Source organism: Dromaius novaehollandiae, chromosome 4, assembly GCF_036370855.1.
Source record: "Dromaius novaehollandiae isolate bDroNov1 chromosome 4, bDroNov1.hap1, whole genome shotgun sequence".
Lineage (NCBI taxonomy): Eukaryota > Metazoa > Chordata > Aves > Casuariiformes > Dromaiidae > Dromaius > Dromaius novaehollandiae.
In genome coordinates this window covers 31548311-31620399 of record NC_088101.1, presented here as the reverse complement: position 1 = coordinate 31620399, position 72089 = coordinate 31548311, and the positions used below count along the sequence as shown (strand labels likewise).

Sequence of the window (72089 nt, the reverse complement as noted above, 5' to 3'; positions counted from 1 at the left end):
ACTTTCACATGCAGAATTTGCCACCTAATCTGAAAGCTTGTGCATCCAAGACAAATGAATTGGACTGTACATAACTGTTTACCTAATACTAATTCACTGTCCAGTTCAGGACTGTGGTGTTTGTGCAAGCCCAAACCAGACTCTTCTTTTGTAATACAGAAGTATCAAAAAATATATAGTTCTTATTTGTATATATCACAGAGCCACAATGTACTGAGACTCATCTTCTCAAAAATGATCATCTTGGGATATGCAAATCATGGCAGGCAGGTTGCAGGCATGCAGGGCGTGAAAACGCTAACTATAATAGAATTCTCCACTGCGCCAGTTAAAAAACTAGTTACTTTCACAAACATGAAAACCACTCACCCTCCAAAACCTATAATTACCTTTTAATCAGTTATTGAAACCTTGTTCAAGAGGCAATGTTGAAAGTTGATAGCTGTTGTTTTTTAAAAAATCAAACTTTGTTGTTGTTTTACAGATCAGGGTTGTTTTGTTATAGACACAAAGATTCTCACTGCTAATTGAAAATAAACATAGTGGATACTCTCAAAAAACAAAGTATTTGAGGTATTTTTTGGAACATTCTATGAATTGTCATAGGCTGCGCTCTTTTGACCAACCTAAGAGAATGCAGCTACTGTTAGAAGTTGAAGGCTTAATTTATAAGATACCATAATACTGACAAGTTCATACAAAAGGAGTCCGTTCTATTGTCCTTTCCTTTGAGAAGAAAAATTGCTTCAGACTTTTGTTAAAGAGATATAGTAATGAAGCATATTTTTTTAGGTATTATATAAGCATGAATAAAAGGTTGTTTTCTAAGTGGTGACGTGACATCTTTTTAAAGCACATGAAGACATTTGTCTTTTTGAATTCCACCCAATGCAAAACGATGTCATGTAGAAGTAAACAGAAGTGAGCATCAACCACATTTCAGACATGAATACATGGTGTTCTAAAGTAACAGCTGTTCCTTAATGAAAAAATTGATGAAAAAATGGCCAGCATTTGAGAAGAAAAAAAACAACGTTATCACCCCTGCAAGAATTGCTGGAGACCAGATGTTAAAATCCAGTACGGTCTGTTTATTTCAGAAGAGAGTGCTGTAAAAAATGTTAATCAGGTATTTTTATGTGGTTTAGGTTGTTCTACTTGACTCTTTCATAGATGGATGTTATCAGTATCAAATCATTACACCATAACTAAAGTCAGGGTGTTACAGATCAATACAGAAGTAACTGGTACGAATACAGGATAAAATCATTAAATAAAGTAGGAAGGTACAAATACTTTCATTTATATATAGCATGTATACACACAAGAAAATAGTAAAGAGAAAGTTAAAAAAAGGTAAAGAAAAAAACTATAATCAGGAGTCAATATGAAGCTACCCTTCCACAGTAATGATTCTTTGAAAAGCCTAGCAGAAGCTAATGGGGAAAAAAACATCCTGGCAGAAACAAGCAGCATCCTAAACTGCATTCTTAACGTTTTGATCAAGTGAAAATATGCAAAGTACAATATCATACCACACAGATGTACCAAGGTAAAACTAAAGTTATTCCAATTAAATTAGTGATATACCTCTGCAACTGCAAACATAACTTGGGACAAGATTCAGGCCTCCTAAATTATAGCTGGATTGGAGAGAGGGACAAACTAGCTGGCACACGAGGAAGGCTGTTCTATTATCATTTTTCTTAAGAAGAAAAATGCTTTGGGAAATAACTGACTGGACTGGTGACTCATAATGAGATATTTTTGGAAAACAAGAACGTGTCAAATCACAACTCAGGCAAGAGATTACAAACATACAAAATCTATGTTCACAAAATGTGGGCCTGGAAGGCTTTGTCCCAAGTGTTAAGGGGGACAGAGAGCTCTGACCAGGTCGCCTGGGCCTGCTTCATGATCAAGCTCCAAAAGTCAAGTAACCTGGGAAGACACATCCCACAGAAATCTGTAAGACACAGGCCCCCTACCCTGAGACATAATTCTGTGGGCTTTGTATTTAATAACAGGACCCCAGCTTTCCTATGGTTAAACACCATTTCAGTTCAACTATATCTTTACCTTATTCATAAGAGCACCAATAATAAAACCATAGGGTCAAAAGCGACTGACTTTTACAGCAGGGTAAATCCTAACATTACTCTGGATATAGGAACAATGTCATAAATGAGAGAGCAGAGCCATGATGAGCTCTGAGTGACTTACCCTGGGTCATTCAGCAAACAGCGGGGTTTTACAGGGCTTAGAGAAGGTCCCAGTGAGTTGATGCAAGCACTGGTTCATACTATACGCAAGCAGAGTGTCCTAAAAGAAATCCCTTGGTGGGTTAATTTAAGGAAGCAGGCAACACTATATTTTGTCTTGTAAAACCTTGTTTATATTTTTTCTTTCTTTGGACTTCAGAAAAACAGAGGATTTTGCGACTGCCAAGACGGTGTTTTACATCTCCTGCCCCTGGGTGTTTTCCACTTTAACCTTGTGTTGATACTTTCAAAAGATATTCAAAGCAGATGGTTTTATAGATTCTCCTGACTGAGCTCAGCTTAACAAATTTACCTTAACACAATATAATATAGTTTACTGAACCCACAAGCAGACATAGACATCTGTGATACATTGGACATTTTTCCTATAAGATTTTGCCAGTGGTAAACCTGAAATATTTATTTTCAGTAATATTCACTTATCTCCCTTCACATTTTGAAAGCTTCAAGATGCTAGCAGCTGTTAAATATTACTTAAAATGATCTTTCATTAGGTTTTCAGTGCCTTAATTCCAAAAAGAAAATTAGTACTGAGATGGCAAATGAGGAGGTATTGGGTATTGGAAATAGTTTTTCATTCTCAGTCAGATCATATGGATAGTAATTCTGCATCCAGAAGAGCACATTTGTGCATGTATGTGCAAGTACATGACATGGGTGTCAGTGTATCACCAGCAGTCTCCCCACTATTTTTTTATAATTAAAATGTCTAGGGACAAAGCTATTTGCAATAGTCCAACTTCCCTTAATGCTTTAAGAACTTCTCTAGTGCATAGGTTCTTGTTGCCGGCTTTATTGCTACTGAACTCTAGAGCAGGTCTAGTGTGTGGCCTCTATGTGGAAATGGTTAATGTGTGACAGGTTCAATGATGCACTTGATGACCAGTAGAACTGGTAAGATATTGTTTGACATTTCCGGTGACACTAGACATCAGAAACCACAACATAACACAAGATAGTTCTGGTCACTATATTGGGAAACAACTGTGTGGTAATATCAGTATGCCTCTATTAGCTTTGTCCTTGAACTCACTCAGATTTCTTTGATAACAGACCTTTCCTTTTACAAGATGATTTTTGCTATTAACACTGTGAGAATAAAATGCTGGTGAATGAACAGCAACAACCGAAAAAAATCCCAGCTGAATTAAATTATTGTTTGTAAGACATTCAAAGATATTGATCTGCCTCACTTATAAGTAATTCATGCAGCTTAGTGCTGAACAAAAGGTACAATTTTAAGAAAATGTGCTGTAGGACACAACTTCTAGAATAATTAAAAACTTAAAATTACTTCTTTTGACTTAACACCTTTCTTTCACTTCAGAATAATGTTACAGGACTCAACAGTATAATGGCAAGAGGTTTACAGAGAAAAATTAGGAACTGGTTTTTTTGCATTAGGCCTGTGAGATTTTCTGTTATATAATCCGATTGATACTTTACCTCTCCCTTTAACTTTCAAATATACTGCAGATCATTTAAAATAAGTAGGAAAAAAAAGGAATAAAGAAAAGACTGGCCATCTAAATATTCAAATGTAGCCATCCTTAGAAAATGTAGGTTCAGTTATTGCTTTCATCAAATCTAAGGTTTTTCTTCAAAAATATAAGTGTGATAAAGCAGTCTGCTAAATGTCTCCCTTTCCATAATACTGGCCATCCAACTTCTTGTGTTGGATTTAAATGTATTCATATATGACATAAATATGGGCAAGAGAGGAGGAGTGGTGAAAGAGGCAGATTGATAGGAAATGTCCTTAATAAGCTTTACGGATTGTTTAGTCTCATAAAAAACAAGTTAGAAGGCTAAAGATCCATTTGAAATATGTGTAATTTGTGGTTTAACCCTGTGCTTGACATTTAACTTGGTTTTACCGAATCCTTAATCCTTCTGGCCTTCGAGCCAAAATATCTTTTAATTAAAAAGCTATAAATGTGCCCCTCTGGCCATCTCTTAAATCTGCAATCCTCTTAAATTTCCCCTTAAAAGTATAATCCCCTTATTTCCTTAGAGAGAAATCCTGGCTCGGCGACATGATGGCACAACGCCCAGCAGAGCTGAGCAGCCGGCTGGGACGCTGCACTGAGAGCCTTCCTGTGCAGTATTGGGATGGTGGAAGCCGGAGCAGGGAAACGCTCTGCTCCTCACCTTCCTAAAGCTCAGTCAGGCACCCTTTCCTAACGAAACAGTAAGTCAGGAACAGCATAAAACAATATGTAGAGGTCCTTCTCTGACTGACTAGTAATCACGCATATAGCCACTACCTTTTGCTCAAAATCAGGACAAACTAGGGGCACTACCTGGGGCTCTACTGAAATCGGTGGCGGATCTCCAATGGTGTGCCTGGACTTCACCTGAGATGTTTCCGGAAGCATGAATGGAATTAGACTGCTGCTCTTTGTGCAGCTAGACAAGTACTGTACCTCTCTGTCCCCCATCTTGGACCTTGGTGTGATTGATAAACTCAGTCAGGGGAACAGGTTGCACAAAGGTAAATTTTCTGGTGTATACAACAATGAATCTTTTCTATCCATCATCATCTTTTTAGTATCAATTGTACCAACCAGATCCCATTCAACTGATAAACCTTGCATAGCTGAGTCTTTGGATTTTTAATTTCCATCACACATTTTAGTATTAATAAGAAATAAAAACAACCCCATTAATTTCAAATCGTAGTTGAGAAGAACTGAGACAAAAAGTAATATCCATTAGAGATGCAAGGTGAAACTAGATCTTTCTAAAAAGAGATTTTTTTTCCATCTTTCAAGAAAAAACATTTGTACTTAACAGGAAAAAAAGGTTTATATGCTGTGCCAAATTATTGTTCTGTCGCAAAATTAAAAATCAAGATTAGAAGCCAACCATATTTCTCAAACATGACATGTTCTCTGCACCATATGCTCTGAAGAGAGATTCATTTAATTGTTTGGAACAAATCCATATAGTTGTCAAATTCCAGGACTCCACCCAAAGTCATGTAATAGGTTTCTTCAAGGTGCATGGCATCACATTATGCTGTTTTCCAGACTTGAATTACATTACTTTACCTAAAAGACGTTGACAGTATCTCAGTCTGATAATATATACCTAACCTCAACAGGCAATGAAATCAGTGCTTCAATGCTAAAAATGACAATGCAGAACAAGGTCCTTAAATCATCTATATTAAATGCGAAGAATTAGATACCTAAGAGTGGTGTTTACAACAGCCAGCCAGATGGGACACCACAAGCAGCCAGACTAAGGCAAATTGTGATTCAAAAGGCAGTAACTAAATTACCTAATATAGAACCCAAATAATCCCCTTGGAGGGCAGTTATCCACATCTTAGCAGGTGACTACTGGCTGCTGATACCCAAAAGTAGAAAACCAAAGTCTGAGCAAAACACCGGCTGTATACAGCAAAAGTTTATCTAATACAGGCATCTTTGCACTCTTAGAAGCATCCTGGCCTGAGCTCTTTGCTCCAAAGATAATTTGTATTTGGGACAGGCAATCACACACCTAAACACTGGCCAAAAGCAGCTGAAGAGGCTAGAGCTTTTAAATATGTGCAGACCAAGCCTAACACATGTTAGCAGAACTACGTTTAAGATAGTGGCATCTGTGGAAATGCCACTCACCTTTTACATGATAATCTAGGGCTCCCTGTAATGTTTGTAGATGCTGTTTAATGTGAACTTTGAGTTGGACCTTATGTAAAACACATTGGTTGAGTCCCAAAAGAGAAAACAAATGCGCTGGCCCAGAGTTTCAGAGGGGAGGAGGCTGCAAGAAAAGGAAAGAACTAGTGAAGAGAAAGTAAAGTGAACAGACCCAATGGGAGCCCCCGATATGTTAACTTGCATATGTTGTTTTGTTATCTTTAAAAGCCATTCCATTAACAAGGAGGCAAAGGGGAGAAAAATCCAAGTTACAACACTGCATGCATTTCTGGGCCAATCAATTACACTTGAGAGTCTATTTACCTATCCCAGGAACACTGACACAAGGCAACTGCTTCCAGCACGAAGGCACAAGTTTCTGGGGGCATTTTTTCAAGCACAATTTTTTTTTTTTCAGGAGTCTACTGCACACTGTGAAGTCAAAGAACTTGTTTAAGAATCACCTATGAAATATGAGAACTTTGGAATCCATCCTATAAAAGAGGGCTTAACCATTCCTAAGTACTGTATGCACTTCAACTTAAGAGCTGAAATAACAGAAACAGCAAATATTTAGCTAGAGAGGCTAGTGGAGCAAGGAACAGAGTGGCTAGTTGAACAGGCAAGTAAGTAAGAGAAAAAGCAGCTCAGAACACAAAATGAGCTGCAGCTTGAATTGGACTTTGTTACCCAGCAGGACAGGTTACAAAAACTCAGGTCTTGCTATGAGTTAGCCTTACTACAAAAGAGCAGAAGCAAGCAGCTGCCCTAGCATTTGCCTCAATGAAGAAAAGGCTATACAATAGTGATACTCTGGGAATTAAGCACCTATGTCACCATATCTATCTAGTTTGCTGTGATTTTATTTTCCCCTTTAATAAAGTGTTATCTATTAATCAAAATTACATTTGTATGTGGGGCTAGGTCTACATTAAACAAGCAGTGTGAAGCAACAGGAGCAGAACTGTAGGGTGAAGCAGCTGGTGGTGAGGACCCACCGTCTACATGATATATGAATGGTTAAGTGACTTTGCCTTGATCAAGCTGTAGTCTGGTTCTACGTGTTCCAGCATTCATTAATTATTGGGGCACACAGGTGCATGCCTGGAGCACAGCTTTGAGTTTACATTCTTCAATGTAAAACACACGGCAGTAAGTGGAGGGGAGATTCACTTCCAAATTCATGCCTGTTATGAGTTAATTGTTAATGCAGACTCATCCTGAGTACTACAAAGTATAATGTTATTTTTTCCAGTGTTTCTGGATGAGGGGGTTACCACCGGAGTTACACTAGCAATCCTTTTTAAATTTAAAACTGCTGTTCTTGCCACCCATGAAGGCCTAGCGGGATAGCAACACTTACAACAATAATATTCATATTATTCGTATTATAGAATATTGGTGAAAAGTATTTGTGAGGGATGGAAAAAGACTGGTGCGTATTTCAGCCAGTCTGCTCACCAACTAAAGGACAGCATCTAGATGAAACCAGAGCTTTCCAAGCCCCATAAAAGGCATAACCACCATTTTCTCTTTTTTCAAAAGAATGCAGAAATAATTATAAAGTACAACACAAATAAAAACTGTTCTAAATCAGTAGCAAGCATTTCTACAGAAAGTGGAAGAAAAATGGGTTCAAGCTCTCTTCTGTCCAAATGGGCTTGAAGCCACTCATAGCCTCTACTTCCTCTTGATGCTTGAATGTCCTCACTCCTAAGCCCTTACCTTTCTATTCCAAATCAACATTTGATGCTTTCTTCTGCAGCTGCCCAATGATCCCATTTCAACTGGAAGGTCACAAGATAGTTACATGGTGCAGCAGAAGCACTTGCTGCTGCAATTGTGTCCTCTTGAGCAGAAGAGGGTCCAGAACCCAGTGCCAGTCCTTGGAAAGTACTTAGTGACAGACTACTATTCAAGTAGCAGGCTGCAGTTGGTGGACTCAGTGCTGCTGGTAGGTTAGCTGTGCCCTGGCTGCACCTTGAAGATTACTAGACCTAGACATGGGGAACCACAGTTTCTCAATCCTATAAGAAGGCCTTAGAAAGCATAGCTGAGCAGAAGAGACAGCACAGCTTTAGGTGCCTATAGCTTCTCTGGCATATTTGTTTTATATCTTTGAATTGCTCTACTGAGCATTAATGCCCAAATTCCACATAAATTGTTTTAGATGACTACATACCATTTCAGATTTGCCCTAAAAGTCATCGCCCAAAAGTTCTAACTGCCTGAGAGAAAAACGTATGTTTGAGAGGCAGCCAATCAATCTCAGTCCAGATAGGAATGGGGGATCACTACACACAACTGAGTACAATACTGACCTCACTTTAGGCCCTAGTCCAAAGACACTCACTCTGTTTAGTGAGTTTTGAGTCTTTCACTCTTGACTGAGTGTCTGTCAATCTGTAAATCTCATACTGAAGCCACTTTAGACTTCTTCATTTATACCATGATAACACTTTACTTTCCACACCTCCCTGTTTCAGAACTGACAGGAGGCCAAATTGGAAGAATTTTAAGGCAATCTTACACTCAGAATTTTGTCATGGGCAAAAGGGGATATTCCATATATAGGGAGATAAGAATCTGTTGTTAGTCCAATAATGTTTTTACAGTTTAATAGTCCAAATTATCTAACTAATAAAAAAGCATTGATTAGTTAATTACATAATTACATAAATCACATAAAAAATCCTCCCTTGTATCTACCCTTCCTTCCAGTGCTCTAGTAATACCAACGATCATACAGGGCTACAGCAAATGAGTTTCTAGAAGTTTCTGAGAATTTCTATTTTTATAAAATTACTTTCTTAAGTACTGTGCTGATTAAGACTAGAACCTGGTGAATAGTCTTAGCTAGTAGTTATGCTCACCTGGTAACAAACATGAAGGCTACCTTTGTAGTTTATTCTGGTTCTCCATTTATTTGTTAGTGAGAAAACCTCACTAACGTTGGTCAGTTTTCTGTAGTTCCATAAGAAACTCTGGATAGTAACCATACACAACCACTAATAGCACTATTGCAATTGAATGTACTCTGACGATCTTTTTCTCCTATTACTTGTAGATAGTGACATTGTTTGTGTGCAAGGATAGTGTCTAAAGAAAATAATAGTATTTAGAAAGCCTAATATCAGTCCTGAGTGCATACGCTTCCCTTACCAAAGATTATTATATATTAAGCTTTCTCAGTTAGATTGGAGAGATATACTGATTTCAGTTTTAGACTTCTCTTTACATATTTGTGCATACTATTGTTCTTTTGAAAATTAACAATGCATGTACTATGTTAATATACTTTACGTTAGGCTTAATTTGATAGCACTAGGTGCTAATGAAAAAAAATCACGAAAGAAACTCGTGAGTCATTCTAAAAGTGTGCCTCTGCACATCAACATACTGTTTAGACCTAGACTTGTGCTGATATTTGCTGAAAGGAAAGCACAGAATTTAACTGTGTAACTTCCATAATTTCCTTTGATCAAACCTCTATTTGTTTTATAAGGAGTTCACAGATAAACACCTTAGAGAATACTTTTTCTACCCCTAAATGGTAATGACCTTCTCTGAATCATGGACCAATACCTTTCCTCTTTTCTTTGCTCATTGTATGGAAACTTTTAAAAGCACTATAAATCGTTAAAAGCTAATGGCTCCCATCTAGCTTTTTACCTTCAACACAGCTCTAAGAAAGTTAAATTACATTTTCTGCTTATGATTGTCAGTTGAACTGCATTCATCTCTTTTTGCTTCTTCTTTTGTAGTGCTTCCAATAATTGCCACATCCAACTTTCACTACCTTCAATATTTCTCTGACATAATACATACATATTTATATTTATCTTAAAAGACTATGATTTGGAATGCTGCAGAAATTACTGTAAGTAACTTATTCCCTGTAAAATATCATACTAGTACCTAGTACAGATCAAAGTAAAATCTACATGGATCGTTAAAAAGAAAGTTATTACTGAAAGACCTGTAGGTCATTGAATTACAGGTGAATAAAGGGCTCTTTATAACTGCAGAAAAAGAGCTTGATGAGGTCTGAGATGAAGCAGAGGGACAGATCTATGGTGTTACAGAGAAATCTTACATTAAACACCACTGAAAAATTAATGTTTCTTCACTACCATAAAAGATTTTCCCACTCCTCTTAACTTCTTGATGTTTAGCACTAAAAAAAATCACAGATTAATGATGAGATTAATTATATGGTTTTTAAGAAGGACTGTGCTCTGTTGTATGTCTGCACAAAGTCTTTTTCAAATGGCTTCCAAAAAGGAGCTTATTATAGTTGGTACTGTTGAGTACATAAGCATATAAATTACTAAGATATAAGTACTTATGTATATACACGTAAAACCTAGAAATAAGTGTGCAGATACACACAAACAGTCACACTGGTCATTTATATTTGCATCTACATTTGTATGTATTCAGTAGCATAATCAACCCAAATACATTACTTTTCACTAAATAAAGGCATTCTCTTTTATATCACAGCAATATAGGATTCAGTTCCCTGCCCAAACTAGCACCTTTTTCATAGATACTTCTTGGGCAAATTCTACATCTATATGCGCTGAAATCCTGTGACATCACAGAGAACGAATATAACCAAAACCATCATTTGGCCCATTTTGCTAATTCACTTATGTCCCGATCCAATATCGGGAGGGTTTCATTACGATCCCAAGGACGAGATTAAGATGCTAAATCTGGTCAAATATCGTACAACCTTTTAACTTTATTTTCCACGAAGTGGAGAGAAAAGGTGGGGGAAAAGCGAAGGGGAGGTGAAGGGAAGAGGGGAACACAACAAGGGTAAGGGGAAAAGATAGAGAAAGTTGGAAAAGGAGAGAGGAAGCTAGCTACCACCACTCCGAGGCCGATGATGTTCCGCTGACTCCGTTCGAATCACAGCTCAAGCTGGGGGCCTCCGGCGAGGGACGAGGAGCGAGAGAGCGAGAAAGCGAGAGAGAGCGCGAGAGGGGGCCAAACAAAGAAATCCCTCGGCAATTACAGCTTTTTCAAATTAAGTTTTCCCACCCCTCACGTGATAGTTCAGACCAATAGTAATATTTGGGTCTGGGGTCTCCTGCTCCTTATTGGGTCTCATCACTGTCCCTAGGTAGGCTGTTTACTGTCGCCGTTTCTGCTGACAGGTGTGTCTCCGTTCTTGGGTCCAGCCATTAGCTCTCAAGGTCCTGACAAAAAGGCGGTAACTCCAGCAATTAGCACTGTTTCAGCAGTGCACAGGAATGCAAATTGCTGGTAACTCCCTTATCATTCCCGCCTGCACCAGCTCTGGGCCCTTTCTCACTGTACTAGGGAGTGCGGCCTAAGGCTTCAGCAAATTTAGCCACTCATGCCAAGCAGGTTTTATAGAAGTTGTGCTAAAAACGGACAATAATTTACAGTCCAGATCCCAAAGTCTCTGCCCGATTGTGGTCTCATTCAGTGCAGGCTCGGCGTGTCCTGGGTGGTCGCAGGGAGACCATCTCAGGAGGGTCGCAGCAGCCCAGTCCTGTTTCCGCCAGGGACAGATGGCTTGTTCGGGGTTGTGGCCTGCCTGCACCCCATGCACCAAGAAATGCTTAAGGCAAAAAATTCATTCATCTGTCTGCCACAACTTACCATGACAACATCAACAGAAAAGGAAGTTGGAGGAGAGGTGTGTATCTTCAGATGCTTATCTACACAGACATATTTGTCTTTAGCATCTTAATACTTTGACCACATTTATGGATTTGTGTTTAAACTCAAATATGAAAAAAGACAAAAACATTTTTGGCAGATTTAGTTTCTCGCCTCAGGGAGAAGGCAGTTTCTGTAGTTTCTGTGAATCACTGAGTAGGGGACTGATGTTACAATCTTGCCCTGAACTTAGCTAAAATTATCCATTTTTTTAGAAAGTATGAATGAACTTGTCAGCACATTATCTGGGGATAAGAGATGCAAATTGCCATGACCTCCATAAACTGCAGTGGTTTTGATGTTACACAATTTGAATGATTTCCCTCTGCTCTAACTGTCCTAGAAATCCTCTTATTGAAACAGTATTTTTAGGAAAAAATACATTAAAAATCTAAAATACATTAACCACATAACATCCTATGTCACGAATGCTGATTCTGAAGAAACTAAGATAGCACAAGGGATTTCAGATGTAGCTCTCTGACATCAGTAGAGTAGGGGTCCATTCTAGCAGGTTCTCAGATATGATCAAAATCTTCCCTTTTAAGCTATTGGTCTGAGAAATACAGCATGCCTAAGGCATAAAAAGCTTCTACCACCCTGTTAAGCTACCAAAACCTTATAAAAATATCTAATACCTAGAACTGCCCATTTCTTGCAAGAAGAATTACAGCTGTGTTTGATGAAGAATGTCCATAAGAAGTATACTATAGGAGCGTGTGTTGACAGACTACGTCCTCTTCAACTTTAATATGTTTTCTTGTTCTGAGCCCCAGGAAACATATATGGTCATTTTGTGGTACACTGGACAACTGAAAAGATTCAAGGCTTAGAGGATACGACAAAGGAAGAGCAAGCAATGGAACTTAATTTATATAGCTTACAGAAAAACAGGTTAAGGGGATATAAAACTGCACAATCTTTAAGGATTCAAGGAAATAACGTCAAGGCAGGAAAGGGATTTTCTATGTTTTAACCTAAAAAAGGTTAAAAAAAATTAGTATCCTAAACCTATAAATAGAAAGTTTTGGTTAGATATCAGAAAAAAAATTGGCTAGAGATTAATGTCCAGAGCATTCAACCAGAGAAAATAAGTGAGCTGGCTGCATGACAAGTATAAGAAAATAGAATAATGTAAAGATTACTTGTAACACTATAAAACATAGAACAGGAACACATACTTATAGCCAGTTTTCATTCTATTAAGATGTTTAGCAGCAAGGCCTCTGTAACACAAGAAAGCTTTTCTGGCTTGCTGTGGGATTGTTTTTGTTTACTTGATAGATGGAGAAGCCCCAAACTGCCAACTGTAGCGGTTTTAATCTTGTTTTGCAATAATATCTGGAGTTTCTTCTTAAAATTTATGTATGTGAAGACCTCACAGACTCATTTTCCACTTCACCTTTTTGAGCAAAAGGAGGAAAATATGGTCTAAGTGCTTCAGAAGGACTTGCAGAACTGAAATAAAACAAACCCCACATTTATTATTCAAGGTCTGTCTGCAGTATGATTATTGAACACTTAAAGATTTGGCAACATTGGGAAGCTAAAGTGAGCAATCCTAAAAATAAATTTATTTCAATGTAAAACCATGAAAACAGTGTTAATGAAAATAACTGTTCTTAACAAAAGGGATATACTGCAGCTGGACTTAGGTCAGCTTGCTAAAGAAATAAAGGTAGATGTGTCTATATATATATATTTTTTACCACTACCCCACCATTATCCTATTAATTTTTGAAACCATGTTATAATTTCAAGGGAATTTGATGAAGAGGTAGTTCTTCAAGAGAAACTAAATTTCAGTAAGTTTAGTGATAATCAGCAGCCAAGTAGAGAAGAGGGACTAAAATTAGCACTCTCACTGTACAAAAGTCCACAAACTTAATGCAACTCTTAACCGTCCTGTGCTTAGGTCGCCCGAAAGCCAACCATCAGCGACGAGGTGGCCTGTTACCCTTCCAGGGCTCTGAATTGGGCGCACCACGAGCTGCCAGATAGCAGTCCTGGGATTTGAGAGGCAGCTGAGGGAACAGGCTAATGTGGAACAAGTGAATAAGATATTCGGTGGAAGATATTCCGGAGGAATGTGGTGGGAAGCTGGATGTATTGCAGCTGAGGACAGAAAGGATATAAATGTATAGGGAACAAGACTTGAAAAGTTTCACCGGCCATAGAATGAATTTCTTTTTGTAAAAGCTGGGTTATATACAAAATAACAGTTAGTCTCATTTGTTTCTGTTATGTACTGAGCCTCCTAAATAAACCCTCTGGAGCCTGTCTCCTATAATCTAAAACCTTCTAACCCACCTTAAAAAATTAAGGACCTGTATTATATTGATCTTTCTGTTTAATTCCATGTTTTGCATAATACATCACAGAAGTGGCAATGCTTTTGTGATATGTTAGTGTCATACATCATAACTAGCACCACTGCTCTAGTGATATATTATCCACACAGTGGCACTAACCAGAAAGATAAATGCTGGTATACGGACATCTACGTACATCTTGAGAAATAGGGATAAAGATAGATTTATTTATACACACTCTAAAATCTAGAAATAAATAAAAAGTATACCCAGTATAGACTGCATACTACTTTCAGCAAGATGCATATACATCTTTACAAAGAGGAAGCTAGAAAGCCATTTATTTATTTTCAAGTCAAATATTCCATGAATAAATCTTGATTCTCTGACTGAAAGGAGCTCAGACAGGAAGGTATATTGAATGTCTTTCCCTAACTGACAGTAGAATCCAAATCAAGGATGGATTGTTCCACACTTTATTCCTTGTCTCAACCTTTTCTCAACAAAATCCCCTTATCCTTGAAAGTGTTTTCTGGATCATGATATCCATGATACTCAAAGAAGAACCTTTTTGCTAGCTCTCTTACACGTTGCACCAGTGCTATATTTCCTGCTGTTCTATCTTTGATTTTCTGTTTCTCTAGCAGAAAGAGTAGAATTATGTCATTGTCTCACTCATGTTGCAAAAGCTAAAGGCCGTTATTTGCCTGCAAACATACTATTTTGTTCCAACTGCATGCTTTCTTTACTGAGATTCTTGAAAGTCCTGTGCAGAAGAGTGTTTTGCAAAAGGGTTCCTTATTCAAGCACATTCACAGGCCAGTCTGTTCGTCCATTAAATAGCCTGCGCTCACACCCTCAATAGCCACAATTTCTGAAGGTGCCTGTACACAAAACAGCAACCACTCATACCAGGATAATTTATAAGATTCCTAAGCCTTACTGCCTACCTCACCTGTCAGCTAGAAGAACTGGGAGAATTGGATGTACATCTGCTTTTCAGTGACAACAGCTTACAGTCCAATCTTCTCTTTTAAATTAAGATCAGTGGCACTTTCACTAATGTGCCAGGTTGCCAGGTGAAGCAGTTTGAGGAACAGGCACTCATTTGCTTTTACCACTCTAACCGAGGCATGGTAATCTCTCACAAAGGGTTGGAGCAAATTAATGGGCAACGTCTTCAGAAATTATTCCAGCGATTATTGCCTGATGTGTACTTTTCTGAGCAGCAATGTCAGCTTACAGCACTGCTAATCCTCTTGCTCACAGCCACTCAATTCCCAAGCCAAAGCAGCCACCATTATTGTGCCCATACAAATGCCTATTGATCATTCTAACACAATCACAAACCTGCAACTGAGAAGGAAGTGCGGAAGGATGGGCAGGCATGAACACTCTCAAGGTGGAATTGCCACTGAGGAAACTTCATGAAAAACCACAGCCTGGGAGATATTTTAAACTAGTCCTGTTGTTTATCAGTTCCTTTTCATTTTTCATTTTTCATTTCAAAAGAAACAGAAACACAAGAATGGGATATAAGAAAAGAAAGATTAGTCTTTACAACATTTGAGACATACTTGTCAGATAAAATAATTGCAATATATTTTTGTCACTAATACATGTTTATCTAGCAAACATTTTAAGCATTTGTTTCACTGACACATAAGCTTCCAAAATTTCAACCTGCAAGGAGAGAATTAAAATTGCTCTACAACTTTAAGTTTCCTTTTCATACCTGTATAAATATACTTGAGGAACTAAGCACGTGGTGTAGTAGATAATATTTAATTAGCTCATAAACCAAAATGCTTATTCCAGGTTCTATGGTCTATGAATGAATCATATTAATTAGGGCAGAATGAATTAGCTTAGAACTAAGGGACTTGAAATGATGCCTATCCTTTCAGCAGAACCAAACCCAAAGTGCTTCTGAAGCTTAAAATGTTTTGTTTGCTTTCATTAACTGAATCAAGACTAGACATGAAAACATGTCAAGAAAGATTTAATTTTCCTAATGTAGTCAAAACTTAGTCACTGCCATAATAATAGTGCTTATAAGACAAGAACATCACTTCTTATGAGATTTCTAGCCTGATTTGCTGTATTTGCGTCTCAGGATAAGGTTATCGTCTTCGCCTTTAGCTTGACATCTTACTGTGATATTGTCAAAAATTCTTAGGAAATGCAAAAGACAACCAGCTATGGAGGGAAAAATATAAAAATGTGATTGCACAATGATATTCTTCAGCAAACTTTTGACTACTGAAATATCACCATGTTTGAGTAAAATTAGTGGTAACAATTGATTTATCAGTCGTTACTGTGCAGTGTGTAATATTAACAAGTTTCTCTCTCAAGTCTCTTAGCAACATTTAATCAGCCAGTCAAATGATATGAATGATAAGATGAGGCATACGATAATGGAATTTTCCAGATTTGTTACACTTGCTAGGTCTTATCTTGCTTTGTAGAACAACACTGCTTCCCGTATGATTAAAAACTATACATCCCCTCACTATCTCACAGCCTGTAGAAGACTCCTTAACTACTTTTGTTACCTGACAAGTGGGAAGCGAATATACGCTGGAATACTCTAGATCAATTAAACAAACAACAATGTCAGTCTTTAGTACCTGGACTCCTCTGTTGTGGTTTTCATAGTGCGTGTAATGGCAAATTTGCTAAGTGCTTTGTGTAAAACAATCAGCATGCACAAGTTGTAAGACCATATTCTCGTGCTTAATTACAGCTACTGTAGCATCAGCACAGGTTAAACACAGTGGCTTTCAGTTTCCGGTATTAATCAGAAGAAAACAATGAAATTCAGTCCAGTAGGCTTTCAATTCCCTGTCCTCATATTGTGTCATCATCATTCTCTTCTCTGAAAAGGTTTTATTCAGCTTCTGGCTTTTATATCAAGCTCTGTGAATCATCTGAAATAAAATACAAGCCTGATAATTTGTTATAAAGCTGAGACTGCGTGTACATCATCAGTCCTATTGCAAAATTATTTTGTAAAAATGGCTGCTGATGTTGGTTAGTTTTGTATTTGTTATTTTTTGCTTCTCTTTATTCTTTTGTATATCTGTCCCCAGAAGATCATAAAATTATTTTAATTAGGGATGTCAACTTCTGCCTGAGAAGCTGAGGGGGTAATTACATCATTTATATGCAAAATGGGTAATTTTCTCCCTGCTCTTCAGCATTCTCTTCTTTCCATTTATTTTCCCGTATCTCCACTCTTCAGAGTTGAGCTATTTAATTTTATTTTGGTCCATCTGGAATATCTCTGCCACTCTTCCATTCAGCCTCAGCCACAAAAGTAGGAGTTACCTTCACTCAAAATCTCCGCAGCTCTATTCTCTAATGTATTCCTGACTCTATTTAATATCTATAGGGAGATTAAGGTCCACCACAGTCACACAGAAGTGGCTTCTGACCTCTTGTACCAATCATCAGTAACATTTTACTTAGTCTTATTAAAAGAAAAGAAAATTGCAGAGAAACTGAAACTGAAGATGAGAAACTTTCTAAAAAGGAAAAAGTAGGATGTGGAAAGGAAATATCATTTAGAAAGAACGGATCTAATAAATTCCAAAATGTCTGTAACAGGGGGAAAAAATGGCTTATGATTACACAGCTACTAAAATCACTGTTGACTGGAAAAGTAGGGTAGCAAAGAGCAAAGTGATTCACTTTGGAATCAACTGTTCATTATAAAGAGGCAAGGCAATGCTAAACAGTTAGCATATAGACTCTGAATGAAGCTGAGACCTCACTGAGATTTCCTAGCTCTGAGTGATTGCTGAACCACAAGTGAAATGTATTTAAAAGGTATTTTCAGGAAAAGAATGTGTAGAACTAAAAGCCCACAGACTTGTGATCAGTACATGAGGAAGCTTCAAACAATGTTTGCCTCTGTCCTTGAAATAGATGCTGGCCAAAAAGATGGCAGGTCAGAGGAAGACTTCTCTGACACTAGGTCATTCTGAAGTTCTTGATTTCCTTTTACTTTTTTCAGTTGATTGGTGTAGGAGCTAAGATTTGAAGCTTAGCACTGAAATTTAAGAGACAAAATACTGTGTATTAAAAAGGCACATACAAAAATATGCCACTTAAATGTAAAACATACAGTAATGTGAAATCACTGAATTTCTCGGATTTAAGAACAGCTCTTTGAATTGGGGGGGCGGAATTTAGTTCCTAGTAAGAAACCAAAGAATCATTGGCGCCAGGGACAAAATACTTAGAAAAAGACTACTGAAAGATTCAGAATTAATATTTGAATGAAAACTGAGCTTATCAGAGTATCACCTAATCCAAATTGGTAATGCTTTCATATTGGTAATATTACAGAGAATCTTAATATGACATGAAAAGAGGCCAGATTCATTAAGAAATGCAGACAACTTCTGGCATGTAAGAAGAATAACCCCCCCCCCCCAAAAAAAAATTCAAGAGCTTCAATGAACTATTACTTTGCAAAAGATTGCAAAGGCCAGCATAACATAATGTGGACAAAAACGGTAATCATTAATTCAGAGGAATTTTTCATAGGAGCAATGGATGTAGTCACAAGAGAAGACGATTAAGCTATCAGTCTGGAAGCAAACGTACATTTAATATCTTCAAGTTAGTTAGACTCTAGGGCTTAAGCCAAAGCAGTAGCAGAAGTAGCAGAAACCATGGTAAGCCATAAATAGGAGACAGTAAATGGTGAAATTCAGGACTATATGTACATATATGTGTGTGTGTATGTGTATGTGGGTGTGTGTGTGTATATATATATATATGTATATATATATATGGCAGCTGTGTTAATTTTTTATCTGCATGGGAATTTCCTCTCTTCTCCCTTCATGGGAAGGAAAGATCAAGAAACCAGCACCACAAAAGAGACATAGGGCAGAACTACACCACTATTTAGGTGAATTGAAAGTGCCAATTCCCAGTAAGGGAAGATGCAAATAAAATGTTAACTAAACAAATAGCACAAGATACAGAGGAAAAGTACTTTTAGGTTAAAAACATACCCCATATGCTTGGTTTCACAAGAAGCATTCCCCTAATGGTAGAACACAGGACCAGAACAGAGACAGGAAAACTGGAGAACATCTTTTCACGTATAAGGTGTTTCTTCACAGAGTTTCTCAACTATCCCACTGTTTGTGCCTCCTGAAGAACTGCCCACACGCTAACCCAGAGGCTCGGCAAGGTCTTTGCTCTAGAAGTTGTAAAGAAGAGGAACAACCAGCAGGGGATGTTAATGCTTGTACTGGTCATTTCAGAAAGCAAAAAAGAAACTGGAACTTCTCATTTATGTGTCTACCAGTGGCACCTGGGAGACACAGCAGAAAAGCTACTTGTGTTGAATGTTTTTTTGTATCAGAGGGGTTCCAAGAGCTGTCCCAATAACTTACATTACTGTACATTCAACAACACTTGAAGGAAGTAATTTTTCCTCAGACTGAAACTTGAGTTATTGTTGATATCCAAGTTGTTTCACTAAACATTTGAGTAGCATATCACAGAGCTGTTCAGGTAGTAGATTTTGACCCACATCTAGATTGTACTTGAGAGTGAATCTTACCTGGAGTTTTTCTGTGCTAATGCAGGAATTCTGCATCATACAGTTTCTCAATTCCCTTTAAGAAATCGTTACTATACGCAAGAGGTGAAGGAGATAAAATCATTTGCCTATTGAGTACATAGGACAATTGCTCAGGAGACACTGTTAAAAACTGAATGTAAGATCTACATGGAAAGTATCTTAAGAAACAATAGAAAAGCTTTAATGGGAGTTTTAACAAGTTCTGGAGAAAGCCAGACTGTAAATCTAACCTTTTTTTTTTTTTTTTTAACACATTGTGTTAAATTTTAATTTTGTTAAAAAGCAAAACCATATATGGAAGACTTTAATACAGTCAAGTGAACTACTGATATAAAATCATCATAAATATACCTACCTCAGACAAGGAAAACATGCAGAAATCTTTCAAATGGTAAAATACGTAAAGAAATAAGAATCTAATCCAGCAGCTCAAACCAAAGCTCATAAAGAGATCCTTTACTGATATTTCCAGGTTAGTAAAGATTCTCAGCGTTCATTATTCATGAAAATGTTGCTCATTGCCAGTGGAGGCCCTTCACCATCATTTACTGGATTTACCCCTTCCAGCAGTGGGGCAGATGTCCCAAAATGTCTCAACCTTCTTACAAATCAATAAAAGGCTATTATCTTTGTTAACCCACTGATCAAAAATATGGAATTCTTGTTTGTTAGTTAGTTTTTGTAACATTGCCTCAGAAAAATAATGCAAACAACCTTGGAGATAGATACCCTGCTGTGAAGCTGCTGGGGCTGGTTGTCTTGTCATGCCTGACAGGCCTGTACTGTTACACAAGGCCAACCAGTCAGAACACAGAAAATGGATGCAACAGTCCTTTATCGGGTTGCCTTTTTTCTAGAAGATTTCTGAGTAATTCCGGTATAGATGTTGTGATTGTCTTAACAATAAATGACGGAGATCCCCCTCCAATGATCTCTCTCAGTTTTATGTTCTGATTATTTATAAGATGATGATTATCAATAATAATTTCATTAAACTGCTCTCCGCTGAAATTAAAGCAAGATGTTGTTGTTGTTTTGTGAGATTCAAGTTTATTTAAACTTGAGTTTAAAATACTTTTGTGTTCCAGCTGGCTGCTCTTATGGAGTCATAACTAAGATTTGCACGCCTTATAACACACAGACTAGGGGAGCAGAGTGTCCTGCTGATTTGCTGTTGTTTAAAACAAAACATGGTATCACTATCTGCAAACCTCTCAGAGATTTTCTGATATGGGTATCTCTGAACTGATCTGGGCATCTGATGTAAGGCCTTCCTAAAAGAAATAGTCTAAGAAAATCTGGAATACTTAAAAGGTAGCACCAGAATCAAATAAAGCACCTTTCTTCTATTTCTGCTGTCACTAAGGAACCTTCCTGTAGAAACATGTTGAAATGCGGTGTGCTAGTACTTCAAGAATTGTCCTAGTAGGAAAATATCAAGCTGCCTGATTATCCTTACCAATAGGAGAAGCTAACAGGAATACAGTTGTGAAAAATTTCCAGTTTAGATGAATCACAGAGCAGAAGAGTGCTAGCCTGTTTTTCAGTTAGCTCAATTTCTTTGCTTTGAGGTCAGCACTTGCTTTGGCAATCATAGGGGACTATTCTGTTGCTCTGTCTTCAGAGACCATTCCCCTCTACTGAAATTGTTATGTTACACCCATTACCATGGTATCTGAGGCTGCTGGAACCAGCTGGAATATTAACAGAACAATTATTTGTGCAAGTTTGACACTGCAAACACAATCAGCGATTATGCAAATGATGGCTGCAATTCAGCAAAGCACGCCAGCGTGCGCTCCTAGGTGCAGAAAATTCTGGCACATTTATGCAGGCAATATTCTGAGAATCTGGTCTGTTCTATGAAACAGAAAGCTTACAATTCATTTGTGCCTCTTCAAACATTTCCGTGCAACCTCACCTATATATGTGCTATGCATGCCTGAGAAAAAATCAAAAACAAACATGCCATAAAATGAAATAAATGGGAAAAATCAGAATACCTCTCTACCTTATTTCCAACTATTTGCATACATTCAAAATATTTTGTTCAAAACCATAAAAATCCAATCTGTCATTAGGAAAAATATTTATAAAAAGCACACAGAAAATGAAGCAACACCAGTATCCATTTAAGCTGAATTATAACTTTCTTAGCATCACATCCTGAACTGATGATCAGTCAAATGCAATTGCCTTTTTTTCAGAAAGAAACATCTATAAATTCCATAAAGGCTCATAATCCACATTAACTTATAGTTTCCTTTGCTGTACTCAGATATTAAATTAAAATAGAACGATATCAGGAATATGTATCTTTTGTCAAGTTTATGTTGTTTCTCTTTAATTGGTTTTCTAGCCTTCAGAATTGGAGGTTATATGTCTAATATTTCCAACCCCTCTACCATGAGTAAGAAGAAACTGCTCTGCTACTCAGCTCAGATTCTAATTATCCATTCTCCAAGGTTAATTTCAATGGGGAGCCGCAAATAGATTAATACACTGTGTTCAAATAAAGAAAACATTTACAGAAAAATCACCATATGGACCCTATTTAGACAGATGATCTAATTATCATAATGCCCAATGAACTGATGCAGGAAAGGTTTTAGAGCAGGATGCTTCTTTCTGGACTTTGCCCTCCCATCTTGTAGAACAGTAGAGATGATGTTGTTCTATGAAACTCTGCAACCAGTATGTTCTCATTTACATGATAAAATTTGTCATTTGTAGTATGTAAGAGATGTCCTTCAACTATAAATGAGCTTTAAGTCTCAAGGAAAGTTGCATTAAATAATGAGAAAAATAAGGCTGTTGATGAAGACTGAAGGGGTAATTTTGTGAAAGAAGCTGTTTTACGAGAGAAAGGAGAAGAATGATTATAATATTGCAAGTGACAGCCAGATGTACATGAATATGCCTGTTTTTGAACTAATCACTCTACAATCTGGGCCTAAATTGTGTTTGTACTTCGTTTCTGTTTTTCCCCCCCTTCATATTCTCATACTCATGGCTTAGCCTTCTTACGTGGACAGCAAATATACGATAGATAGCTAGTTATTTTTAGTGTCACACTAAATTATACAGATCTCTGAGAAACATGATTATTTGCAATTTTTTATATGTCAGAAGCTATTTTTATCACCACAATATATTAAGCTCTAACAAAACCTCCCAGTCAATCGCATAACCTTAATGTACAGAAAATTAATACGTAAACATCCACAGCACTCTTATCCCAATAATACCTGTTCACTATCCCCCACAATATCAGCACGGTAGCACCTTAACCATTGTTAAAGTGTTTGTGGCATGTCATGGCAAACAGAGAACTAAGAAGAGATTTAAATAATGAGTTGATTTTGCAGAGCTCCCCATATATAAAGGACACAGGAACTACTTCTTCAACAATGTATGTAACCAGATCAGCAGATCCGGGAGCTTTCTGGAGGCTTGTTTTTAAAAGGTAAGAAGGCGGTAAACATTCAGGTATCCTGCAGAAGTTACTGTGCTTGGAATTCAGTTTATCCCATCTAAAGTCACTTATTGATTGTTGAACCATTGAAGCATTTCAGCTGGAATAAACAAAATATGGGTGCAATAACATGAGGTGACAAAGAGAAATATCTGCTCAATTCAACGTCTGCCTTAAGTTATTCCTATATGCCAATGACTGAAGTCTGTGGTTGATTCTATGCTCGAGTACTCAGCCCTCCTATTTCTTGTCTTCTGGCTCCAAATTCTTTATTTGTATTGTGGATCATAATCTTAAGCCTAACTACAGCCATGCCCCAAAATACACTGTCATACAGAATACATTGCACTAAAAAGCCTGGGAGCTTTTAAGAGCTATAAAATAGCTTTCATTAACAACTGACATGTATCCTCTTAATCACTGTAAAATCTCTTTTTTAACAACCCATATTACCCTAACAACTATACACGGTATTGTCCCGATCCAATATCGGGAGGGTTTCACTACGATCCCAAGGACGAGATTAAGACGCTAAAACCGGTCAAATATCGTACAACCTTTTAACTTTATTTTCCACAAAGTGGGGAGAAAAGGTGGGGAAAAGCGAAGGGGAGGGGAGAGAGGGAGAGAGAGGGGGAGAGAGAGAAAGAGAGAAAGAGATATCACCACCCGTGGATCCAGCGGCGTCCTGTTGGCCCTCTTCACCCTAGGTCTAAATTTTAGCAATTCACGTGCAGTAATTACAACTCGAGCAGGGTCCGACCCTAGGTTCCCGCTGAAAAGTTCGGAGCCAAATCAAGGCAAATTAAATAAATAAACTGTAATGACACGCGTGCAGTAATTACAACTCGAGTTGGGTGCCTCCGACGAGGGACCCCGAACAAAGAAATCCCTGGGCAACTATAGCTTTTTCAAATTAAGTTTCCCACCCCTCACGCGGTAGTTCAGACCAATAGTAATTTTTAGGTCTGGGGTCTCCTGCTCCTTATCGGGTCTCATCATTTTTCCTAGGCAGGCTGTTTTTCTCCCTTATCTTTACTGTTGTGGTTTCTGCTGACAGATGTGTTTTGATTCCTTGGGTCCCACCCTTGTCTCTCAAGGCACAAACACAAACAGGCGTTGTTCCAGCAATTAGCACTGCCCCAGCAGTGACAGTAGGTGTTATCTTCCAAGGTCCTGATGAGGAGGATATAATCCAGACCCCCCCCCCCCCTAATTAACACTGTTTCAGCAGTGAGGGGAGGCTTTGTTTCCCAGGGTCCTGGCGCCCAAGCAGGCCTTATTTCAAAGCCTTCACATCTTCCCTCCTGGAGTGTGAAGCATAGGAATGCAAACTGCTGGTAACTCTTTCCAGCCTGCACCAGCTCTGGGGCCCTTTCTCACTGAACTAGGGCCAGGTCCCAAAGTCTCTGCCTGATCGTGCCCTGGTTCGGCGCAGGCTCGGTGTGTCCTGGGTGGTCGCAGGGAGACCGTTTCGGAGGTCGCAGCAGCTCAGTCCTGTTTCCGCCGGGAACAGATGGCTTGTTCGGGGTTATGGTTTGCTTGCACCTTATGTACCAAGAAATGTTTAAGGCAAAAGTTCACTCATCTGTCCGCCACAGGTATCCATCTTAGCAGTAATAAACAAGGAGACTTTCACTCAGAAAGAGAATCTCCTTGACTTCAGTAGGAGTACTTCTGAGTATGAGTGGAGATCTGTGGGTGGAAAGATCTATCCTCATTAGAACAAGCTTTTAAACTAGATAAAGATACTTCAGAGGTAATTAAATGAATCATCAAGAACAATATGCTCACCGCTTATTTGGAACTGTGAAGATATAGGTGTAAAGTAAATACCCATTTTTGTTTATTGTAATTTTTTTTATCATCAGCAACCTTATGAGATAACCTAGGACCACGTATGAAGAAAACTATATATTCAGTTGTTTAAAAACCAGGGGGTACTGCAATTAACCATTTTAACAATGTCAGTGGTTTAAAAATAAAGTATGTAAAAGCAGAGCTATCTTCAGGTTAATGGAGCGTATAGCTTGGATCTCTGAGGTTACTCCAATTCTTTTATAGTGGATGTTACCTGTGTCATTGACTTCACTATTTAAATAACACTAGTCATTTGCTTAATGTTAAGCACATGCTCAAGTGTTTTGTTAGACTAATGCCTGTGGGCAGTGTGGCTCTACATGAGCTATAATCACCAAAAGAGAATTAAAGAAAGCAAGTTAAATAACTGGTGGGAAAGGCAGAGATGCCTGCTTTATATATGAGAACTATCTGAATGTCCAAGAAAGATGTTAATGCATATGACAAATAGCAGCTAGATTTCCATCACAGAGCAAAACTGACCAATGTAATACAATAAAACTTGTATTACAGAAGAAAGGATTTCCCCACCACTGAGAAATTTTAAATGCGGCTATACAACCTTTGCCATTGGCCTTATCAAATGGCATGGACAGTGGGACATTATGCAGGGTAAAATTTTGCTTTCACAGTGTCAACATAGTGTTCCATTTCTTAAGAGATTTTTCCTACAGCATATGTTTATGGAAGAAAAATATAACATCTCTACAATGTTGTAACAATCTTGTTTTATATACACAGCTGTTCTTTGAAATATGCAAATATTAATGCCGTAGTAAAAGCAGGTGGTATTAGTGGAAGAAAATATTTACAAGAAACATTCTTAAATATGGTCAGTATATTATATTCTTTAGCTTAATTTATAGCCCTAGCTAGTGATTTTGTAAGGAGAATAGTTATTGGCTGAACTGGTAATTTATTTTTAAAATAACATACAGAGGTGCTTTAAGATATTCAGATTTTATATAATAACTAAAAAGAGAATAAAACATTGGCAAGAGATGCACAAAGTTGCTTTCATCTTTTGTTTCCACATTTGCCAGCTTGTTGTGCCCTTTGCAGAGAACATTGTACCAAAATGCTATTTCACAAGTTAAGATGATTCACAGTAGGGAAGCACTTTCTTATATTATTTTCATCAAAAGGAGCTTATATTTCTTTTGCCCATCTGAATATTACCATTAGACTGCTAATTTACACTTTGGTAAAAGGGTCAGGAGTATTCAGTTTTTGATGACTTGATATTAGCTTGAAAGAGAATTTTTAATAACTCCTGTAATTTCCACTGTAGTTTCACCATCCAGTGCTTTTTGAATTATGTATGTTTTATAAAACAAAACTCCGGGAGAATGAGTATTTCAAGGTGTTATATCTTTCAGATTTAGGAATAGTCTCTATTACTGTCATCAGAAAAGGAGGGTCTTTTATATCTCAGTGATAAAAACCTTGGTATACTTGGTATTCAATACTACTTTCAAATAAAAATGAAGACAATATACCTTTTACATTAAGTATACATAATTTTAAGTAATTAATTATACACATCCTGCTTAGGGTAAGCTATCCTTCATGACCGTTTCCTTCACCAAAAATAAAGTGAAACTCCTGATGGGGTGAGTAGCTGCAAGAAATAAGACAAAAATGTTTTTTTCAAGAGACTGCAAAAAAAGTACTGCTAAGGACTTTAAGTAACAAAAGAACCAGTTTGTTCACTGTCTCATTTGGGTAGTGTCTCAGGAAGAAACCTGTTTGATCAGAGGCTCTTAGAAAGTAAGGATCAAATCATATTGGTTGATGAATTAATTGATAACACTTGGATGGCCACAGTTGGTCCTGCTCTAGCAAACAGTGGAGCTTTGCAAATATTTACTGTGTGTTGAGGGAAATGTATCACATAAAAGTGCTGTACGTATTGACAATGAGGATAACGATGAGAATAAAATACCATTTTTTCTGTTGTATTGACATTAGGTTAGATCATCCACACATTTAAATTGTCCTAGTTACATTGACCATAACCAAGTTATGGGCAATTTGCAACTACTGCAGATGATATGACCCATTAATTAGTTAATTCTGTACATGTTTATTATCCAAATGGGGACAGTATCATAATCGGGAATTGACGGGCCTTCTGTTTGCTTTGTTCGGGTAATTATAGAAGAGGTGTAAGATAACATTACCTTCTGCCCTTTTCAGTGTTCTTCCCACATGTAAAGTGCTTTATGATACAATTAAATGTAATTTTTATTTCATCTAATGCTCATTTATATTGCTAAGTTACATAAAATACTCTTTGTTCATTGAGTTTTTACAAGGCTGGGGAAGAGGGCAGGGATGTTCTTCCACAAGCCTTCTTCTGTCCCTTCAAAAACAGGACTGAAGGGGAATGACAACAAAAAAACCAAGTGATTCTAAATCAAACCACAGGATGAATTAATGGACAGATATCTTACTATTTGAAAGATAATTATACGAACACAAACACAGCCAAACATGTGAAGGAGGCTCCTAAGGTACACAAAAGGTAGTTCTATAATCAGTACTATTTACTATATACACTAAAAGTAGTAAGAACTCAGCACAATTTGAAAGTGCAAAGAACGTGGTGGTTCGCATGCCAGCTCCTTACCCATACAGACTGTGGCTAAGCTGAGGAACCCAGGACTGTTTCTGTGTTAGGATAAGTGTCTTTTCTTCTTCCATACCTGGTTATTTTAAGAAGAAATCCCAAATATGCAGATAGAAGAGAACAGAACCTCAAAGTACTCCCACCACATCCTAACCTGGGTAGCCAGGCCCAGGAAGCATATAATGACAAACACGCTGTTTGCAGGCAAGATGCATTGTTCGCACAGATTAAATCTAACCCTGTGGTAACACAGATAATGGGATAACGGTCGTTCTGAAGAGGAACCCACCTATCTCTCTGCATTTAGCATGGCCTCCCTGGCAACAGTTCCAATTCTCAATATGCTGCTGTACATGTTGTGATTTTACAGTATCTCTGGCCAGCGGTCAAAGCAGGGAGGATTTCTTCCTCTCCCATTTCTAAGTGCTTTTAGAACTGGATCAGCTGAAATGCTTTTTCCTCTTGTAAATCGTTCATTATAAAAGACAAAGACTGCCAAAGCCTCTAGGCTAGACTACCTGTTCATTTTAAATCTGGTTTAGCGCACTTAAAAAAAAAGAAAGAAAGAAAGAAAAAGAAAAGAAAAGGAAAAAGAAGTGGGAGCAGGGAGAACAGGGTTAGCTTTTCCTGTGTATACCTGCCTAACATGATCATTATTCTTCTGTCTCTGCTTCTCCCTTGGTTTATTTAAATGACCCATTCAGTTCCATCCCAGTGGCTCATTTCTCACAGTCGCTGCTATTCCTTCCTGATTTAACTGTCAATATGTTCAGCGCTTCTTGCAGTAGCCTTGACCAACTCCCTCTGCTATTCTTCTTCCCTCACCACCCGCTCACCCTGATACACAGATTAACTTTCTGACCCTAATTCTAGTGTTTGGCCCATGGAGAAACAATGACACATATTGACTGTTGGATTTGAGTCACTCCTTTAATCTTGCCTTCAGATCTTTGCTTCTATCGTGCTGATGACTGAATCCGACTGAATCCCTCTGCTAAGACACTATATGCAATTAAAAGGGGACAGCATTATTTGGATTATCCAGACAGTGACTGCAGGTGCCTTGGCTTCTTTTATTAGACTAAACTGTTCAATGCTGAAGCGAGTCAAATCAACCAAGAAAAAGTGTACTTGACTGACCTGCCACTGTCAATAACATTACAGCTCAAGAGGAAATCTTACTGGTTAGTAAGATGGTAATCAAAAAGATAAATGCTTTCTGGAAAGAGTACTAGACTGTAGCTGGAGCTGATGCATTGAAGGAGATGCACAGGCAAATTTCACCCTCCTTCTCAGCTTCCACTGAGTGCATAAAGCACTTCATGCACTCGATGCAACAAAACCGTCCGCCTGTGTACCTCCTCAGGCACAGGGAGTAGAAAACTGTGAGGAGCCACTCAGAACTTATTCTCTGATAGTGTAAACAATGAAGAGAACGAAGACAGATAGCTAACGTATCTAAAGCTGTTAATATCTTGTCCTTGATTCCTGATGCATGGCAGTTCACCAGACTCCCACATGTAGGACCAGTAATCTTATAAACGTATCCTGCCCCTCCCAGATAGCATATAGAGATGTTCACTATGACTGTATCAGGGACACCACAAAAGCTTTTGTTTGGAAATGACAATCCCAAAGCTGAAATCACTGTAAAAAACTCCTCATAAATACTGAGCTCAGTATACATTGTATTATCTATTTAAATAAGAAGTTCAATGATTATTTTGTAAGAAATCAGGAATGCCTATGCTTGATGGCATACATTAACAGAGTTTTTTGCATTTATCTATTGAGATAAATGGCAGAACATCAGGTGAAAGATTGACAGGAATTTATACTCAGCAGTTTACTTTGAATTTGAGATGGTCCATAGAATCAAAGACAACTGGAGCCAGAAAGACATTAGTCTATCTGATAGAGGTAGTTGATTAGAAAAAGAGTTATATTTAAAATGCTATGACTGACAAATACACTTGTTCAAAAGACTTTGTTAAAATTTCATCTCAGACTGCTGAAATCACTCAAAATAAATATTGCTGGATAAGAGTTAACGTTAAACTGCAGCTTACCTGGCACAGAGTAAACCCTTTTTTACTATTGCTCCTATTTAACACTTCACAGCTTTTCTGACTCTGTACTCCACAACTTTTCCACATTTTATAAGAAAGGCAGCACTGCTGTAATCAAAGATCTATTTCAAATCTCTAACGGTTCCATTCATTTCCTCTATTGCATATTATGCCTGTTTCTTTACAGTGTGAATTTAGCAGGGGATAATCTTGTTATCCTGTAGACAATCGTATTTCCTGGATGTGTTCTCTTCAGTACAATCTTACCAATAACCCTGTTAAGGATCGCCTCACACTCACCTTTGGTGAATTTGTTAAGTGAATCATATAAAGTCTATAGCTCCCCTCTCTCCTGAGAGCTATAATGGCTGTACTAATCAGTAGCTGAAATATTTCACTAAACTACTTTCAAGCCTTTGAACCCCATCTTACAATAAGCCATTGTTATAAATACTAATTAAGTAATATATTTTGAGGAAAGGAGTTGGAAATAGGTACTAGTAAAACACGAATTACCACAAAAGCAAAAGATGAATGGTCAATTTTCCTGCAGCAGGAGGCAATGCTGGATGTTCCATTAAGAGACATTAAACTTCTTGGCTAATTATAAGAAGCAACTGAAGAAGGAAATTTCTTAGTGAGCTCAATGGGACATTGATTAAGCCAAAATCCTAAGAACTCCATCCCCAGTGCAGGTGAAGTATTTAATTTTAAGGAAGAAGAGTGACTCTGTTTTATTCAGCTGGACTCCATGCAAGCTTTAATGGATTAGAGTAAAAGTTAAAAGTTCAGGCTGGAATATGACTTCTTTTTATTTCAGTTTTGTCTTTCTCTTGAATATGTGAAAAAAGTCAAAAGCAGATTTCTGTTACAAACTGTGACATCAAACCACATGCAGAGCGACATCATGCTTCTTGTTTAATCTTAAAAATTCTCATTACTTATTGTTCGGATTTATACACACCATCAACACTGTATTTTACTCTGAAGGAATTAAATAGGTCTCTTTTCTTTGTATTTGGCCACTGCATAAATACTAAAAACTAATCTAGTAGATAGCACTAGAGGGGTCCCCAGAAATCCTGATTTCCTATAACATTTTGTCTAACTATGCTACATGAAATCAGTATTATGACCTTCAGAAACAGAATAATTGAATGAAAGCAAGATCAGGCATTATATCTTTAAGTTACACAAAAATATTTAGGGAGTCATTAAACTTATTTATCATAAATTATACACAAATGTCAGGAAAAAAATCATGTTTTGTCTCCTAAATTTGAAATACTCATTTCCACTGAAGGCCTTACATTCTTCTCCTATTGTGAACTGTAATAGAGGTAGAGGATGAAAGTTTCATCTACTTCAGAGCGATTTTCTTTCTCACACCTTAAATTGCAGAAAAAAAAAATAAAGCGCTACAGATACATACCTTGCCTAAAGTATGAATGGAAAACTTTCAGGATTGAAAACAAACAAGTACATGTTCATTTTGCTAGACAAAATGTGAAGGAAGTGAATTCTATTTTGTAGAAGCAAGAGGGCACACAAGAAAAAGGAGTGAATACTTTCAACAGTTTTTTGCCCAAATGGATTTCTAAATGCTACATTAGTATCAATAAATGCAGATAGCCGAAAATATTAAATGCATATCAACATGAATGGTGTCCATTTTAGTCTATGTTGCACATTATTTTTTGTCTTCTCGACTGCTCTTAAATCATGTGTACAAGTAAGTTTTTAACTAAAATGTTTGAGTATGAAAAAGGCATACAGATGTCATCTTCCTCTGTTAAATACATGTAGACAGATTCTCTCCTGGGCCACTAATTCTGCTCTAGTTCAGGCGACATAAAGACAGACAAGCACTCTACAAACAGGCAGAAAGAAAGGGCGTAGTCACCATTTCTGGTACAGCAAATAGGCTGCACCCTTTATCCCTAATAATACAATACAATCGCTGCACACATAACAAGCCAGGAGAGCTCTGCATAGCCTGTACTTTTATTTTCATTGTCAGTTCCTGTGAAGAGCAAAATTAGATGACTTCTTTCTTATTAGACAACTCTTTTCTGTAGAGAATGTTATGCTCATTAAACTGTTCTGGTAAGCCACATGGTCTCAAATTTTTCTGTTTTACCAGTTCCAGTTATGTGCTACAATAAATGTTATGAGAACTTTTTTTATTGAGAGATTGTTTTCAGCTTGAATACATTGCATACTCCTGTCAAGAATCTCATGAAGGCCCAAATTAGACACCTCAAAGACACATAGCTTCCTTTAATTAAGTGAATATGCTGACCAAGAAAAAATCATATTCAGGCAAACTATTAACTTGACAGAAATAGTCATATTTTTTGAGGGAGACATCCAAAAATGGAATGACTTTGATGGTTTTTGTCTGGCCTTCTTATATGAAAACAGTACATATTTCCCTGAGAGATGCATATCAGCTTTATACTTCTCTCTTGGTAATCAAACAGAATTACAGTTTACACTATCTGCAGAAATGCAAACAGTGGAAACCTTTGTTGCTGGCAAAAGCAAGGATCCACAGTTTGACATTCATTTCATTTTACCTTGGAAAAACTCCTGGACTGTGACTTAGCAACACCAGCTTTTAAATGCTCAATTTCTGAAACTTCCTCATCAGAAAATACAAACAAAAGACAGCTGTTCACATACTCTCAGATTGAAGCAAGTTATGATCATGACTTACTGAAATAAGGACACATGAATAAGGTAAAAATGACATATACTGGATATTGGGCTGATACAGAAAACAAGAACAAATACTTGAAGACCCTGGTGCTAGTTCTGTTGGTGATAGTAATTATTGGTATGAGTTGAGAGATGAAAATAAAGGCTACCATTAACAAAGAAATGCAGTAGATTCGAATACTACAACACTTGTTTTATTAAATTGACTTGAATGTTGAGGTTTTTTTATAGAATGAAAACATATTGATAGCAAAAACCCCTTGGAAGACAGGAAGGTGCTGTCACTTACCATGTCCTTTGCTCTTGTTGGTGATATTATTTGTTATAGCAGCTTCGTCTAAAATGTCTTCCTGCTAAGGACTGATCCATAAAAATACCCAAAGCATGTTAGCTTCTCTCTCTTTGCTAGTCAGTTGTTCATTGTGGACATCATATTCATTAGAGGAGATGTAATTTTCATAGAACTCTTCTCTGTTGAGGATGTTATTTTCATAGAAACCTATTCTGATAAGCCATGTTCTTTAGTATTTTTATGTTTTACAAATTCCAATTATCTGCTACCATAAACTTTGTGGTATCTTTTTTGTTTAAATTTCCCAATTTTTTCAGCTTGAACACATCTGGATAATCCTGTCAAGAATCTGATTTAAGTAGCCTATCAAATCTCACTAAAGTCCTTGTTGTGCCCAGTTTATATGCCAATAATGTGTCTATGGATAATATTTGCAATGGTTCATTAAGTAAGCATCAGATTACTTATGTCATATGTGCTGTTGTTAATCTACTTTTATTTCTTTCTCATCTACTGTTGTTTTAATTAGTGGAGAGAAGACAAATTTAAAAACATCCATAGTTGGATGCAAAACACATTTCAAGTTATATTCAAGTTTTCATGAACTCACTACAGAAAGACACCAGACATGGCAAGAGGCACATTAAGAGGAATTGGAAGCAATAGGGCTACACATACCACCAGAGTACTGAGGTTGATGATGGGAAATATGAGCTAACCTAGGAGCCAAAGTACTGACAGTTACCACTGGATTATAAATGGATTCTGCTACAGACTGAAATACTGTAAGCATAAATACAGGTCTAGCACAGATAGTGAGAATATCACATCATGCCAGTATACCTTATCACTAGCTTGCCAGGGACTTGCTGTCTACAGGAGGTAGTTAAGACTTTATGGCAACTGCAAAATGGTTGCACCAGCAGTGAAGGTTAGTTGCACATAACATGGTATGTATTCAAGAATATATGTATAAGCAAATAAGGGTAAAGATAACCAAACTAAAAGCTGCAAGAACTATTATCTGTCTAGGTATCTACCTGCACCTCTTCAATCTCTGACACCAAAGAAGAAAAAAAAATCTTCATTTGTGAGCATGCCTGACAAATTAGGAGGTCAAGAACCATGCATGGCCAACAAATAAGTTAATGGCAGATTAATAAATAACAGAGAAAAGATCAAGACTGTAATACTGTCTGTTTCTCCTGTTACCTTTCAAACACACTGACTTTTTTTGTGGTGTTTGCTCCTTTTTAAACAATTTGGCACATCACAAAATAACATTGAGGAAATAGCAACTCCATTAACTCAAGTAAAATATCATTAACCTTATAGATTTGTAATGAATTTTAAATGAATGGCACATAAGATACGTAGAATGGTAGTAAGTATTTGTATTTTGACTCTAACGGAGATAAAAGATTTGTTCATGTGGAAATTTTACATCGCGGCTTCCTTCTGAATGAAAAAGAGCAGTAGTGCATTTTTTTTTTTTATCTGTGGGACTCTAGAACCAGTAAATTATCATTACACAAGCAATTCAATTAAAGTAATCTTTTGAGATTTAATAACTATTTTCTGTAATGATCATAACTGAGAGAAGAAGACACCAAGTGTTCAGTTTTATTGCAATATTTTACACTCTGTTTCAGTCTGCTGCCCCACTAATTTATAAGCTATATGTTCGAGATTGAAAAAGGAAGCAAACTCAATTATAAACTATGCAGCACAGGGGAAATTCTTTTTTATATTTATTCTGGTCTAATTCCAAATTTAGAAAATGCATTTTATATTCTTAAACATACCACACCAATCATTTAGGGCCAGACAATGTTATTCTGTGTAAAGACACAGAATACATTTAGTCCTCTATCGTAAATATCTGTGTGGAAGCCATTGCAAGATCAACGACCTAAGAAGGCAGCCTAAAAACGCCCATGCATGGAAACTTGGCATGACTTGTGTGCACATGAACAAGTCACTAATACAGATGTATGGAGACTTTATTACAGCCAAAGGTGGACTCTGGTCTGGCAGGGTCCTGTTTCATTCTTCAGAAGGAAAGGTATATATTCACCTCAGCTGCATCTATCTCAAGTCAGTGGCCACTTCATGTATCATCCAGCCCAGGAGCAACCATCTTCTGTAAACTCAGGAGATACTCTTTCTCACAACTAGATATTTGGCACTAGAATGACTATAGAATTAATACTTGCTTATACAGAATATGAAATAATATTGCCTAGCTACCATTCTCAGCTGCCTATCAAATACTGCTCCCTAACATTTACTCCTCTCCCTCTCTCCTACTGTGTACCAACCTTTGTACCCTCAGGATCTTACTTTACCTTTACCTCCTCATCCTCATCACTCCACTTCTCTACTGTTTTGCTCTTCACCCTTCACTTTCCTTTATTCCCCTGTGCCGTATCTTCTTCCTCTTCCTTCTTCAGCACTTTGTCCAGTTGTCTGAGTGGTGCTGATTAGCTGACTGACCACTCATGCTAAATGGCCACCCAAACAGACCAGTCAGCACATACTTCTTCACCAATTTGTTTCTTTCACCTCTAGATAGGATCAAAAAAATTGCTTAACATGATAGATAATCAGTTATCTGTCCTAGAGATTCCTGGAAGCAAATGAAGCTGCGTGAAGGAACAAAAGCAAATAGTCACCTCTGAGGTAGTCTCACCCAATGTTTAGCAAATATCACAGTAGTAGCTACACAGAGTGTCTGCTGCTCAGAGACCTCAGAAACAGTATCTTCCATCCCCAGAGTAGGGTTTCCTAACCATTCTAGGGAAGACAGGGAGGGAGACTAAAGAGAAGAAATCAGAATTCATTCAGATGGAGAAAAAGTCCAAAAGGTATATGTTTCTGCTTTGTAGCAACTTGGGCACTTGACAAAGGTGATTCCCAAATTATGTAAAATATTTCAGAGCTGGTTCCTACATATTGGTCTGGGAAGCTGCGAGCATGCGAGTGCATAAGGCACTCAACAATTCCCTTCTGTGAACGGTAATATAAAGCAGTTTTGTGAGGGATTAACAATAAAAGCCTTTGATGTAATCCCTGCAGACAGAAGATCACTTAAGTGACTCACTTTTACTTCCAACATCTCAAAAAGGGTAGATTAGAACTAGCACGCAGTACAAGAAAGGACACAGACATTCAAAAGCTTCAAATGGCTGCCACACAAGAAATAATTGTAACTCAGAGAGAAGACAACTGAGAAGAGATTGGAAAAAAGGGTTGTTCACTGTATTTCCTACCAGAAAAGTAGAAGGCATGAAATAAATTAACAAGAGGTAGGTTCAAAACAAACAAAGAAAGGTATTTCATCAGGCAGTTAGGTATTACACTGTGGAACTCACTTCCACAAAACATTCAGATATTAGAACCTGGCATACATTCAAAAAGCAATTAGACAATCTAATGGAATAAAAATCTAGCAAAGGCTATTTAACGCAATGGTATCACCTTTGCTTCAAGAAGTCTGGAAGATGAGAGAGAGTGTTCTACGAGCATGACTACTCACTTGCCTTGTCCTTATAGTCTTCCCTAAGCATCCGTTTTTAGTTACTGTGAAAAACAGAATGGTCTAAAAGGCCATTGATTCCACGTGGCTGTTCTCATGCTTTGAAATTCGGTGAAATTAGCTCATTCTGTTTTGCACATTTGAGAGTAATGACCTTCTTGCATAGCAAAACAAGTGCCCTGAATAGTTGATAGCTCTGGCTTACCTCCCTATATCACATTTTCTAACAGGAAATTTTGGAGCAGAGAGATGTCCTATGTGCAAATCACTCAGCTCGGCATCTAAGCAAAGCAGGTGTATAATACACAGTCAGGGTTGGCTTGGAGACTGCTATGGGACTGTACATGAGACTGCTGATTGTTACTTTTCACTTCAGAAACATGATGGTGCATGTTCTGTAAAGAAGTAAGTTATATTTGAGACACCTCATACTTACTCCCAACAGAACAGTGATCTGCAAAAATACAAAAATAATAATCCTACTATCCAGAAGATGGCAATGGTATCAAAAAAGCTCACAAAAAGGCCATGGATATAATCTCCTATCACTAGGAAATTACACTAATATAATCCATTGTCCCGATCCAATATCGGGGGGGTTTCGTTACGATCCCAAGGACGAGATTAAGACGCTAAAACCAGTTACATATCGTACAACCTTTTAACTTTATTTTCCACGGAGTGGGGAGAAAAGGTGGGGAAAGGCGAAGGGGAGGAGAGAGAGAAAAAGAGAGAGAGAGAGAGAGAGAGAGAGAGAGAAAGAAAGGGATATCACCACCCGTGGATCCAGCGGCGTCCTGTTGGTCCTCTTCACCCTGGGTGTAAATTTTGGTGAAGCGCGTGCAGTAATTACAACTCGAGCACGGTCCGACCCTAGGTTCCCGCTGAAAAGTTCGGAGCCAAATCAAGGCAAATTAAATAAATAAATTGTAATGACACACGTGCAGTAGTTACAGCTCAGGCTGGGTGCCTCCAAAGAGGGACCCCGAACAAAGAAATCCATGGGCAGTTATACTTTCCAATCTAAGCTCTCCGCCCTTCACGCAGTAGTTTGGACCAATAGTAATATTTAGGTCTGGGGTCTCCTGCTCCTTATTGGGTCCCTAGGTAGGTTGTTTACCGTTGTGGTTTCTGCTGACAGATGCGTTTTCATTCTTCGGGTCTTGCCCTTATCTCTCAAAGCCCTGACAATTTATTACTTCCCCAGCAGTGACGGTAGGTGCTATTTCCCAAGGTCCAGACAAAGGGAATATGATCTGGACCCCGAGACAGCCCAGACCCCCCAATCAGCATTGTTTCCGCAGCGAGAGGAGGCCCTGCTCCCCAGGGTCCCGGTGCCCAAGCAGGCCTCACTTCAATGCCTTGACATCCTTCCTCCCGGAGTGTGAAGCATGGGAATGCAAACTGCTGGTAACCCCCTTGTCTTTCCTGCCTGCACCAGCTCTGGGGCCCTTTCTCACTGAACTAGGGAGTGCGGCCTAAGGCTTCAGCAAATTTAGCTACTCATGCTAAGCAAGCTTTATAGAAGTTGTGCTAAGCAGCAGTAATTTATAGTCCAGGTCCCAAAGTCTCTGCCCGATCGTGGTCTGGTTCAGCGCAGGCTTGGTGTGTCCTGAATGGTCGCAGGGAGACCATTTCGGGGGTCGCAGCAGCTCAGTCCTGTTTCCGCCGGGAACAGATGGCTTGTTCGGGGTTATGATTTGCTTGCACCTTATGTACCAAGAAATATTTAAGGCAAAAGTTCACTCATCTGTCCGCGACATCCATATGATTTCTATGCCATTCCCAGACCAAAAACCAAACGAAACAACACCAAGGAAATCCAAGGACTGTAAATCCTACTAAAGTTGTTTTTTCTCCTAGAGAGTTATTTGAACGGGTTGATAAACAGCAAACAGTCCTTTCGAAAGGATGCCTTCCTCTCAAATGGGAGGAACTGGCAATCTCCCAAAACTAGGCTTACTACTATTGTAATGACTTTCTTCACTTATAAGTGAGAAAAATATAGCCTGCAAATTGTGTTAGGAATTTAAAGGGCACTGAAAACCACAGAGAGTCATCCTAGATGAATGGAGAACAACAGACGTTGCATTTTGCCTCCTCAGAGAAGGACACAGAAATCTCGCTGTTCTGATCCAGCAGTAAAGAATGTTGATTTCTATCAGAAGTTTCCCTGGTCACTCAGCTATTCTTGTAATAATGTGTTCACAGACTCCTGTGCCACATCATGAAAACAGACAACAAAAGAAAAAAAGAACAAGAGGGCAAAAAAAGAAACCCCAAACTCTGCTAAGCACTAAATCAAGGACGCATGCTATTTCTCTTAATCAAGTTTGCCAAATTCAGTTTCTGACGCTTCCATATAGGTATAGAATGAAATGGTGCTCATGATAATGTCAGTGGAAGTAAACCTGGTCAGATTGCAAGGTCTTGGATCTTCACAACAATTGTTGTGCCACTGAGAATATCAGAAGCACTAAGGGATCAGATCTTCAATCTTTTTAGCTTTCTTTAATGATTTACCTAAATAATGTATCTGTCATTTAATATTTCATTTACTTCTGTGATCAAGTTACGTAATGCACATGTCAAGTTGCTCAGCCTGATTCCTCCCTGACTTATGTATATATTTTTCTAGTCAAATTGTTATTCATATGGTGGGTCAATTTGCATATTTTAATAATCAGGATGCATAATTTACAACTTTGTTTTGCATATGTTAGTAACAAAGATCTGTCTTTTGTTGATCCATTTCTTCTTTTAGAGTTTCAACTGACTGCACCTTCCAGATTGAACTACTGTATACACATTAACTGTTAAAATTTTGCAAAGCTTTATTTAACAGAATGCATACTTCAGAAGCTGGATTGCCACTTACATGCTCACTGAGCTGCATATCTCATCCGTAGAACATGCTCCACCAATGAAAATGTCCAGTCATCGCAGAAGTTTCACACACTTTACCACATAAAATGCATATTACAGATTAATTTACACCTGTTTCTGGTGAGGATATATATTCTACAAAACAGGATTGAATAAAAAATTCAAGAGCTGTCTCAGAGATTTATAAGATCACAAAATAGTTCTCATTACTGCTGTTTCATTTTGCTTATTATAAATGGATTCTACCGTCCATAACCCTATAAAAATCAATACAGATTTTACTTCTTGGTTTCTTCTTTTTTAATTTATGGATGAGCATTTTCTTCTAAGTTCTAGTGGTTAACATACTTTTCTCTCACAGACCATATAGTGCACACTAACATGATAAGATCACCCAGCAAAACTTCCAACATTTTCTTGCAACATACCTCTGGAAACATGCTCTCTCTCTCTCACACACACACACCTTTCACTTTTATGTAGTGAAATACCTTTTCTCTGAACATGAAAAATACAAAGAAATCTGAAGACACTATCCTTTATCATCTCAAGGTGACCGACCCAACAGGAATGCCTTAACTCCCAGTACTCACAGGAAAGAAAGAAGCTTCTGGTTGTGATCCAGCCTCTTCCCAGGACAACTTATGTCTTCTATATCTTTAAGTCTGGTACAAAGAAGCAATACAATAGGAAATTGGAATGAAAAATACATGGCTTAAGAAAACTAATTTCATATATAACTTCAAATATCACTATATGTTTTAGTTAGCAATGTTTAGATTAGATCAATAAATGTTTATGTGTTTTGTGATTTCAAAATCATCTTCTTCCACAAGAAAGTAATTATTACACCTTGATTGCCACAACAAATGACAAGCAAATATTTAAAGCTGCTATTTTTGCAGAAGAGCCCTGTCTCTTTGAAATTCGAAACCAAGTGCAATTAAGAGACAAAGTCCAGGGCCAAAAAGCATTGTTTCAGTATGACTTCTTTAAATGTTATTTCAAATGAGCCAATCAACAGGTTGCAGCAAGAGCAGTGGAGCTTTCAAATTTTTGAATAGCTTGTTAGTTTGGCTAAAACCCTCATCCTTATTACTCACCATGTCTCTGTGATACTTCCTATACTGTTTAACGTGCGTGACAGAAAATCGTATTTCTTACGATTGAAATGGCCCAATATGAAGAAGCATGTGTGTATACATGCAGAGCAACATCAGCAGTGAGTCAGTAGTGTTTTCCATAGCCCCCTCAGCTGGTTGTTTGGAAAGGAAAGAAACATCACAAGGTAGCAGTGAATGCAACTCCTCACTGTGTGAGAAGGGCCTCCTTAGCATTCACTGATCCAACACATAATTTTAGAGTATGTGACAGATTCCATCCCTCAAAAGACATTTGCAACCTGAAAGCCTGAATTAGTACTTCTTGGGATCAGGGAAAAGGCTCTCATTTCCTTCCGTATCTCATTCTGAAATGTCTCTTTTTTTCATGCTCTAAATAGGCAGCACAGAAGCCTCTCAGTTCTTTTACTGTGGGACCAGAGAGAGACTACTGAGAACAGCACCTATTTTCTGTACTTTCTAAGTACAATGTCCTGCATGATAGCACAGTTATAAAGAAAAGACAAACTGAAAAGTAAGTCTTTGAATATTCTTCCATATTCCTTAAATATTAGATGAACTCTTTCCTGCTCTAAATAGCCCTTGTTCGAAACAAATTTTTTATTTGCTCAAAGCCCCGGCAAGTGGCTGCAGCTGGTTTAGGGATTTTTCAGAGGCCAGTTTCAAAACTCACAGCACATCAGATTAGTATATTTTCAGTCTGAGCTGAACTCAGCTCAATTGTTCATACAGGTTCATTTATATTCTGTAATTGTTTATAAGATTAGATCTGGGCTTTGCTAAATTTGTCAGGCCAAAATCAATCAAAAATGTAGTACAGTAATATAAAGTTGTACAAATTATCTTCACAACAGAGTTTTAGTTTACTACATTCATCCCATTATTCTTTAGACTAAATTGACCCTTTTATTTTACTGTGTGCGCGATAACTCTTGGGATCCTCAGTATTTTCCAAAGAAAGTGCTGAATTTTTAGAAAGTTGATTCCCGTGTCCCCCCCACAATTGCAGAATACAAGATAACTGTTCTGATATGAAAATCACAGCACATGATTACCCAAAGGGATTGAATGCTGATCTTAAAACAAAAAAAATTTTTTTTTTTAATAAACAGGATGGAACGCTACCTATTATGACGAAAGAAAAACAGGAGCTCAGAAACACATACCAATGAACAGAGAATAACTAGATATTCTCTCCAATTTCACAGAATCTAAAATTCAGTCATGTGTTATTGCTGCAGTAGTCTAAAAGGTACACAGTCCAGGACTAAGCTTGAACAAGTGAACAGAGAGGGGTCACCATCTAACCCCACTTCAGTCTATGTTGCAGATTTTTTAGCTATCTCTATTTCCAAACTTGTTAAATAAATAGGGGTACTAATACATAGTATTGTTTATCTGCATAATTAAATATAAGTAGGTCTAAAAAGTCTCTTGCAGGGTAACTTGTTTCTGGCTTAGAACATAAATTCTTTGCAAAACTGAACATGGCAGCATGTCAGTTACCCACCAGATCTTTGACTAAATCTTAACTGTTTTAAGTGTCAATACTCATTGTTCATTGCAGTAGACAAATAAAAGTTTACAGATAAAAGTAACTTTCTGAGAGACAGCTCCTGACAGAATGCTAGGTATTGTGTTCTTATCTATGGTTATCCTATGCTATCAGTCATTAGCCTACAAAACAGCGAAGTCCCAGCAATGGCCTGTAACACAAAACTCCAATAACCCATACAGATACACATCATAAAAATTAGAAAAGAAAAATAAAAGAGTAAACCAGCTAAAAGGTTGTCAATACTCTCATGACTATGTCTTCAAAACCAATGCAATTTTTTAAGGTATTGTATTTTTTTCTTTCTTTTATGCTTGCAACACAAACTTCAACTATAGAAACAGAACTCCTTGTGCCAAAGTCAAAATCTCCCAGACTAAGACAGAATAGGTGGCATCACAATTCATGCATTTTTCTGTTATTTTTAATTGCTTGATGCTCAGATGATACATGATGCTGAAGTGCCAGCCTTTTATTAATCAGGCAGATATATCTTTCTCTAAATTATTTCTCTGCACACTGAGAGGGCTATTAAGTCTCTTTAACAGCCCATTACATAATTATATGGAGAGGGAAAAGAAAGAAAGAGAAGTGTTCCATCAAGAATTAAGTCAATGCTTTTAAAAGGCACCCTAAGGCAATAAAGGAGGTGTGCTAGGAAGAGAAGGATATGAGCCTAACAAGACTTCCAGAAAAAAGAAATAGGATGAAGATAGATATATTAAATGTAAATGGAATTCCATTTTTTAGCATGTGGTCAGTGATGTATGAGCTCCAAACTAAACTCACACTGTGTGAAAAACAGGAATGGTTTGAAATCAGCTGCACTACCAAATGGAAAACCTCGAAAGAGTGTAACGCTATTGCTCAGCTCAGCAGATTCACAGAAGCAAGAAAACATCTCTTCTTTTAGGAATTTGCATCTATTTTGCTCAACCTAGCAGTCCATATGAAATATTTCAATGTGGGTGCCAAAATCACTAGCAATAGAAAATGCGGATCCTAAAACAACAAAAAGAGATGGGAAAACTTGAGGTCAAACTAGGTGTTTAAGACATTTAAATAAATCAAGTCACTATCCAGAAATGTATTTTTTAGTATCTCCACAAAAAAGAAAAAAAAGGGCTTGATTTTAAAAAACACCAAGGATAATTAGTGCTTGGAAAGTTATAACCTAGATGTTGACCTTTAAGTACTTAAGGCCTAAAAGCCTGAATCTAACTTCATGCTGAAGTTTAATAATTCAGCTATTTGGAGTAAACTACCAACCCCCCCCCACCCCAGAAAAACCCAGTAGTACGATCTGATTAAAAGTAATACTGGTAGCTTTTATAACATGTGTGTGTTTATTGTAATCTTTGTTTTAAATGGGCTGAACTCATTTCATGTTCTTACAGCAACTGTTTCTGTCAGAAATTAATATTAAACATTTATTTAAAAGGATGTGTATAATTCTTTATAAAAATACTCAGTATTAAGCATTCCTTATTACCATCTGTCATTTTATTCTATGAAAGCTAATTATAATGCCTGTTTTTCTCCTATCTTCAAAGGTTACCCAACACAATGTCTAATAAATCCTCCCTGCTGTCTCATGTGTTCTACTCTATCTACATTTATCCCTCTTTCAATACTAAGCTCAAAAGGTTCAGCACAGGAATCTACAGATTCTCCCGCAAAAGTCAATTTTAAACTGAATTGCTATCTTGTTTTTTTTTTTTTTTTTTTTTTTTTTTTTAACCCAACTCCAAACTCGCAACTTCCCTTCTCTTTGGAAGCCAAAGTTGAGAACTGACATGATCTTCGTTAGAAAAACTCCGTATTTCAGTAACATTTATTCTTCTGGTAGAAGGCAGAGCTCTCAAACGAGGTTCAGTATTCCAGGCAATGTGGAGTTTCTCTACAACATCCTGCATACTAACCTATAGCAGAGTGAATACGATGCATGCATTTTAAGTATGTAAAACGTGTTTATATTTATTCATATAAACCACTATCTACTCCTGGGCTTCTAACAAAATCTGGGCTTTAAATTAAGCTTTATGCCCTTCAGATCACCCTGTCCTAGGTCTTAGTGTCCTATTTTAGCACACAGTGCTCAATTACATCATGACTTTTAGCAGAAGCTGTTGGGAAGTCACACCGCCCTTGAACAAGTATGAGTAAAGGGTTTACTTTAGCACCTTGGAAATGCAGAAGCTATCAAAATGCTTAGGAGATGTACTATATACGTTCCTGTGTAGCTCTCCGAAAGCAGGGATTCATCACTTCCACACCTTTGCAGTAATTAGTACCTAAGTGGTGCTTAGTATGCAGAAGTCCTTATATTAGGAAGAGCTAAAAGGCAGCAATGGCAGCTAATCTGCACATGAAAGTCGAAGTGAGACAAAAATTGTGTACTTTCTAGGCCTTGACAGGGCCAGTTGTCATCTGACACAATTTTTGGCATACATCACAGAAGCAAAACTAATTCCCAATCTTTGTGCATAAAATGTCTGACCTCCAGGTACCACAGCCGTTATCTTTTATAGTAAATATATTTAGCACGTTACATTGAGCACTCAGTAACTATGGGACAGTTCTGCACTTAGCATATTACTCCTATTGGTATTAATCAGTTTTCACTTATACCAAAAGCATACCAGTCACCATTTGTGCCTGTCTGGTACAGGAAATCTACTTTAAAGTCTACTGAAGACAGTATATAAAACATGAAGCATAAATAAAAATACAATACAATAGGAAAAAGTGTGCCTCTAGCTGAGCCTTGTGAAGCTGTTATTACAGATGAGTATACCTCCCTGAGTAGCTACTAAAGTCTCTGACCTTGTTTCCATTCTATTAACTATATATGCTAACAACAGTGCAAACAAAAAAGTCTTAATGAGGGCAACTATTTTAACATTTTTAAAGGACTTTGCTGCCTTTTTAAGCCATCATTTTTGCAAACTGCACAGATTCAGAGCCCATTTCTCAATTATAGATGGTTCTTTCATTGTCATAAAATTGACTCATGCTGAGTCACCTGAAATAATACAAAGGAATGCCGCACAAAGAAACAGTGAAAATTGGAAGAAATTTTTATCTCTGAATTCTTACGCTGTCTGTCAAAAGAAAATCTTCCGTCATTGACAAAAGCAGAAGTTCAATACTTAAAACATCTTTAAACTGTTTAGCATGTACTGCTTTACGGAGAAAACATAGCAACCAAATTTGATGAAAGTATGTAAAAACTCAGGAAGATTCAGGAGAACAAAGAAAAAGAAAATAAGGGATGGTTGCTGCCACATACAGAATCACTTAGAATTTAATGTTCAGTTCTGCAAAATATGACTGTTGTTTGATGAGCAAGTTGAACCACTTACAAGAGATTCCATCAAACCCTGTTTATGTAGATGGGTAAACAAATGTGCTTAAAGTTATCCTTGTATACAAGTACTTTAATGAATAGATAAGAATGTATTACCTTCTATACACAACATGTCACCTACATGGACAACAAAGAAGCAGTCAGATCAAGAAAAATCTGAAACAGTTAAAGTTCACATGGCATCAAAAATTATCCCTCAGTTTATCACTGTATGAATTAAATTCTTCATTCATAAATTGTAACATTAAAATAATCTCAGCCCAGCTCCAATATGCTACAAGAGGAAATATATATATATTTGTATAATTTTCTGATATGTGGCCTATCCTTTCTTTTCCTTCTTCAGTAATTTATTTTCCACCTTTGTGACTGAAGTACGAATATGTTTCTCATTAGAGGGAGTCTATTTTTTAACTTTGCTTTTGTCACAGATTCACAAAATGCCCTCTGAAATTTTTAAAGATGACACACACTTGAAGAACAGATTAAAAGCAGGGAGAAACGAACAGTAATGAGCTCATTTTCAAAGAAAAGAACTCATTATCATGCAGTCTTTTTGATTTTTGTCAAAAAATGGTACTGGGTGCAGTCCCTTCTGTTGCCTTCAGGAAACAGTCCTCGTGTTAAATGAATGTGTATGTATGTGTGTGTGTGTATGTGGAGAGTTACAGCCAGTAACTTCTTTTACAGCCAGTATTTCTTTTAATGAAAGATCATATTACCACTGACAATCCAATTTAGAGGTGAATTAGGGGAAGCAGCTCTACCAGTGTTTTGAGTCTTCTTTTTTCTACCCTTTTGCTTTCATAATCTCTCTCTTTAGGAGAGCAGTATGGTAAGTGGTTACATCTTACTGTGAAAAAAATTGGATGAGGCTAATTTTTCCATTTTGCGTTTGGAGGAAGTCATGTTCTCTCAAAAATTTCACTAGTGTGTCACTTCAGATTAGCCAAGTGTCCACTGGTTAGGTTACTTATCTGGGATGCAAAGGCAACAGGCTTAAACACCTGTTCAAGGTAGATTGATTTGGGGTGGTTCCTTTTTTCATTTAGATGCGAAATCGTATCTTGGATTAAGAAAGCTTTCCAGTGGATGTTTTTTTCAAAACACACATTTTTTGAAAATATTGACTACTAAAAATAAAGAAGAAAAGTGAAGAAAATGGTTACATTGAAACATTTTCCAGTAACACGTCTCTTGTGGTGAAATATTTCTGACCAAATGTAGTCTGAAGTTTGCCGCCTAGACCTTGCATTGAAGACTGACATACTGCAGTCTTTCTGTACATCTCTGAAGCCACATATAATCCACAGTAATCATATTGCTAAGAGAGGAAAATGCTGAATTTTTTCCCCACATATTTGCATTGGTGAAAACTAGGAATTACCTCACTTAAGGCAAAAAAAATGACTTAAATATCTCTAATTAAATTCCATTTTTGCATAAAATAACCGTATTCTCCTCATATATATTAAACACCATGACAATGTAACTGTTTCTTCCCACAAACAGATGAATAAGAATTATTTCCTGTGAACAGATTATAAGCAAAATTCAACTCTATGAAAAGTTTATTACTGGCTTATTTGGGATCAAGTTCAGAAACAGCAAAGACCAGAGTACACAGGCCTTAGAGGGACAAAAGATCATTCTCAAGAATATGAAAAAAAAAACGCAGAACAATTCTCCCCTCAGGTGTGTCTACAGAACCTCTATCAGACTGCCGAAATTATTACAAAATTAGTCTATGACTTATAACACCTTAGTGCCTCACTTCGCTATGCAGCTATTTAAAATTGCTTTAAAGAAATTCCAATTCCAAGAACAATAATGCTCACAAATGCACACCTTTGTCTCATCCACTGTGTAGCATATTTTAAATGTAGTTAATCAGTATTCACATAGTCTATTCCCTTCAGCTTCTTAAATAGTAATTGGTTTTGGTGTTTGTTCTCCTCCTGGCCAAACTGCGTCCTACACTAGTTCGCACAGTTAGCATAGATAAGATCAATTAACTTGTTTTTACGCTTGTCTATAATCATGCATTTTACTGTTCTTCCATTTTTATGCATTGTTATTATTGCTGAACCTAAGTATCATACTGGTACGCAATAAATAAAAAGGTGCTATTTTACTTTTCTGAGAGCTCAGGTAGCAGGTGTTCCCCCATCCATCCCCCAAACCACCCCACTTCTTTATCGTATTAAACAGCTTTGTTATGCCCTACAAGCAAAATCGTATTTTATAACAATAAGTTTCATAACACAGGACTTAATTTGGGAAACCCAGCAGGTAAAAGAACTAACTTGGGTCATCAGTTTGGTTAATGAGAACCAGACCTTCCATTTTTTTCTCCTGATATTAAAAGTGCAAGTGACCTTGTTAAAGTGAATGGAGAACATGAAATCTGTGAATGAAGTGGCTGGAATAAAACTATTACCAGTGCATTTTATAGGACCAAGGAGTGCTGCCGTGATCTGTAATTTTTACATAAAATGAGTCTGATCTTCAACTTGCTGCCACGAATGATTCACACATTCTCCAATTCTTTACAAGAAAAGACCGTTTGCTTTTAGGGATCATTCCAGCTTGTAAAATCAGTGACCTCAACTATAGAGTAGTCAGGTCTTTTCAGAACCGCATGCAACTTTCAGCTGCTTTAACTAACACATTAGGTCAATCTGCCTGTGCCAGAACTATATCAAAAAAGATATCATCTCGTTACATTTCTGACTGTTGTTTCTTGACAGATGTTTAAGGTTCCGAATAAAATTTATCCAACCAAAGCTGTGACAACAGGAGTAACCAGCCTCAGGGTCATGGGAACTATCTGTTAGTTTACTGAACGCTTTCACTAAGCACTTTTGCCACGATGTGTCACAGAGCCGTCCTCGGCACTGAGCACGTAACAGGCTCTGTTTGTTTTACAGACTCGCTGCCTGTCTGTTCTCAAGCCTCTCTCTGCCGGTTTTGTTTGCTGCTCAGTGCAGTCAGATTGCCCACACCCCCACACAGCCAGCCAGCTCCGCGAACACTGTTTGTGCTCAGCTCATCGCATTGTTTATTTTTTTTCCTCTAAAAATCAAGGCACAAGAAAACTGCAAAGGCTTTGGCTTGTCTGTAACATTGGCTTTTGTGCTACCACAGGCTCGAAAAAAGATATACAAACACGCAATAGGTTTTCTTAGGTATCTCCTCTTTGGCCAGTGTTCTTTTAAGCTTCTGGTTACCGACAGAGTGCCTTTCTGCTGTCTTTTTCTGGCCATTCACTTCAGCTCTGAGGAAAACTATGGAAAGGGTGGTAAACGCTCATAAGCATCAGTAAGACCAGAAGTTCACTCTTAGAGAACTGTTGTGAGACTTAATTGTCTGCAGTTTGATGTGCCACGGCCCCATTCACTGCTCACACTCTCATTTTATCACTCTGCCTGCGACGCTCCCATTGAAGCCAGTGAACCAGACAAAAGACAGTAGGGCAGGCAATTATGCTGCCAAAGAGCTGATAGACTGTTTATTTGGCCTCGCTCAGAGCCTGAATACTTTCTAGGAATGCAGAACAGATGATGGGGAAAAGATAAAGGATGTGCCACTTGAATACGGGGCCTACTCAACAGCAGGACCTACTTGCAGATTCGGACGATCCTCCCTCCCCTTCATTCCCTTGGACCTGGAGTTCCCCGCCAGCTGACTCCTACACCTCCAGGGCCACCTAGCCAACCTGACGGCAGCGTATAAATATGGCAGTTCCCGCACCAGCCATGAGCTCGTCTGTCTCCATAACTCAGGAATCATTCCTTTTTCTGTGCCTGTAAATTCAAGGATACAATATAAAGTCAAGATTACTGACAAGTTCAATCTTGAGAGCTCTCTCCTGTCTATAGAGTTATCTCTACGGAAATGACAACACCCCTTGCAGAGCAGAAGAAACCCCAAACTCCCTTTCAGATTCCAAATCCAGAAATATTCTGCTAAGCAGTGTAGAACGACTTCTTTCTAACCTTTTCCTTCTTCATTCTTCTTCCAGTCTTTTCTTTCTTTTTTCCTCTACAAAGCATCAAGCTGCAATCTTTTGTAATTCCAGCAGAGGGCAACATAATTAAACCATCTATAAAAGGCTTTTTATAGCAATTGCTGTACATGTTCACCAGCATGCCTCAGGTTTTGTTGATGTGGGTTTGGGGTATTTTCTTCCTCCTCTATTTTTTTAAATTAAAATTGCTTTCGGTCCCCAAAAGGTTCATACTATTTATTTCTCTTCTACTGCCCAAAATGCACAGGTACATTCCCAATGCCTGAAAACGTATCTTCAGAAAATCAAATCACAGCCCTATTTGCTACCATTTTTTCTTGCCCTCAGACGCCCATTTGAATGTAAATGTACTTCCAGTATGCCTCATATCCATAAGAAATCTGCACATTAATGTGTAGTTTTAAAAAGATATTCTCAGAGGTACCTCTCAAAATGGATTAATGGGCAAATTGGAAGCAAATCAATTGAAAGTACATGACAAATGTTATTTAATTCATTCTATGGCTTTGCTATTCACACACATTCATCTGCACAGGGAAATACTCACATACATATGAAGTGAAACCTCACTTTCAAAGTATAACTGCAGGGAAACTTGCACTGAGAATGAATACTACAGCATTATCTTACAGTATCTAAATTTATGGGTCATGAGAGATCATGCAACATTTGTAAAGATTATCCCGTGGTTTTATTTACTGAGTTCTAGCCACATTTAGGCACTCAGGAGTTCTTAGAAAGATAACGACAGCTCTCAGACAAGAACAGAAGATCCACCTGGTAGATTTTATAAAATCTCACAACACCACAATGAACGGTATTAGAGTTTCATAATTCATGAAGGAACAAAATCCCCTACTGAGCATTATAACTAGTCAAGATAACACCAAGAACAGCTGGTAAGTCTGTCAGTGTGCTTTCCCTCTCCTCAAGTGTAAAGAGACAAAAGTATGAAACGGCTGGAAAATATATTCAAAGTATGACTGGCACAGTGTCACAATAAAAGTGTCAGGTAAGCTGACTGCAAAACAGTAGCTTTACTTATTTCTTATCTAATTTGTAACAAGACTTGTATGTAGACAGAAATGGTAAACAAAGCGATAGCGCATCTCTCTGTATGTTTATATAGACTCCATAAACACAAAGAAAAAGTGGTCTTGTGCTAAAAGTACTTCATTGCAGTGTAGAGAAAAACAGTGTTTGATTCTTCTCTTCACTGCTTTTATGGCAAGTCATTTGGCATCTTCAGTTCCCTGCGTATAAAATGGTAACTGTATTTCCTGTATGCCTTGTCTGTTCACAGTTTGTGCAGCAATAGGAGATTGCAAGTTCTGCCATGGATCAAACGTTCACAATAAAAGGCTGTTCTTGGCTGCATCGTCTTTAGAGAAAGAAGTGGCTTATGTTCTATAAATATGTATTTATAGAAATAAATCAATAAATAAATGTACCCAACATGATTCCAAGGTCAGCTGATAGCTTTCAATGTTCCTGTGAATACAGCAATATACACCAAGAAACTGAAGTTGTTAAAAGACAGAAAACCCTTTGTACAAAATGTTCTGACTTTCCAGTAAATCACAAAAATGTAAGGGCGAGCAACTTTACTGGTATGACACAGGATATACGATACCATACAGGAAACTACATGCTCTCTCTCTTTGCATTTCCAGTTCATTTCTTCATCAGACAGAGAGGAAAGGCTTGTCAAGAGCCTGTGATCTTCCCTGCTTCTACCTCATCCCTTTCCAAATAACAGAATCCAGCAGCCAGTTGTAAATATAAAATGGCTTCCTTATTTTCATGGAGATGGATATAACGGAAGCACAGGTTTCTTCTATACCCATTTATCTGTAGTGTTCTGCTACTTTTTGTTCACACAAAGAAGCCAGAAAGGATTAGAAGAATCTATACAGTAGAGGTTCACAGTGGAAAAAATGTTGGCTTCATTGTATGAGAGAGTGACTGACAAGAGGATAAAATTAGCAAAATGCTTATCAGCCTACACTTATAAGCAGTAGAAGTAATGGAGTCTGAGAGTTAAGAAGTTTTTGACATTGTAAAAGTAGTATAGCACTGAGGGATCACTGAACTTTCTATCCTTGCAGGTCTTTTAAAGGTTTAGCAGGTTAAACAAACATCTGTCCAAAAAAAAGATTTAAATTATCCTGCTGTGGGACAGGAAATGGACTTGATCTCTAGAAATCCAGCTCTATTTCTATAATTCCCCTAGATCTGCATCTTACAGTTGGATTATTCTTCTTGGGTAAAACACAAACAGAATGAAAAAATGTTTTGTTTTTTTTCCAGTTATTGTGATTCTCACTGTATCTTCCTTTCATATAGATAGATATTCTAGTATCTGTGGGTATTAAGCTCACAGATTAGCCTGAATCATGACTTCTTTTTTATGAATTTTGTGGAAACGTATTATCCTTGAGACCACTACCCTTTTTAAGTAAGATTACAATCAGTTAGCAGAGCTGCATGTTTTTAAGACAGTCTATTAGTGTCACTCCCTTAGGAAGCATGACTAATTAATTTTAGATAAAATACTTTAAACTTCAGTTGAGTTTGACCCTGTGTTTCTAACATTCACTCTAGGCTACTGGACCCAGTAAAGCCACTGCTAGATTTGGTTGCATATACAAAGCATCACATAGGGATGATTAATGGTTTCTGTTCATGTGGCATTGCCAAAACTCCACCTTCCTGTGGAGCAAAAAGATGATATATTGCAATGAGTTCAGAGTTCAGAGAATGCCATCTAAATTAATTACCAGTCTGGAGGGACTGATTCATCAAGCAAGCTTGAAATAATTAGATAAGTATAGCTTCACCTAAACAAAACATACGAGAGGAAGATAAACGAATAATCAAACACGTATAAATACTTTAACTTTGATAAAGTGATCTCAATTAAAAAATCAACATTTGCATATCTTAATCATACTGTGGCATCATAGGTCATGGCTTTTGCTTAAAATGAGATCTAACTGCAGTATAAAGGGTAGAACTGTATAGAAATGTACTGAAAAACATCTGCTTAGCATTAACAAAATGGTAATAAACTTCTGATTGGTAGTATCTTGCAGCTGTTCAGAACTAATGGCTTCACAGCAATGCCCCATGCTTGCAGGAACATTGCAGAAAGCAATGGCTCCAACTGAATTTCAGAAGCATTAAGAATGAAGCTTTACCCTTCTCCTCAGAAAGCAGCAGGGTGTACACCTTAAAAGGCCATCCCATTTAGAACACTTCAAAAAACATTCTTTGTAACAGGGCAGAAAATTCACTGGCAATTCAACAATGGTTGAGAGACAAAACTAAGGGAAATCTCTGAAGGCTGAATGCCAAAAAAACCCACCAGCACCACCACAAACTCCCCAAACCCCAACCCATAAAGAGTTAGTTAAAAGCTGAAAGACTTTTCTCCAGCTATAAAGTGCTGCTCTGAACTCATATGCATGTGAAACTGGTGCAAATCTATTCACTATTACATTCAAAGATTTGATTGCTGTTTTTCTGAGAGAGTTGCATAGATTTGTGCTACAGTTTGCTTATTTGTATTTATTAGCCTTAAAACTGCCAGGTATTTGTAAACTGAACAGAAATGATATCGTATGTCTGATAGCAATCATCAACAATAATGGTAAGAATTAAATATTTGCCCAAGTATATCCTTTTGGTACCACGGGAAACCATACGTCAACATTCAAGAAAACTGAATGTTTATCTGATTTGCTGCTTCAGTGCAGAAGGCGATGTTGTCTTGTTCAGAGGCAGAATGTTCATTTAAGTGATTCAGAAAATATCTTTTTTTCCTCCTCTCAAAATGGCCTAGGAATCTACTGAATCTATTTCATCGAACACATTTAAATTAGAGCAGTAGATTTAGTATAGTTGCTGTTTCAACTCATCACTGCATATCATTTCCATACATTTTCATTTTAGAGAAAAATAATTTGAACATTCTTTCATGTTATAACTCATTAATATAACTCGCTGAAGTTTTATGGTTTGTGGCTTTTTGCATAGAACTGTTTCTTTTGAAAAAAGGCCTACTCTTACTGCTGTAAAGATACACAGAAAAAAGGAAAGAATTCTACTAACATTTTAAATAAAAACATGCATTATATTTTAAGTGTTAGAATTGTCAAATTTACCTCTTACAGATGTATACAGTAATATCAATATACTCAAGTGAGAACATTACATGTATTAAGAACATAAACTCTGTAACTACTGCTGTATAAAAACAGTTTGTTAGTGTCTGGATAGAGAGATTCCCATTTTGATACATACCCAGCTGCTCACAGATCTCTCAAACTAGGCTTTTCTTGGCCAATACAGAATCTAACACCGTATCTTCTCTTGGCCATGCTGGAACACTTCTTTTGTCCTGAATCTCTGATAACCATTCCTTAGAAAGTGCAGCCCAGGTACTGAAGCCCTCACCTACCTGCCCACTGCTTTCCTCAGGCTATTGCTGACTCCTCAGAGGTTTGTTTTTTTTTTTTTTTTAAAAAGACTTTCTTAGGTTTCTGTTTTCTATTGTACAATACCACATGAGGACAGGGTGGGAGGAGGAGATATAAACAAGAAAATAAAGAGAAGCATGACCTTCCACATGTTTGAACACATCATTTCTTTTTAGATAGGAAAAAAATGAACACCTCAGGAAAAAATTAAAAAGATCCAAACAGAGTTACCTGATTAGTTTCCCCAAATGCTGGGAGTCTAATCCCCTCTGTGTGTTTTCCTGAGAACCTGTTCTAGGTAACCCTGTTTGACCAGGGGGGTGATGGACTAGATGATCTCCAAAGGTCCCTCCCAACCTCAACCATTCTGTGTGGCACAGTCTCACGTGATGTGCAGCCCTGTAAGTACAATTCTTGCCATTAGTAGTAGAAGCTTTGTACTGACCTGACCTGACAGGTCTCAGGGCTGCGTTGCTCTTGCCATGGCCCCAGCTGGCTTAAGCAGTGATACCAACTGCCAAGTGGAAAAGCAATCATTGCCTTCTCTTCAGGCACTTGGCTCCAGCAGTGCCATGGAGAGGGAAAGGCCCAACACCCCCGGGCAGTCCCTGTGTCACCAGCAGCAGCCCTGGGGGTGCCCTGGGGCTCAGGGAGCTCAGGTGCAGCTTGCAGAGTCCTTGGGTAGTCCTCCCAGTGAAGACCTCAGGATGCTAACAACGTTTAAAAACTCCCTGTCCCATGTACCCTGAAGATGACTGAAGCATCAACCTTACAACCCAGAAGAACACTGGAAGGTGAACCTAACACCAGGGAAAGGGGGTAGATACTAGGAAGGGGCTTTTTTTTTTTTTTTTTAATAACAATTTTAAATGCATTATTCTTGAGGATTTTCTGTACTAACTTAGATTGTCAGGTTGTTAAAACATTATCTGAATGGACAAGAAGCTCTGAGCTCTGCATAAACGCATGTATGGGATGTTGCCTTTTGCTAACAGTAAGAATTTGAATGTACACAGACTACACAACCATAAGCCTTGGTACCTTTTACTCTTTTGCAAATGTTTTTAAAAATGTTTCATAACAGACACCTTTTAAATAACATTCAACCCCCTCCTATAATAATAAACTATTGTTTTCCTTCTCAAACAATTCTGATGTTTCTAGTAAGGAGTTTATGCCATGAATTTCCCTTCTGCATCAATTATTCACTGGTATGAAAGAATCTACTGGAAAGAGAAAAAAGAATCCACCTTAGAGTATTCTTCCACCATCTGCTGTTTCATAGAGATGGCTGTCAAATCACCTGCACTGAAGTATTCAATTGCACAGCAAAAGTGTCATTCATTTTTTTAATCTTCACTTGAGATTAGAATGGGGAAATCACAGAGGGTTCATCTGTAGATAACTCATCTCATGGAATTCTTCTAAATTTATGCCTTTTCCTTTCCTTTACAAAATTACACGTAGTGCTGAAGAACAGAACATTTGCTGTGAACATTGTCCCTCTGAGAGTTACACGACTGAAGCTGATAATATCGTGTTAATAATATCAATAGTGCTTTTTCAGTAATTCTTTTAAAGAGCCAAAACACAGAGAACTGTGTTAGGGTAGACAAAGTGAAAGTTGTTCTTTAAGATGATAGTATATTACTCTCATGGTGTCTTTCAAAATGGACAGTTAATAAAGCATAGCTCATGGAGACATGAAAAAGAGTGTGAAGAGGCAGAAATTTTGAGGAAGAATAACTGCCAACAACATAAAACCAATCAGAATGTCTAAGACTAGGCTGTATTATAGGAAACACTGAGACTATGACATGGTGCAAACTGAAGGAACAACATTTATATAAAATGTAGTACACAAAAGCATAAGGCAAGGAATACTAGCAGAACTGTCTCAAACATTTAAACACATTAAGTAAGCTGCAGCAATTGCCTGTGGCACCTAGAACAAAATGCTACTTCCATAAAAATCAGGGAGTGTTACCTGCTGACTAGGATCAGAATTTCACATAATGGTCAAATTCATATGTGAATTATAATTGTGTAAAACTGAAGTAACACTACTAAACCCAAATACTGTGATTATGTCTTTATAACCGAGTAGTAACTGACCTTAAGTATTCAGTTAGCAGTGATAGTTAATCAAAGATATCTCCCAACATACAGCAATAGTCAAAATATAAAAGAAAATAATTCAGATGTTAGATCTACTGGGAAAAGATTAGAGAATGATATGAATGCACTAGATAATTCATTTCATGGGCCAAATCCATTCATTACAATAACTGAAAAAAGAATTGTATAAGATACAAATTTATGTTCATTTATAGCTGTTATTTCTTGAATTTCAATAGCATGGTTATTGCTACCATTCACAAGAAGGCCTATGAGCAAATACATTAGCACGCACAATATAATTTTCAGGGAGAGGACAGAAGAGGAAGAATTCAAGGAAATTTTCCCAGCCAAAAAACGAATTTCTTAGTTCCCCACTACTAGATTTGGCAGTAGTCAAATCTAACATTCTGCCCTTTCCATCATTGCTTGTTTGATTGCCATTCTTCTTTTCTGTTATAGTTTGGTGAACCTGTAAGCACATTCTGGACCTAACAGATCAAATCCCAATAACTTAGCTGCACAGCCAATTACTGTTTCACAGACTGCACTGGCATTAAAATTTCATTCTTATTCTGTGGCAGAGACTGTAACAAGAATAGGGTTGGTAAACCAGGAAACTTAGGAGGGTGATTGTAATAGGGAACAGAAAAAATGTAATTTTCACCTATTCTTAGACTGTAAAGATTACACTCATGCTCCTTGAATGATATACGAGGAAATCAGTGATGCTGGTAAAAAGCAGAAATGTCTAAGAATAATTATTTATAAAGATTTCAGACTCCTCTTCAACATATATAAATATGTAACCAAACTATATCAGAACATACTATATCAGAGTTCATATACAGTCAAAGTGGCAGCAATATTAAATATTTTCCATGCAAATTCAAAGCAAAGCATCATCTGTGAAACTGTTGCAATGGAGCAGAAACAGGCTGGGTATTTCTCCCAAGTGCAATTTTCTGCATTAACGGAGAGCTTCATATTACAAGCTGGTTTATAGCATTCCAAGATTCATTGTAATATCATGAGATTTATTAAAGATGATGTGGTATTTCTTATGCCTTTTGTTCCAATTTTAATGGAAATTATTTTCAGCCAAACAAGTAATTGGATATTATCTCTATCTTGTGGAATTTTACTTGGACAAATGTACTGAGACACCACTCTTGAACCAAAAACAACTTCTGAGAGAATCAAAGAATATACAGTAGACAGCTTTGTTACAAGTTGAACCAGGTCATGTAGCAGTAAATTTTACCTATGCTAATGAGCAATAGATGAATATTTTTCATTGTACACATTTGATTTCTTTAGTGTTTCTTGCTTACTTTTTTCATTTTATAGAACTTTATACACTGCAGTTCCCTACCTGAAAAACAGCAGTGAATCAAATCACACGACTGGATAACTGTCTTCCAAATTTTAGAATCACATCATGAGCATTTGAATTACCAGCAAACCAGTTTCTCTTTCATTTATACTGAAGTTAGTACCAGCCATTCTCTATTGGGTAACTAGTGGTAAGAGTATGACAGAGACATCAACTGTTTGTAAAATTTAAAAATGTAACGACTCCTACAAGCATCTACCACAGGCTGCGATCCTGACGAAATGTAAGGGGCACTTAAACATTTAACAAAACACCATCTTCAGTGAACATCTTTTAATTAAAGTACCTGTCAGGTTTTTTTTTTTTTTTTTTTTTTTTTGTCTTGTGTTGACGGATTCCTTAAAAAGCTTCAAAACAGCAGGAGTCATCACAGAATCAAACTCTATCATATGGCAAATAGCACGATCCACCTTATGTTTTTAAATTCTACATTCTGAAGCAGAATGCCTAAAATTTTGCTTTTGTGCATGACTAAAAGTCACTAATTCTAATTTATGTCTAAATCATGCTGGAATTCCCAAATAGAAACTGCTCTTCCTGTAACTCTAAGGAGCTTGATCCAGTAAGTATTTTCAAAATACACCTCCATGACTCAGCTCTACAGAGGCAGTTAGCTTATCATTTAAAAAGGCAGCTGATAAGAGTTTTTGAGCAATTGTCTCCCCATTTGCCTGCATATAGTCTTGTGCAGGACTACTCAAATGGTGGATGTTTGTCTAGTCTGAAACCTAGGTATACCAAGATCCTAGACATACAAGATCTACTTTTCTGCAGGAGGTATCATATTCTTTATATTTTTTAAGGTCTTCTGTGAAGAAGATGAAATTTTCTACAGTTCCTGTCTCTCCCAGTGGTTGCTTTTAGTGATGCTTACCTTATTCATGCATTGTGTAGGGAACCTTGATATCTGACACATACTTCAGTATTTCTTATTGGTGGACAGATGCTTAAAAGGTAAATGCTCTAATGACAGGCTTTGCAATGCTCCAGCTACCTTCTTGGATGGTGCCAATTGATCTGAAATGGGAGTCAGAGAAAAAAATACATTGGTTATTTCTGCCAAAGAGTTCCTTGTTCCGAATTCTCTTTTCCGACAACTGAGCCATTGCACATGATATAACTAGAAATCCATATGCTCGAAAGTACTGTTTTGGACTAATATGTTTAATCAATTGTCTTAAAAGTTTACAAACTTACTTCAATGAACATAATTTCATATTATCAACTAAAAGTTAGCATACCCTTTCTAATAGTAATCTTAACAATCTTTAAGTGTGGAACCATTATTTTCATTCTGCATACACATATTGGTAAGGTCAGAATGAAAACTACATAAGTGAGCCTGTAGGTAGATCCTATATATGGTTACCAAAACGAAATGAAACTAAGCACTGTTTTTGATAGCTTTTAGGTGACAAAATAGAATTTGCTAAGAAAAATCCGGACAAGATATATATATGAAGATGGGGATATAATCATATAAAAAGAAAGCTGGATTTTGCATTGATACTACCTTATGAAATTAATTTGCCTTGGCACTATTACAAATTTGAAGGAGATCTAATATACCCATTTTTTTTGTTAAAATTGAAATCATCATTCCGAAGTCACTTAAAGCTAAAACATCTGCCATATAAATTACTTGCAAATCTGCTTTTTTTCAGAGCCACAATGAATGATTCTCCTTGCTACAATAGAAGAAAAAAAAATTACATGGTAGCCTTCAAAACACCAGCCCTGAAGAGTCCTCAAATGTATTTGACTTTCTGTCACCTCCCACTACTTGCCCAGAACAATTAATTGTGAACGTGGAACCTGTAAAAGAGGGAGAGGAAACAGAATGGACTTGACTTACTATGGTGATCTTATTTGGCAACTACAGTAATACAGCACGAGAGAAACTCTGAAGCTGTTATAAATTACATCTAGGATGAATGATCATATTTTACCCCTTTGTCCCCTTCTTTTTCCATTTCTCAGGTGTATTCACTAGATATTTTTCCAAAGTCTAGACAGACAGCATGTAATATTTCATTCCAATATCTATCATAAAAATGAATATATATTTTGATTCTATTATACATTATTATCTGTCATGTGTCCTATACAAAAGTCTTTTTGGATATATTTTCCCTCTCCTGAAGTTATATATTACCTCTCTTAACCTTAGTAGAAGTTTTATGCATGCATCAGAGAGCAAATCAGAACATATGACTTTGGAAGCTCTGTAATTAGAAAATTACAGTATTTTAAAACCCAGAGGCACTATAATTAATTACTGTACTGTGTATCTTTGAAAGTTTTATTAATTTTTTGGTTCAAACTGAAAAATAATCATGTTTTTTACTACTTCAAAGCTTCGCAAGAGCGTCTTAACTTTTTAAATAACTACAGTTATATCACACAGGAATGACAAATTTTTCTGGGTCAAACAGTTTATGCAGAAGTATGATAAAATTGATGCTGCACCTTGCACACTTCAGTGCACACACACGGGTGGGGGCAAGACATTTGAAATAAAGTATTCATTTTTGAGTTGGAAGATCAGTAATACTTTTCAGTGCTTTCTTACTCTTGAATAATATTTCAGTGATACAGTTTCAGTGAAGTTGATAAGTGGTTTATCATATCTGGATTTTATCCGGACATTTTTCGTTACACTGTGACTTTCACACATTAGTAGGAAAACGTTAGTCTTGCAGAAATCATATTGAAGTCTGAATTGTACTAAAACAAGAAACAAGGAGAAAATGAATGGCCAAATGTAGAGTTCTTACCCTTCTCTATACAGAGTTTTGTCTTCATTAACACAGCTTTCCATTGAATGAAATAAATAACAGACTGATGAGGATAGATCATTGGAATAATTCTGTATGTTCACAAATACCATTTCACACTAGTCTGTAAATTGTGTGCTCTTTGTACTCTTTGATCATATAAATCTAAAAAAAAAATTATGTAAAGGACACTTACTGCTTCAGTGAATGAGATAACTGAAACAGTAAGGAGCCGGACATCTGTATGCATAATAGTGTAAGTAGTGCTTTGGAGCTGTGAAGAACAGTAGCATCTTGCCACATCTACTGACAGGGTAATGGAGAGAACAGAATAAGGTAATTCATGTATTATCACGAGAGCTTGTCTCCAATAGAAGATTTACTAAACTAGAATGTATTATTTACGCTATTTTTGTGGATTATAGGTCAGTGCTTTCTGATTACATTACAAGCAATTTACAGAGATGCATGATACATTCTGAAAAGAAAAACTGTCAGACCAGTTGCTTCTAAGGCTTTTTGACCAATACCAAACATCAAGATTGCAAATACTGCTCCCCTAAATACCATTTCTTTCTTATTATGCTGTGCAGTCGAATAAACCCAGGCTTTGATTCTTCTTTTCTCAGGAGAGTTAGAAAATTGAAACATCAGAAATTTAAATCAGATGTCTTTTCAGTTTATGCTGGCATTTTAATAATCACCTCACTGTATCTTTAATATGTCACCACAAGGGGCAATTTTTCACCTACTACACCACCTAGACTATTTTAACATAAACAGTTTCCCTTTCCCTCATATTCCTCATCCTTGCACATTCACATCACAAACATATGCTAATGCATTCAACAGATTATCCAGCCTACTGTTCCCCTCTGCAAGATTATTAGAGAGCTGTTCTCCTTATTCGCCTGCAATTTATCCATCTCTTCTAACACAATTCAGGGGTTAATGTTGACAGCTCTGATGAACCTAATTGGTACTTAGGGAACTATGCAAATCTAAAATTAAGCAGCAGCAATAATACAGATAGAACACCCCAGTTTATCTACAGAGAAATTCTAATTTTCCATCAAACAGGGAATAACAGTTGAGCTTTAGGTTTCTAATGAAAACCTAAACATATACTAAATAATTGCATTAACAATATTAGAAATTCTAGTTGATCTCAGTTTCTTTCCTTTCTTTGGTGGGGTAGTGGTTGGTGGGGGGATTTATTTTTCCATTGAAATAGGAAGATATAACTTGTTCTCTCTAAGCATCTGGTAATTTACAGCTATTAGAAATATGATGCGAAATTTTTCCAATATTAGTTTTCTAGAACCTTCTGTTCTGCTATTTTTCCATAATTTTGGCCCTAGGTTTTCATCTGTGTAGATTTAACCGATGAAATATTGACTAGATCCCAGGCCGGCCCCTCTCCTGTAAGAAGCCACAACACAAGCTTGTTCACAGTGACCAGGGTTTACCCTTTTTATTATTATCTTCAAGTGGTGGTTTCTGTGTAAGACCAATGGTAAGCAGAAAGTCCTCTTCCCCTGCAGGATCCTCTGTCATTAGCTATAACTTGCACGAACCCTCCATTAAGGTTATCACTTTCTTCACACATGCAGAAACACTGTTCTCAGGCGATCTCATACAAACACTAGTGTAAAGCTGTGAGCATAGGACACTGCACCCTTTCTCACAAAGGCCAGCTGGGCGACACCAGCTGTGCAGGAAGCTCTACTGGAAGAGCCCAAACCTTCAGAGAAGAGCACAGCTCTATCCCTCTCATGGGGCATACAAACCGCTAGCCGGGCAAAGGGAGTTTGCCAGTGGCATGAATTATAGGCGCTTTTCTCACAGAAATTGCAAGCTTCCCCGACACATTTCACACAGGTGAAAACTTCAGCAAGACTTCACATGCTGCGCTACTGAGGGAAAAAAAATGAAGCAAGCAGGGACCAGATTTTACTGACTTTACTCAGTTGGTTAAAGCTCTCAATCCACAAAAACACTGTGAGAGTAAGAAACTCTTCCTGCTAAAATGAAGTGTTTATTACTGCAAAAATGTGCAATATAGACAACTTTTCCTTTTCTGATGAAGAAACATTTTGTTAGAAGATTTCTAGTTGACCTTAATCTCTTTTAGTCTCCATTTACCTGTGTGAAGAAAAGTTCAAGGAAAATTAGTAAAAGGTAGAAGAAACTCTTGTAAAGTAATTAGCTTAATTTTGTAAAAGGTGTAGCACGGCCTTTTTGCAAATAATTTAAAATGAGAATAAAGATTTTTTTCAAGGCAGGGCATGAAAATTGTTTTATGTCTTAAGAAACACTTCCATTAAAATACTTTTTGTGCAGAAGAGATGAAGAGTCATAAGAACAGCCTTTTGACACCAACTCTTACAAGAGAAAATCTAGATGTTTTTCCCTTTATTATGGGCATTATTTCAATATCTGTTTTGAAACCTCATTTTGGTTAGGAAGAGGTGATTATTCTGTGTGTTTATCAAAGTTTAAAAAGAGCCAAATAATACTCTCAGATAGTTCTAAAGAACACACAGCAGTTCAATCAAGAGTATTTTTCTCCTAACATACTAAGTAAACATAAAAACTTGTCAAAATAGACAAGAAGATACAAGCTTTTATTCTAAGAATGAAGCTTTTACTTGACAAGGAAACAAGAAACTTTTCCCTTAGTTACTAGTTTAGATTCTCTATGAAGGATATTGGTTTAACAGAAAATTTACCCACAAGGTACTTGTAATCAGCTACTCAAAATATTTTTGTACAAAAAAAGTTTAATACAAAGGCAATTTGTCTTAGTAATTTACATATGTTTTCTACAGACCCAAGCTGGATTCACTTAAATATTTATTCAGCCTTTATGCTTCCTTTTGGCTACAAATAAAGTGGATTAACCTTATCTAAAAAACAAAAATTAAAAAATCTGTATATTTGAAATCTACATATAAATTTCTTGTTATCTCTATTATCTGTTCACAAATAGTTCTCCCACTTAGAGTTAAACACTGCAGGGGAGTACGTGGTGGGGGGAAAAAAAGGGGGAAAAAAAAGAGTAAGAATGGATTTGAGACAGAAAGAAAAGAACCGTAGTATTGAAATCAGCTCAGAAGAAACATTCCTGGCTCCCAAGATAATGTTCAGCTGATTCTCTAAGAAAACACTTAAATTTTTAATATTAATGCAGATGCACAAATTAGGCCATCTGGAGTAAAAGCACTAAGTTTATCAGTCCTTGGTTGCAACAGCTTTTTATCATAAGCCATATGGAAACAGTTATACAAATCTCATAGAGTGGAACACCTTATACGTCAGTCATTTCTGTATTCTATAAAATACAGGTGTTTTAACATTCAGAATGTATAACACAGTACAGTTGTATATGTGAGAGGTCAAATAGGAACGTGGTTTATGGAATACCTAAAAGAGCAGTTGAAATCCAAAGCAGTCAAATATACTATGTAGCATGCTTTAGCAATTTTAGCTTTTTCCTTATACAAATGTGATAAACAGTTGATACAGTATAAGAAGAGTTTATATTTGTTCTGAATTATCACTATAACCATACAACTACGAAATGTAAGAACACTATCATTACCTGATGTATTTCAATAAAAAAAATTGCATTTCATTAACACACAGGAGTATTCAAAGAAAAAAAGTAAAGGAATGTAGAGAACAATCAAGTATTATTGTACATTACCTATATTAAAAAAGCTTCCGCAGTCATGCCTCAAACTCTGGCAGAACAATATTACAGTTGTTACCAGGATTCTGTGTTGAGCTTTCCTCTTTCACTGGCCCCAGCCGAAGTGTTCACTGCAAGACCACGATGTAACATAGAAATAGAAGCATATCATTTGCTTCTAGCAGTAGGTTAATCACATTTTAAACAGTATCAGAGTACACAGAACACAGCGATCTTTATTTTTTTCACTACATGGATTTTAATAGACACAAAGTAAAAATAAATACACTGACCAACAGGGAAGCTTTCTATTTTATCTTGTTCTTCTGCCAAAAAAATTAAGGCGAGTCAGCCGTACAATACTGAGACAATTCAACATCTTAGTATTGTCCTGGATGGAGCCTCACTGAGATCAACTGTCTAAAATACCACGTGTTCAGATTCAGATGCATTCAGCAAGCATTTCAGATAAGCATAGGAGACAGCCAAACTTTTTTCTCCTTAAGCAAAGGACAATTCACAGGAATCTGACCAATATAATGAGAGAAACTCTGCCCAAACATTGTTTGAGAAGAGGCACTCTCAGGTGAGGAAGGGGGTCTTCTGCACAGACAGTAAAGACATTTAGCCTATAGTAGTAGAAGAACATTTTTGAAGCATTATTTATTAAACCACACAATTAATTTTAAGCAACATTACCAAGCTCTAAAAATTAAGAAAACCCACAAATCATTCTTAAGCATTGACCCTTGTGTATGTGTATGATAATTTAATTACAATAGATCATATGACTAATAATACAAAGGCCTTTCAGAAAAACCAAATTCAAGAACAGCAAGAGAAATTACTTGTTTTTGGAGTTCACCAGACTCAGGCAAAACAAAAGTATCATAAAAATAATTTGCTAGCAGGTTAGCACGTATAAACGTGTTTATAATTTAAGATATAGCTCCATTCAGCTTCAAGTTTGCTCAAGGGAGATTCTTGAGACTTTACAGCTCAAAGAGAAGATAACAGATCTCCATGCTTGAGCACTGTGAAATCTTAGGATATAAAGGTTTGGCCGTGGGTTTAAGCTTTATTTTGTGTTTTGGAATTTTAAAAAACAAAAGCAATTTGTCTTTAAAATTCAGCCGTCCAGGCACCTAAATGACATAGTGTTTGCTATGCTAGGTGGGAATAGACTCCAGTTCAGTGTTTAACACAACCCTTAATAACAGTCAATCAGCAGGGTTAGTTTTACATTCAGTAGTATCTTAGGAAACCAATAAAGTGCAATTAACATTCTTAAACTGTGCCAGATAGAAATGGTAGCACTACTGGGGAATAATCAAGATACATGGTTTAATAAAGAGCCAATAGTAAGTGTAAATTTATCTGATGTCTTAACAGAGTAGTTTGTTTTAATAATTTTGCTTCTGAAGCTCTTCAAGTTTAGAAAATTTGGATGTCATAAAAAGTAGAAATAAAATTAATCTTTAGAGGCTGGATTCACTTAGTAAATAAAACAAATCAGAAAGGGGCCATTTAATCCTGTATTTTTGTTCTAACAAAGTCTTCAGTATTCATTTAAGTAGTGTGTAGCTGAAACTGCTGCTAAGACACTCTACAGTCTAACACATGCCTTATTGTTACAAACAGTGATTTTCTGGTATTGGTCAAAATGTTTAAAACTTCTCTTAAAATTGCAAAGAGGTGATTATTAACCAGCAGATTACACACTCCGGTCAGAGAAGAGAGAGCAAGGGAGACCTGGAATACCAACTGAGGTAAAGGACTAGCAACATTTGCATACCTAAGCAAGTAAGAAATCAATCATTTGGCAAGAAACTCATTAATACAAAGAATGAAAATAAGTCAACCTACTGCTGATCATTGAAGTACTCCAACTATGTGATAAAAACACCTCTTGAAAGAAGATCTGTAATGAAATCCTTTGCAATATGATGTACAGATAGAGCTTGCACAAGAAAGCATATTTGACCATTTGTTTGATATTAGATAAAGAGGGTCAAGGGATCAAAGAATCTGAAGAGTTTTAATGCGATTATAAAAGATCTGTTTTAAATGCCCCTGAAAAGGTGCCCTTTCAAGCTGTCCATATCCTACATGTGACTGCTAAGGGGTCTGCAGACGTGTAGAAGTTCCACCTGTGTGTCTACACCTACACGTTAATCTGAGCTCCCAAATATAATTCTTGCACGGTCTGTCTGAAAAGTTGACATTTGATACTTAGACTGCCAAACCTAATCTTAAAAAATGAATATATATGTAAAACCTAGAGATATTTGTTTACATAAAATAATAAAAAACTTTCCTTAAACTAAGTATAATTAATTAATTAAATCACTGCAAATTAGTACTAAAAATGTCAGTTAGCATCTCTGCAGAGATACTAACTCATTTATGACATTTAAAATACAACTAGCAATGCAATCAAACACCCCCCACAAAACCTCATCAAGCTGCTCTACCACTGTTTTCTCATCCTCAGTAAGGCTTGATTCAGGGAATTTACCCCCATTCTTAAAAATTATTGGGCACCATACTACTACCACTACTTTTATCATAATGGTTATCCACCTGCAGTTCTGGGGTCAGCTGATACTCCAGCTTCAACGAAATCTGGAAGTAACTAGACTTTACAACTAGAGTTGAATATATTGTTGGACTTAAACTTCAAAAGTCCTATTAATTAGCTTTGCTTATATATATATATATATATATATATATATATATATATATATATATATATTACATACAACTGGAAATGGTTTGCCTAAGTTTTGTTCACTTCTTTGGCTTCTAGCACCAAATTCCAGCTTACCCTGGATTTGAGGCTATGTATTCCAGGTATTGCCTTGACTGGCTGAGCTTTTCCCATGTGCTTAAGATTTACCACAGTCTAACGCCAGGAAAGACTTCTTCTTGTTCTGTTTCTCAATACAGACAGACAACAATATGAATAAGCTCTCTGATCCAATTTTCTACTAATAGTAGATAGCATGGTATTTTCCATTTCCCCCATTATTGAAAACTGTTACTGTTGTGCATTGTTTTTTGTCTATACCATGACTGAAAGAGCTATACAAAGGAGAATTTGTTTCTGTAAAATCAGTTGTATTATTACAGTCCCACATTTCATACAGTAAGCAGACAAGAAGACAAAGGACCTGTAGCCTGATCTGTTTTTATAGATATATCAACCATGATAAAATCAGACTCATCTGAGTTTATTTTAAAATTGTAGGTCTTGTATACCTATCTAAACAAACCTGGGAGGCTTCTCAGAGGACTACATATCAGCTTTAAAATACATAATGTTGTGCTTCATCCATAAAAACCTTTTCAGTGATTCATTGCTAAAATGTGTAATCCCCTTAGCTATACAGTCTAATTATTATTTGTTTCTAAATGAATTCTAGTTCTGCCAAATTCTCTTGGAAAAAAATAAGTTTCATAGATATTGGCAAAGAAAAACTAGAATAGAATTTTGCCCAAATTCATCTGCCACTGTGTATCTCGCCATTAGAAAGTCTCTGAGGGAGACATCAAAAGGGACTGGGAGGAAAAAAGCTAAATAAATATTAAAACAGTTGAGTTATTTAAAATTAGCATGCCTGTGTCTTCTCAATGCATTAAGAGGCTAACACACAGAAGCTGATAATTTTCATTGAAGGCAGACAGTATCTTTCATGAAGGGTTTGGTATGCTATTGGATGAAGCTCTAGATAGGAATTAGCCATTATATGTGTGTTGAATGGAGCACAATATGATCTCTTGTTTGGGAGCGCGACAGATTGCATTACTTTGGGGAGAGCTATATACCTAGTGACAAGTTACAGAGCAAAAACCGAATTCAAAGACAAGGCCAAACTGGGAGTGGATGAGATAAGAAGGGAAAATCACACAAATGGGCATTCAGACAAAGGAAGAGTAGCACACTTTAAGGACCAAATTCTGAAAATCAGTACAGCGGATCACTCTGAGAACCAGAGGAACCTAATCTGTCCCTACAAGGGGTCCTGGAACATCACGTGGCTGCACAGACCCTGCAGTGGCTGACAATCTGCTGTCCTTCTGCCTCTGTGCGAGGTGAGAATTCATGGCCCTTCCCCAACACTTCCTAGGGCGCTGCTACAGAAACTCTTTCCACCGTGTTGCCACTTCCATGCTACCCAGTGGCAGCACAGTCCTTCTATATATGAGCTCTGCCTCAGGCTAGAAGAGGTAGTTAAACCAACCTTGAAAACATGTGCATCTGGCCTGCCTAACCACCGTTACAGCTTTCAAAGCTCACACAAGACCTTGCATAACTTAGGATTTTGTCTTTGTGGTCCACAACATTTTTAAGGTAAAATATCACATGCATAGCAGAACATAGTATCTTATTTAAGCTCTGTACATGCCACAGAGGAAAACAAGGAAGAAAATATAATAGTTTCATTGAGTGCAAATATGATCATCAGAAGCATGTGCTCACAGCATAAAATATAAGTGTTCACTGCATATGCATATGTAATACCTTTTATATCTGGCTGTGCAATGATTAGGGTCATAAAAGCAACTGTCATAGCACAGAATACTCTGCAATGGCTCATACACAATCTGTCACTACTTGCTTTATTCATAAAATTAATGTTGGCCAGAACCCTAGCAATGTCATCTGCTCATTTGGGAAGTGTAATATGGTTTTTAACTTATGTGCTAGCTCACCAGGAACAATGTAACTTTCCTTCTCAAGGACAACCCCTCTAATAATGCAACACTTGAATAAAACAGTACAAGATGACTAGTGGGTATAAGCCAGTAACTCAGGCTTCTGCTTCTGTTTTTCTCCCACTTGCATCTGGAAAGTTATGCTGCATTTATATAAATACAAAGGATATAAAAAAGTTAAACCAGCATTTAGTAAACACTAATGAAAAGTCAGAACAAGCTTCAGCATGGTCATTAAATCCAGATGCCTGCCACATCAACAATACTGATATTTAATCAATAAAGTACAGCAAATCAAGTCATCATCTTTGGTGTCCTAATGAGTTCCAGTGAAGAAGCAGGCCACTATTTATTTTCTCTGGTTTTATTCCTTTCTACATTTCCTTTATTCTGCGGTACCCTTGCAATCCAGATGTTAATGTAGCAATGGATATTAAAGTCGTTGGAAATTTGCCAATTCTTTTTAAGAGATACTGTCACCATCCTTTCCATTTCTCATTGGCTTTGGTTTTTTACATGTGGGGGGACAACTTTGGCCAAAACTAATAAATTGGTTTTATATATACAGAAACTTTTCCAAATTTTTGTATATGCCAATCAGCAATCTTCATTCTTTCCATGCACTGTTTAAACCAACATGCTCAGCATTTATAAGCGTTCAGAGAAGACACTGCTTAAAAATGTAGAAAGAAGAAACTTCTGTCCCTAGTTCAGTTTCGGGTCCAACCTGGTAGCGGCCAAAACTCATCTCAGGAGAGTTTGCGTTCAACCAAAGACAGAACGGGCCAACGTCTCCTTCTCCCCACATCCCAAACCCCTTTGAAATGAGTACACAGTATCAATCCAATTTCATTTAAACAGATACCTTGATAACAAAAAGCATTCTCATGACAGATACAAATTTACAGCATGTGATCAAACAAAAGATTGATCTCCCAAGTAGACTCTTTTACCCTAGAACACAATTAAAGAAACTGGCAGTGAATCCGGAATGCCACCTCTTCTTCTCCTGCTGCAGCCTTCACCTGATTAACCAGCGTCTTTCTATGGCAAAATAGCAGCTGTACCCAAGCTTATTAATCCAGCAACTGTCACAAGCATTGCAGGCATTCAAACTGTTGGTCAAATTCTGTGATATCTGAGTAATGTAACACATGCAATAGATTTTTTTTATTATGTCATTGTCTGCCCTTAGCATTGCAGCTGCTGAAATATTTACCACACAACTTATGCAAACTGGTACTGAAAAATTAATGACATACTACTAACATGTTTCCTATCAGGCTATCTCAATGTACAGTACAGCGAATCAAAGAGAGAAAACAAATAAAATAAAGTGCAAACAAAACAAAGGATTACCATAAGCAGTATAGTAATAATATAATTGTAATTACTATTAGCAACTACTATTATATAATAATAATACTATATATAATAATTAGCAATATTAATCATAACAGTAATTACATAATAATACTATATATAGTAATTAGTAGTAAAAATAGTAATGCTTTATAATCTACAGAGCTACAGGTTTACTAATGTCATCATTTTACCGGACATGGTAGTTTGCTTCTGAAGGAAATTTTTCACATATATTTCCCATTATTTATCTGAAAAGGCATCCATTGAAGTTCAATGACAAATGTGACAGGGCATTCAAGCAATTCTGAATTCTGTATTGTATTATCTGCTGTCATTAAAAATATTAGTTTCAGGACTAAAAAAAAAAAAGTCAAGTATGACAGCAGGACACTTCGTAGTTAAGCTTATTTACTTTGATTTATATTCTAAGTAAACTCTTTTAGAAATGATAGGCCTGGAAGGGCTAGAAATGTGGTCTATTTAGCATTCTTCATAAGTTTCTCCACCCAATAATTAGTATTTCAGTAATGCATCCTTTGTGTTAAGCTGTCAGTTCCTCTGTGACTTCTAAAGGGCATGGACAGTAGAATGAAATATCTATAGGCATACTCAACACTGCTAATTATCAGGAAATTGCTCTTTAGAGGTAGTTCACCATGACTAGTATTGGACATGAATAAAGCTACATAAGGCATATTTTTATCTGTCACATGATACATCCAGTGGAAACACTCTTGTTATTCCACAGCTGAAAACAGAATAATCAATTGCTTGGTGGATTATTTTCAATTTATCAATGAAACTGATTTAGCAATATTTGAAAATATAAAATGTGTATTACTATGAAACAATCTGAAATTTGAAAATACCTAATAATTTTGAAATGATAATACTAACGTTCAGTGGGAGAAACACTACTCTATCAACAGATTACTAGAAAATCAGAAAGGTTGTCTCCTTTAATGTAATTGCTGAGCTTATCTACGGTGTGAGACAACAAAATACACTCTGAGCATGTCACTATTTGATCTTGAAGGATGTGTAACAGATGATTTCAATCATTTTTCCTTATCTGACAAAAGCGTTCAAAAATTGTCAGAGATTTTTCAATTTGTCAGTCACAAATACATGGAAATGTTGAAACATGTCCCCACAGGATTGATTTTTCTCTATGCTATATTTGAAAAGAGCTCTTTCACGTTATACAAGAATTGCTCTTTCACAATGATTATATCCTTTAAGAATGATAAATTTGAAGAGATGCAATAACACATTCAGTGACTGAATACAGATTCTATTTCTTCCACAGAGTGCTAAGAGTTTCATATGCACGCAGTCTTAAAATTAAACTTTACATGCATTAAAATTTGTAAAAATAGTAAACATTACAGGGTAACGTATGTGAAAGAATTAACAATGAATTATTTGGCCATATATGTAACTTTTTACAAAAAAGAGAATAAAGCAGAAAATAGAGAAAGGGATATAAGAGATATTAGTCACTGCTATATATTAGCTTTCAAACACCTGAAGTTAATTTCAGCAAGCAAAACTATCTTAATTCTACTGCTCTCAAAAGAAGAAGGTTGATTGCTCAGGAAATTGTAATCTTCAATGAAGACTTTGAATTTGACAAAACACTAGAAATTAATGACAGTTACTTAAAAGAAATATGAATACTGAGAAAATCAGTGGGGTGAGCATCCATGCTTCAGGAACTTCACATTACAAAATAATTTAATGTTCTTTCTTAAAAACCTAGTCTCTCCCCACATTTGTGCAATTAACAGTGGCCATTCCATGCCAAATATCCCCATTGAATAAACATTCTTGGACAATTTTCAAAATTTTGCTAACTACTACCTTTACTAAGACTGAGATTTGACCCAAAATTATCTTCCAGTGCTCATGTAAAATAATTGCTTACCTTGATTTCAAAAAAACAAAAAAGTATGGAACCATATTAAAATTCGTAAGTATGACTTAAAAATAAAAGGACACTTATGACAATTAAACTGTACATCTTAGAGCAATAGAAAATTATTTTTAAGAGTAAAAGATAATTATTTACTAAGGTCAACAATCACTCTATTCCTTAAAATAAAGCTCTGTCCTTTACTTCCACCTAAAAAAGGATTACTCTGTTTCTGTGCATGACAGAAGTACCGGCACCATCAGGGCAGAACTTTTGAAAAGAGATATAACCTTGAAAAAGAGCCTATTTAATTACCTTCCAAAATATTTACCTCTTTTCATAGTTCACTATTTATTATAGGAACAATATATTTCTCTGCCTGTCTTTTAAGGATAAATACACCAACGTTAGCTGAAGAGGACCATGAAAGTATCTGGCAGAAAATGGTAATTGCCTGAGATACCGAAATTGCCTGGCATTCAACATTCAAAGAAAAAAGCACTGATCCAGCTGTTCATGA

The 72089-nt window shown here is 36.9% G+C and overlaps 1 long non-coding RNA gene across 2 annotated transcripts; it reads right to left on the bottom strand.

Moving 5' to 3' along the window:
* Positions 1-37762: 37762 nt before the first annotated feature.
* LOC112986742 (uncharacterized) lies at positions 37763-58910 on the bottom strand. 2 transcript variants are annotated; one of them, XR_010389213.1, is made up of 6 exons: positions 58813-58910; positions 57974-58116; positions 48699-48880; positions 39622-39693; positions 39021-39100; positions 37763-37852 (listed from the first exon to the last, which is right to left on the bottom strand). It is a non-coding gene; the product is annotated as an uncharacterized LOC112986742 (long non-coding RNA). The 2 variants fall into 2 exon arrangements; XR_003260111.2 differs by lacking the exon at positions 37763-37852 and having other exon boundaries at positions 38927-39100.
* Between the last annotated feature and the right edge of the window lie 13179 nt (positions 58911-72089).